Source organism: Cydia fagiglandana, chromosome 2, assembly GCF_963556715.1.
Source record: "Cydia fagiglandana chromosome 2, ilCydFagi1.1, whole genome shotgun sequence".
Lineage (NCBI taxonomy): Eukaryota > Metazoa > Arthropoda > Insecta > Lepidoptera > Tortricidae > Cydia > Cydia fagiglandana.
In genome coordinates, this window is record NC_085933.1 from 215217 (window position 1) to 287305 (window position 72089).

Here is a 72089-nt window from a genome sequence, read left to right on the forward strand (position 1 = left end):
AAAGGGGCGTTCCTTTATGCAATCAATGCATTTTTGCGTGCAATAATAGTAGGTACATAGTGCAACGTGGGGGGTATAAATTCTCTAGGAGTTCTAGTTTTTTTTTTTCAAAATCCTTAAGTCCCGCGGGAACAATATAGGCCTTTGTCTTTTAGTATACCTGCATGAAATAAGGTATTTTTCGAGCAAGTGCAGTAATGAAAAATGCATTTGCGATATGAGTAACGTAATAGTCAGCTAAGCAACAATGTAGTTGAAATAAAAGTCTCATATAAGTCCTTACGATAATTTATTGCAGACACAAACCTTTCAGTCCAGTGAGCCCGCCCCGCCCCGCCGAACCGAGTTTTGGTGTACGACCCACGTTACAAAATACACTAAGTATATTATTTACAACAATTAAACTATAATTACCATTAACTTACATAAAATAAATAACCAATTTCTCTAAGAACCGAGTACAGAGCGAGTTACAACTAAATGCTTAATTCAAATTAGAATAATAAAAAAAACATTAACGTTTTATGTAGTTTAAAAAAATACGAGATCATTGTTTTACATGAAATGAAAGAATATGGTGGTGTTTTGACTGAACACAGCTGGCGTGGTGCGCGGCGGGGCCTCGACGTGTCAGCGGCGGCCCCGCCCGTGCCCGGGTACTGGCTACGCGGTTGGCAAACAATTGTATTGAGGTAAGCGAAATTTCTAAATTATTAAATGAATAATGGACATAACATAATTCACCATGAAAATCGGTATCAAAGCAAATTAAATATTTTATACAGTACAGAATTTATGGTCCTATACTTTCCGTATGAATGTTAAAAGTTTAAAGGGCCGTATGTACCTCCTATAAAACGTACGATACACGTGTTATATGACAATTAGGTTGATACCGATATTGGGCGTATTTTCTTTAAATTGTGTAAAACTTTTTAACATCTTATGTAACCCGTCTCTGGCAAAATATTCTACGGTTAAATTAAAAATGCAGTGTTCGCTAAACGCAATATAACTGCCTGCTGCCTGCCTCCACCAGTTCAATTTAGCAGGGAAATGTTTAACACGTACACAAACCGTCAATCGCTTGTGATGTTATTGAACTAAAAAATATAAGATATCTACTTTAACGCTCGCTAGGATTCCTCTACCCCTCCCTTCAATTATAACCCATCTTTATGTTCGAAACTACACGAAACCATTTGTTACTTTTAACTTTTGAAGGGCTGTGTATACCGGATGCGTGCAGATGCGAATTGTATTATACAGAGTTACGAGAGACGGCACATCACTTGCGAGACGTGTGCGTGCGCGCGCACGGCTCCGGCAGGAGGTATAGCGCAGGCGCACGTCTGCGCACACGCAGCCGGTGTGCCGTGCCTTTATAGGTGAAAATTACGTATGTTATATTGATAGTAAGTTTTCAATGTAGTTTTAGACTGTGTAATTTAAAATTTTATACATTATCACATTTTGTAATGTGAAATTTATATCAAATTAAAGTGAAAAACAACAATAATATCAACAATCATTGCACTTGGCTCCTGTCGGCTGCGGACGCGGTGCTCTCGCTCGCACTTGCCAACTATCCCGATACCTGTCCCTGTCCCACGTTACATTCATGGGACAAGGAACTATACCTAATACAGTATAAGTAGGTACTCTGTATATGTTATCTAAAGGCTTGCTTCACACGTAGTTGTATTTATCACACTTGTCTTTAATCTCGGGGGATAACCATGTCATGCATGACACCGCCGCGCGGGTCTATTCGAACCTCCCTCGGACTATTTGGAACTATATGAATCATCATGGGAGTTTCAAATAACCCCTCGCGACGCTCTCATGTCATGTATGTTTTCACACAACAAAGACACGCTATTTAACACCTGTTTTTTTGCCACCTTTCAAAGAGTATTTTCTCATTATTGTGGCGAGTGCACGAGATGTGACACATTTATAACCGACTTACAGTGAAAACGAACGTGTAAATCTAGATCAATCAACTTTTGTCAGCTTCCTTAGAGGATTAAAATAAATTTTAAGAAAAAAGAAGATATACTTAAAAAGTTCATAATTAACTGATTTATGATTGGTATAATTACAAGTTATCTGATGAGTTCATACTTTATTATATTTTTTACGGTAGCGCAAGAAATATAGGCATGCCGACTTGTTTTTGAAGCCCACCAACATATCAGTTGTAATGTGCGCCCACGCCCCACCACTAGTCGGTTTGCATCCGCGCCGCGGCTTCAATCATACGTACAATACCTACTCGAACATGTGTAACTCTTTCAAAATATCATTATTGAACTAAACAATAATTAAATTAAAATATAACAAAATTAGATAGTATGTATGTACAGTAAATAAAGGTTTGTGCTCCGGCCGGAGAGCCTAGTCTACTTTCTGTGAACAGTTTGGGAGGGTCATGTACAAAATGAAGCTTCATAATCGAAAACTTGTCATTCTATGGAACTTGCTATAACCAGGCGTGTCTCACTCCGCGATTTCGTCGCTTTGCTACAGGTAGCTAAAAGTACATCCGTTCGGCCCCAATTTCGGGGTTTGCCATAAGCCGCGCGTGGCGCTGTCGCCACCTGGCGGCCATATTTGTGCTGATCGTAGCAGACGCGTTTTGTTAGAGAGTGAGTCTTCTGTACTTAGTACTATTATTTATTCTGTGCTATGACGCCTATAGCTATGTAAACAAAAGTCACTAGTAAATTCATCATTCTTTGACAATTTAAATATAGCGGTTTGTTAACATAGTTAGCAAGTTCCATAGAATAGTTACCACTTTACTTATTTACAATTTGTCAGAGCTAAGTATGCTAGATACAGGCAGGAGCGACACAAGTCTTGTTTGACATGCGTTTCATTGCTACGGTAACATTTGCAATATGTACCAGACTTGTATCATATCCTCCCACGTTATAATATTGACTGATATTTTTGGCAAGTATTATATTCGTTTCGATATTTCTGCAATGTCATAACTTGAGGTAAATGAACTTCATTTGTGTAAAGTAATTGCTAAAGTCATCATCAGCAATGACTTGATCCTTAAATAAATAACGTTAGTACGAGCGGGGTACCTCACCGAAATGCCCTGATCGGACTAAACATACCCTACACACGGTCGTCGCACGAGACCGCGGCCGCGCGACACGGCACGACGCGACACGACGCGACGCGACACACCACATACGACATGACACTCGCGACACACGTAAACCTTGATATGATATAACTGACAACATGTCAGTCGTATCAACTGCATCAATCAACATTCTCCACATTGTTAGTCGTCGACCAAGGCTGTTTCTAATTGCACCTTTATTGCAGCGCCACCTTGTTCACAACCGACAATGTGCAGAAAACCTCACAATATTATAAGAACTAAGATCATTCAACAATAGTGTAGGATATACCAGTAATAAACACAGATGTAACACACGATAGCCTCCTTTGGAAAAGAATCATATCATGAAACATGATTTTTTTCCATGATATTTTGATTCTACTTTTTCATAGCTTATTTACTTGGTATGAACATAGTACACTCCGATATGTGTCGCGTGACATGTCGCGCGGCCGCCGCGGTGGACTGCACCTACGTAAGTAACATGCTCCGCCCATGTACACTTGGTCCTGTATTTACAGTTTACAATTCAAATTCAATTTTAACTAGATATTTACAAGTGGCCGGACGTCGGCCGGAGAGGGGCGGTGCTTCAGCGGAGGAACGATGACGAACAGAATCGTTACGTCGTCGGAGCTAAACTCAAACTATTATAATGGTTTACTGTAAGAAAATAGGCAAGAAATGCATACTTTGAGGTAAATCACACCTTAAAAGAATCTGAAAGTCTAATCAACTAAAATAAGGCCACTCTGGTTTGGTGGATACTGAGCAAAACATTTTTTTCTGCTCATTCTGTTTTAGAGATAGCAGCTAAACAACCAACTGGTAGGTTTTATAAGAATTAGGCCCACTTGCACCATTTCACTAACCCGGGGTTAACCGGTTAAACTTGGAGTTGCCATGGTTACCCATACAATTTGACACTAGGTTAACGGTTTAACCGCTTGGTGGGATGGTGCAAGTGGGCCTTATTGTATTTATTATATCGAGTCAATATCTAGCTACAGACAGATGAGGCTAACCATTTCAAGTGTCTCAAGTACAGGTTATGAATGCGTATTTGAAAATATTTTTTTATCTGCGCAGGAAGTTATTTCGACTACAGCATGAACTAACCGATTACTATTTTACTGATTTTGCAACGGAAAAGTTTGAGTAATTACTCGTAATATGATTTATTCCAAAATGAAGGCTGAAATCGACTCCTTCTGAGACAGAACATGGGTTTAAAACAGTACAAATTAATCCGCGATTTGCGACCGCATAGCAACGAACCCTGCACTGAAGCAGGTCCCCGTTCCGTGCCGGCCCCTCGGCCCCGGCGCTCGCTCGGCCCCTAGGCCTCGCTGGCGACGGGCTCGCGCGCGTGGTGTATGCGCACGTGCTTGTTGTGGTTGGACTTGTTGCCGGAGAGCTTGCCGCAGACGCCGCACGCGAAGGGGCGCGCGCCGCTGTGCACCTTCATGTGCTCGGCGAGGTAGTAGGAGCGGTGGAAGGACTTGCCGCACTCGGCCACCTTGCACACGTACCGCTTGGCGGTCTCGTGCTCGCGCACGTGCCGCTGGCAGTTGTACTTGCGGATGAACTGGCAGCCGCAGTAGTTGCAGGTGTAGGGGCGCACGGCCTTGTGCGCGTTCATGTGCGACACGTACTCCGAGTGCCGGATGAAGGCGCCCTTGCAGAGCGTGCACTTGTACGGCTTGGCGGAGCGCGACGCGTGCGTCCAGCGGTGCAGCTTCAGGTTCCACTTGGTGGTGAACGCCTTCGAGCACACCACGCACACGTACGGCCGCTTGCCCGAGTGCGTCAGCAGGTGCGCGCGCAGGTTCGACCGCAGGTACACCTGCACACACACACACACATACACACCACTCAACTTTCATACACATCTATTTATTATGTACTTATGGGGATTTCAGATTCGGTAATTAAAGCAAAATTATTAATTGTCTTTGTAATGATTTTTTGTTGAATTTACGCTGTCGTGTCATGTTAACTAAATTATAAGTTAATTTTACGGTTTCCTAGATATGGAAAGACAGACAAATAATAGTAAATATTCTTTAAAAATAGGTTGACGACGCCTGACCCGTTACTCCCGCTAGCACTATACATCAGTCAAATCTTACAATAAAAAAACATTGCGTGATGTAGTTCTGTATTTTTTGTATATTGTTTATAGCCCTTGGAGGACTGTGAGACTATGTTTTGCAAGCAAAAAAAAGTTGTGCTCTCTGCGTAATTTGCGAAAAACTGCAAAAATTTCGGACCTTTTTCAGATTTTACAGTTTCATCATAAAACTATGGGTTTTTGGTCGTAACTTGCTATGTAATGTTGAAAGAATATTAAATTCGGAACAATTTAAGCTCATAAACAGCGCCATATGTCAAATAGTTCTTGAGATATGGGGCTTTAAAAAAAGGGTATTTTTTTACTTGGAATGAAATTTCAAGGTTTCCCTATATATTAAGACAAATATCAGCACAACCGCTCATACTATGATATATATTGCAATGAATAAAGTTGTAGCAAATTTAATTACCTTTCATTTAAGTGCTAGAAAAAGTCAGTAAGTCTTACAGTTCTCTAGTTATCGTAAAAAAATGAAATTGCTATAATGGGGAAGGCAACTAATGTATTATTTAAGGCATTGTCAAAATCCCTTCAAAAGGGCAGTACCATCATCGAGAATGCAATCTACGATTATTTTTTACCGGTTTTCCCCGATGGCAGTAGAGCGACGTCGGAGATCAACCATTTTTAAAATGCACCTTCTCTTCAGCACTTCATTCATTCAGTAATGAAATCAAGACACAATCTGTAGTTTGGCTCGTTTCTCGGCTCCACTTTTTAGTTGTAGCCATAGATCCCACGATGCCCGATTCCGATTTAACAATTTGTTATGATTTTGAACTTGTTTTGATACGACCAACCTTGACAATAGTTCACGGTAATTGGCGTGGTGTTGGTGAAACACACTGAAATTACTGGAAGTCATGTCATTAGTATCTAGCTCGCGCTCGCTTATTGGTGCTCTTGAGTGAACTCTGAGTCGTGGTAATACAAGATCACGATAATATCCTAATCGTAACATAATGATTCATCAGAATCAGCTAGGATTACCCACTCTAGGTAAACGTTTAGTTATAGGGCATTTATGTGACTCAGTCTTGTCATATAACCAGTATATTAAAACTTCTTCAATGGTTTACCGAATTTACACAATAAATTACAAATTCATTTCCAATGGTTGTTAAGGTTAAATGAATGTGGAGCTACTGCTCAGAGAGTTGTCAATCCACGGGTAGTAACTAGCAATACCTCTTTCACTAGTAATATTTACTGTATAAATGTATTTATAGTATAAAAATAAAAATAATTGGAAAGTAAATGTGTCAATTTATCAATAGAAAAAAAGTAATTGTGTGGTTTTATTAAACCACGATACAAGTGAAACTTTTTCGGATTGTAGATATAGGCATTTAACTAAAAATATTTGGAAATTTATTCGATTTAGGGTGTTAAAAACCGGTTTTTTAATCTTAACTTAATTAATATTCTCTTTAATTATCTTATAAAAGCTCGCCCAAAGCCAACACGCCAATGTAATTCACGCCAGTTACTAAACATGATGCTGTAGTTCATTATTAATATCGCTTATACGCGTGTCAAGGGCTAGAGACACCGGTGTGTAAGTTTACCGATGTGAAACAAATGTATGCAATCCGTTACTTACCTACGTGTTTCGTTCAGTTCTTTTTCTATTAATGATTTGGCTTGTCAGTTTATACACCTATCTACTAAAGACTAGTTAAGTAGTAATAGGATATTGCTAGTTAAAACCCGTGGATTATAACACAAACGTATACCTAGAGTGGGTAATGGTAGCTGATTCTGATGAATCATTACGTTACGATTAGGATATTATCGTGATCTTGTATTACCACGACTCAAAGTTCACTCAAGAGCACCAATAAGCGAGCGCGAGCTAGATACTAATGACATAACTTCCAGTAATTTCAGTGTGTTTCACCAACACGACGCCAATTACCGTGAACTATTGTCAAGGTTGGTCGTATCAAAACAAGTTCAAATCATATAAAATTGTTAAATCGGAATCGGCATCGTGGGATCTATGGCTACAACCAAAAAGTGGAGCCGAGAAACAAGCCAAACTACAGATTGTGTCTTGATTTCATTATTGAATGAATGAAGTGCTGAAGAGGGGGGTGCATTTTAAAAATGGTTGATCTCCGACGTCGCTCTACTGCCATCGGGGAAACCGGTAAAAGATAATCGTAGATTGCATTCTCGACGATGGTACTGCCTTTTTGAAGGGATTTTGACAATGCCTTAAACAATACATTCGTTGCCTTCCCCATTATAGCAATTTCATTTTTTTTACGATAACTAGAGAACTGTAAGACTTACTGACTTTTTCTAGCACTTAAATGAAAGGTAATTAAATTTGCTACAACTTTATTTATTGCAATATATATCATGTATGAGCGGTTGTGCCGATATTTGTCTTAAAATATAAGAAAACCTTGAAATTTCATTCCAAGTAAAAAAATACCCTTTTTTTAAAGCCCCATATCTCAAGAACTATTTGACATACGGCGCTGTTTATGGGCTTAAATTGTTCCGAATTTAATATTCTTTCAACATTACATAGCAAGTTACGACCAAAAACCCATAGTTTTATGATGAAACTGTAAAATCTGAAAAAGGTCCGAAATTTTTGCAGTTTTTCGCAAATTACGCAGAGAGCACAACTTTTTTTTGCTTGCAAAACATAGTCTCACATTCCTCCAAGGACTCCAAACAATATACAAAAAATACAGAACTACATCACGCATTGTTTTTTTAGGACATTTTTTTGTAAGATTTGACTGGCCTAAGCGCTCGAGTCCACACGCGCCAGCCGGTCCGGTGCAGGTGGTGTAGGGTGGGTTACCTGCTTGCAGACGGGGCAGGGCACGTTCCGCTGGGCGGGGCGGCGCGCGTCGGTGTAGGCGGGGTCGTGCGCGCGGCGCACGTGGCGCGTGAGGCTGGCGCGGTGCAGGAACTTGTCGCCGCACGCGGGGCACGAGTGCGGCCGCGCGGCGTGCGTCTCCGCGTGCCAGCGCAGCTTGGCGCGCGAGTGGAACACCGCGCCGCACGCGCACACGAAGTCGCGCACCAGCCGCTTCTTGTGCAGGTGGTGCCGGTCTCTGCGGGGGAGGGGCGAGGGGGGGGGGGGGGGTCAGTCTGCTGCCCGATAATACGACCAAAGACTCATTATAACATAGAGAGCGAACGCGACTGCTACGAAATTAGTGCATTTAAAACGATACATTTAAAGGTGGCGGCTATAATTTATTAAAGCTAATCGTAATGTTAGTGATAGTATTCATTTTCTCATTTTTAGAGATGCAGATTATATATTAAAAACATTACAGTCGTGCCCTTCTCATAATAAAAATGTTCGAGGTCGATTTCGAGGTTTTCAATGGTGCAAATGTCGAAAATATGTCAAATTAATTCCAAAATGGCGATCCTGGATTTTTTTTAAATAAAAGTCGTCACAGTTGTTGAGACTCGAGACGTTATACTGACGGCGGACACAGTAGGATCGGCATGTACAATCACGTTCCGTGATTGTTGAGCCATATTGGGTCCTATCCTAGCTAAATTGGTTGTTGTTATACTTACGCTATGAAATGTCCAATTTAGCCAGAACCCTAAGGGCTGCTTTTAGATACATTGCGGACTGTTGCTTACGTCCACTTCAACCGACCGAGCCGCTAAATCGCATCGTCTAAATCGGGCTTAAATAGCTCAACAATCACGGAGCGTGACTGCAATAACACCACAGCACCATGATGTTGTGGTATCCTTGCAGTTTGAGGTATGTGTGTGTGCGTGTGTGTGTGAGAGTGTGTGTGTACAATTACCTGTGCTGCACCATGTTGGAGTAGCGGCGGAAGGTCTCGTCGCAGACAGTGCACTTGTAGGGCGCGCGGCCCGTGTGGGTGTTGTGGTGTTCTTGCAGTTTCTGGCGCGTCAGGAAACGCTTCTCGCACACCTCGCATCTGCACAATGTCGGAGAATTACTACACATAATGATCATTAACATATTCAGTACCCGCGCGAGCTACGCGCTACGAGCGTAACGCAACCGATAAACTGTATGTAGCGAAAAGCGCCTATGAACAGAGAACTCGCATAGAGGGTCGCTGGCAGTGAATGTGTTACTGACAAATTTGTTAAGTTTGTAATGACACTCCCACACTTTGTTCTGTCCAAGTCGGTGCAAAGTTAACTTAGGCCTTAGACGGACTCTACACGATACTTTTTTTATTAAACAGTAATAAAAATCATTTTAAATAAAATAAATAGATATGTATTGGACATTCTTACACAAATTGACTAATCCCCATCACAGTAGACTCAAGAAGGCTTGCGTTGTGGGTACTCACTACTCAGTAAGACAACAATATAAATAATATAATATAAATGCTTAAATACACAAACACCCCATGACTATGGAACAAATATCTGTGTTCATCACACAAAAATGCTCTTACCGGAAACTGCACCCAGGACCATCAGCTTCATAGGCAGGTCACTACCTACTCGGCCAGACCCAACGGGATTGTATTGGGTAAAAACTGAATTTGTAACACCGGTAATCTATGACATTGACAACTACTCAGTTTGCCCAATCCAAATACCTTTTAATTCATAATCAGTGAGATCGGAGCGGGGACTCACTTGAAGTTCTTGATGCCCTGGTGCGTCTTGAGATGCAGAGCGAGGTTGGCGCGCCGGAAGAAGCACTTGCCGCACTGCAGGCACTCCAGCGGGTGCTGCTTCAGGTGCGCCGTGAACGCCGCCTCCGACCCCTGGTCCACCTGTGTACCAACACAACTAACAAATTAGTGTCATTCTTACAGACACGTGCCGCTCACCTCAGCTCGTCTCACCCGAGGTGTCGTTGTGCAGCGCTCATTCGGACACAAACCGCGCTCGCGGCAACAGTGTCAACACTTTCAATCTAAATTTAAAACTTCAAGCCCGTTCATATTGTCTTTGTTCATCGCTATAGTTAATTTTGGTTTGAAAAAACACTATTTAAACGGATTAGGTATAAAGCGTACAGTGAATTGATAATACATCCCAACGTTTCGAACCCTTTACAGCGTCCGTCCGTAGTCAACGGGTGACCCATTTCAAGCCCGTCTTTGCCTGACAAATTAGATCCCTGAGAGCTGAGAAGTTACTTACTATTTATTATTCGATATTTCTTTGCCGATAAAGAGAGCCAGATTAAGCTAGTTACTTTTACAAACTTATGATCGATGAGATTGTCTGCAACTGTGTGGCGCCTTACGGCAACAATACCTTGCAGGTGGGGCAGGTGTGGTCCCTCCGGCGCCGCCGCGGCTCCTGCTTGATGATGACGGGCTTGGTCTCCAGCCCGCCCGGGTACAAGATGCTCGATGTTAGGGCTTCCTTAGAGTCCGGTAGCAAAAGCGTGTCCGTTTCTGAAAATATTCATATTTGTTCGGCTACTAAATACTGATAAAATGTCAGAGAAGGTTCCTCAAGCGTCACGCGCTCCGATGGAAAGCCAAAAAAATGTAAGCACACTATGGGGTCATCCATTATTTACATCACACAAAATTTCTATTTCGTAGATCCCCCTTCCTCCTCGTCACATTATTTCGCATAGGTAGGCGGTATTAGGCGGTACATCACACGACCCCGCCCGGGTGGGTACCTACCCGTGGGCGGCGCGACCGCCGGCTTGTCCTCCTGCTTGATGGCGGGCGCGCGGCGGTAGGTGGCGCTGCGCGAGCCGCCCGGCGCGCTCGCGGCGGCGGCGTGCGCGTGCGCATGCGCGTGCAGCAGCGCCCGGTGCGCGCGCAGCTCGGCGCGCGACGCGAACGCCGCGCGGCACAGCGCGCACGTCACCGCCCGCGCCGCACTCCGACCCGGCTCCCTGTCGTAACAAACTAATGTTAAAGCCACGCCCGACAAACTCCTTCCAGAGGTCCGTCCGGCGGTCCCGTGCCGATTCACATACTTGCATTTTTAAGCAGAAGTGTCTGTAATTAAAGGAATTGTAAAAAAGCGTCCGTTTGTAATATCGATGGTTACAAATTTATGTACCTAGCTTAGTTTCTTCCCGGTTCCGATCGTGTTTCCTCCTTGAGACAGAACCCTTGTCCGGTAGCGAACTATTACAAATATTTAATGTAAATTACAGAATACAGAATAAGTAGGTACTGACAAACAATCCGTCTTCTCTGCAGACTGTGTATCCTCGGCGTCGGACAGCCAGCTCTCTCGGGCCAGCAGGTCGTAGCCCTCGGCCGCCACCTCGCGGTACATCTGCAATACGACCACTATGCTGTTACTACTCCGACGCTTGGATCACCCTGATCGAGGCACCCTGTCTAGTAAAACTCAGGTATCTCAGTCTTGTTATAATTATTCATATCATTCCAGTCCAAAAGGAGCCGATCTTATATAAAACCTCGTACTGTCACCATAATGTAATGGTACGGAAGGTACGGAACCCTTCGTGCGCGAGTCCGACTCGCACTTGGCCTGTTTTAAACTAAGTCCCGTGAAATTGAGACAAAAGATCGGGTGCACCCCTAATACGTACGTTTGACGCACCGTTTAGGCATTCAAAGGTAAAACGCAACGCATAAGACGTATAATTTTTTGATAAGGCGGATATTTTCGGAAATAAGCGCTCGGAAAGAAAAATAAGTTTCTTAAATTTGAGGTAGTATCTTGGATCGATTGTATTTAAAGTAAAGTAGGACAGAATTAATTACAAATAGGGTAGATATGAACGCTGTTTTTTATTTTTTTAGGCTTTGGCTATTTAAAATGGAGCATTGACTTAATAAAGAAGATCCTCTAGCAACGGCCCTGTCGGAGTTCAGGGGCAAATGATACTAAATATGTAAACTCGATACAGTCGTATCGTATAGGAAGACGGTGAATTGCCATAATAAGGAAATCTGAGAACTGAGAGTGCGTCAGTAACCGCTGACTAATTTTATTCGGTGCGGTTGTCCTCGTCCACATTTCGCAGCACGGCAGAAGTACATACAGCCATAGTCTAAATCTCTAAATAACTACCAAAAAATAAGTTTAACTTTTATAACTAGACCAAAGTTGGTAAACTTGGCCAACTTGGGACAAATAAATATCCATATACTTAACAGTTTTTTGTAGGTATAGTAAAAGTCTAAATAAATTAAGTTAATAAAGGTACAGTTAGCCATTTAAAATAATTCGATACACGAGCAGTTTACGTAACTACGAGTTCATTATTATTCAATGCTTTCTCTCGGCCATTGTGGCAGACCCAAAACTTAATGACTGTCTGAGACCTCGACCCACTTTAGATTCGACTGACTTGAGACCTAAGGAGAATTCAACGTGAGAGGCTAGTACATTTACGTACATTTTCAAGTAAGAAACATATTTACGGCGAACGCATCTAAACTGATTTCAGATATGATGTCCTCACAACAACAGCCTCTATACATGGCGATATGTTCAGAAGGAACAATGGATTCTGGATCCACTTATCACATGTGTTTAATAGCAAACTGGGGTCCTGCATTTCAAGAGAAGCTCAAATTGTATAAAAATGAAGAATGAATGTGTCGTTACCCCAGTCCAGGGCGACTCCATGTCGGGGTTGTCGTGCGCGGCGCGGCGCTCGTCGCCGACGGCGGCCGGCTTGGCGTCGCGCTCGCGCAGCTCCGCGTAGTCGGCGCCGCTGTCCGCGATCTTGTAGCTCTCGTGGATGAAGGTGGGCAGCACGAACTCGCCGTCCCGCTGCCCGGAGCCCCACAGGTACGCGTCCTTCTCGCGCGCCTCGAACGCCTCCCGCTCGGGCGTGAAGTAGTCCGCGTAGATGTTGTCCCCGAAGTAGTTGTCGTTCATCATGCTCACGAACTGCTTGTTCTTGGAGGAGGCCTCGAGCTCCAGCAACTCCTTGTGATTGGACTCGTCGTCGAACTCGGCCATGGCGCCGTACGCGATCACGTTGATGGGGCGCATGGCTTCGAGCGGCGCGAGCCCGCGGTCGTTGCTGAAGCCGCCCTCGTTGCTGGAGTTGATCTCCTCCTTCACCTGCACGGACGAGTGCTGGCTCGAGTCGCGGATGCTGGAACACGCCACGGGCTCCAGGTCCATCGACTGCTCCTCCGTGTCCGCGTCGAACTCGTGCTGGCTGTCGTTGTCGTTGCATACTTCCACAGTGATGGTCTGCAAGGTCTCGCCTCTTTCTTTTTCGCTCATGTCGATGCTGTGAATTTTATTCATGGTGAAGTTCTCGGGCGGGCGCGCCGGCGACGACGGCCCCACTTGCAGGTCTTTACTGCTGCACGGCGTCACGGTAAAACTCTTGGAATTCTTAATTTCTAAAATCTTTTTATGCTTCTTCACAAAGATATTGTTCAGTCTTAGAGGTGTGTGCCTGAAGGAAGGCTTCAGAGGTGGTTTAGTGGTCTCTATGGGCGGTTCTACGGGAGCTGGCGGCGTTTCAGGCTTCGGCGATATAGAAATTCTGTCGGTGGAGTTATCCCCGCTCTCTGAGAGCTCGCTGCACGGCGATATCGACGGCTTTTCGTTGCAAATGAGATCGGGCATGGGGCAGCTATCAGAAAATTCGTTATCAATTTTATTATCTACAACAGAAGACTTGGAAACTGAGTCTTTGTACGAGGGAGGATTCCCGACGTTTTTTATCACAGAGAATGTATTTGAAACTATGCTATCATTACTAGTGGTGGGCTGCAGACAGTCCCCGGACAGGCTGTGATGGTTGTCCTCAAAGTCAGGCAGGATCCGCTCTGGAGAGGCGGCTCGCTCAGAGTATTCAGGCTCCTGGGTTCCTGTGAGGTCTACAATGGTATTGAGCAAATTTTTGTGATGCTGTACTGGTACTTCCACCTTAATATTGCTAAGAATTTTTAGTCCCTTAGTAGATCCAGGTGTGTCATTCCTTTCTACTTGTTTCTCTAGGCCCGGTGTGGTGGCAATGTCTGAAACCGTCTGAGAAGCTTGCGAGGTGCTTGTGTTAGTGCTGGTGGTGCACACTTCTACCGGCGGCCCCACTATGGGGCCCACTTCAATTATCAATGTTTTATTGGATTCATTACTAATATTGCTAGGATTGGACAGTGATTTCTCTAGGTTACTCATGGACACTTCGCTATACACTGGTGGATTGCATTGCTTGGACAGAATCTGCTGAGGAGTGGTGTACATACAAGATGTGTTGCCAAACTGATCTACAACCATGACATTCTGGTACACAGAGCTAGTGGCTGCTACATTAGTCACATTGTCATGGCCACTGAGCACTGCGGGCATGCTAGAAATGAAAGGTTTCCCATCTATATTGTGTACCATTTCCCTGTAGATAATCTGTGAGTTCTGGGTGACCACTGTAGTGCCTGGAGTAAAAGTGCCCGTTGACAAATGGTTGAATGTACTAGTGCTGCTGGCTAGTGGTGGCGCTACAGACTTGGGCTCCATGATCTGGCTGGTGGGTATACTCCCTGACACAATCATATTGTTTTGAACACTCTTCTGTACAAATGTAGGTGCAGTGGGCACTACCAGGTGCATGGGCTTCACTCCAGGTGTAATATATTGCACTCCTCCCACATTGGCCTTAACAAGTATATTATTAGGTTTAGGAAGTAACTTTACAAGGTCATTATTTCTGCGGGAGCCTGAGCCAGCAGACATCAGGGCCGTCTGTAGCTTAGGCGCCGGGGCCACGGATGGCATGTTATATGTAAACACATTGCTAGTGTTGTCTATGGCACTGTACTCAGCACTGCGTGAATACTTGATCTCCTTGTCCTCCTGCTGGTCCGGGTAGTACACATATTGTGGATCAAACTCTGGCCCGGGAACATTCTGCAAGAAGGGCTGACTAGACTTGTCAGGCTTCATAAATGACATAGCTGGGTAAGGGCTAGATGTTGCATTATTGGAATTATTTTCAAAGTTGATGTCGCCCATTTGCATATCTGATGGTGTTGCATTTCTAGCAATACTGGATACAGGGGTCTTGGAACTCCTGCTGGGGGTCCGTCGCCAGTATCTCTCATTGTCGATGCTGCGGCCACTCCACCGAGGGCTGTCCTCCGCGGGAGTCCTTGACCTGCTCCTGTAGGAGCGCTCCGAGTGAGCGGGTGTGGAAGTCCGGCTTCCAAAACCGACATTGTTAGCAGATAGGTTGCACAGGGCTTTGATAACTTGGTCTTTAGGGTGGGTGTCGAGGTGAGACTCCAGGGACATGCCATTGTGGAGAAAGAGGGTGCACACGGGGCACTGCACGAGTTGCTCCATGTTGTCAGTCGCGCGCTCGCGGCGGAGGCTCGCGCGCTGTCAGACCGTCGCGGCGGCCTTCACGCGCATCGCCTACTACACGCGAGCCGAGCATACGGCCGAGACCTTCTCCAATCTCGCACAGCTCTTCTTCTTATCGATCTGTCACAAAATAACTTTATATAAATATCACGATCGCGATCACCGATTTCGGGTTACACAAACTCGTTTAAAGTGCAAACAGAGGACAAAAGAAAACAAAACCCCGAGATAAAGGCCACTGAGACATAAAAAGTCGAGCATTATGAACGAGGAAGAAAGAAATGAATACATTGTATTGTTAACGCGCAGTAACGGGACTTACCTCGGATTATTGATTGTCAAATATCTTGCATACTGTCGATTATACTAAAATAAACCTTTGAATTAGTTATATACACGAGTACTAAGCTAAGCTTAATCTAAAAATATTTCCAAATAGTCCGACATATTGCAGACGTCTCGTTCTATTGCTTGCAGTCACAAAACTTTTGTATTCCGATGTACGTATTCAAACGTCGATAACACGCTTCGTGGCATAGTCCTATAATCGGATTTCTATACATTCTCGACGGATAAAAAAAACTGTATTGAACGCAATATGCGTTGAATGAATTTATTTTCTATCATAGACAAGAAAATATTTGCTTGTGTTACCATACCACTCAGCAATGCAATGGCAATATCACAACATAAAGTAGTCATATTAAAATAATTTTATTGAGCAGCGTTATGATTATTTTTAATTTCAATGAATGTATGGTTTTCTTATGTATATCTTCTTCAATTCAATGAAACTCTTGACCTATTTTCAACTATTGCCTTTGACAAACAATCATCAATCATCGAATTTTTTGACAATGACAATTGAATGGACATATCGAGAATGACAACTGTCAACTGTCTGACGTGACGTGACTAGGAAGGAAATGACTGCATGAGTATTGCATGAGTTTTCAGACCGACAACATTACTGAAATTCTATTACATTTGGTTAATATAAGATTGTTTATTGCTTTAGTAAATTGAACAAGATAAGAATGTCTTACAATTACGAAGATCTCAGCATTGGAGGTTTGTATACATACATCAAAATTATTTTCATTTAAATTACCATGAAAAAAGTTTCTCTTGTAGTTAACTGAATAAAGAAATACTTATCTATGTTAATGTAATTCTACATATTTAGGATTAAATAAAAATATCTTGCCTTGAATATATTTCACACCAAATATAATTATAGCTTATGTTCGTTTACAATGTTTAAAATCCTTTTATTTTCAATGATAACTTCATACGTTAGAAGCAAGCAACGAAAGAACAGTTGGTAATAAATACTACCTTTAGCAAATGTTCACTAAAACTTGTTTGGATTTACATGATTTAGTATGTGTGTAGTGTGGTTGTGTGTGTAGTGTGGTTTTTAGTATTATATATATTATGTATTAGGGTAAGTATATTCCACCTATCCAATTCTTTGTCCAATGTGTATTGCGTGTGACATTTTTGTTTAATGAAAGAGTGAGATACACTGACATTGGACAGGTGGAATACAACCCTTATCTATCCATTAGTATATTATTAGCTCAATCTTTCTTCAGAAATAAAAGAGTTGCTGCGGCAATGGCGGGAGAACAACGAGCGGCGCAGCGAGGACGTGATGGAGTTCTGGGTCGCCATCATGGACGACATCAACAAGCTCGGCAATGAGAGTGAGCACTCAACTCAACTCAATAACATTAATTGTTTACTGTGTGAGATAAAGAGAAGTTAGTAATATCTGGGAGACGGAGCTTTACTCTGAAAACATATAAAAATTCAAAAATGCGTGTTTTCCCAGATAAGACCTAACTAGATCAATATTTCACCCCCGAAAATTAACCCCTAAATAGTAAATTTCGTCTAAATCGTTATAGCCGTTTCCGAGCTCGCCGAAATGTATACATTATAAATATGCAAGAATTGCTTGTTTAAAGGTATAAGATTAATAGGGGATAGATAGATGCCTCTCAATCACTCTCGCATATTCAAGTGATTGTTGTGGTAGGCCCCTGTAAACAAACTGCCTTGATGCATCTGTGTCATAGGAGTCAATGCGCCAGTTTAGTTTTGCACTAGTTTCCATCCACTTGATGGAATTGCAAATAATATTTTTAATTTGCTACTATATACTATATTAAATACTATTTGAAAAATAAATTATATGTAAATAAATAGATATTTTATTATGTTTACTAAATATTACCCAAATAGATGCCCATTTTCATGGTTGGCTTTGCACAAGTTACACAGCATGTTTGTTGTACAGAGTACGTGATCCTGGAGCAGGTGCTGTACGCGGCGCTGGATACCCACACGTACAGCGTGTCCCGGCAGTGCATCTCCCTGCTGAAGCAGGAGTTCCCGGGCAGCATGCGGGTGCTGCGCTACAAGGCGGCGCAGCTCGAGGCCGAGGAGAGGTCACTCCTGCATTGTCTCACTTCACTGTCCCTTATGCCATCTCTCTTTGCCTTGTAATGGGTGGTTATTCAGTTAGGTTATCCTCTTATGGAATGGGACTGCATATAACAAAGTTTAAAGAAGAAGCCAAGCAACAATATATTCTTTACTGTCTATTTGTGCAACAGTGGGCCCCTTGCAACTATGCTGGGTGAACAAAATACAATTGGTTACATCAGAATGAAATTCAAATTTCCATGCCTGCTTAACTAAAGATTGTGAACTAAAGTAATGCTCGACGTGTGGCGGGTAGGTATCCAACTACCCAGTGATTTGCAGTTTGCAGTCAACAAAAAAAAACATAAATTTAAGTAGATTATAAGAAAAGACATTAATGCCACCTGCATCATTACCAGAGCTCGGATAGGGTGAGCTATTTGCCTTATAATTTGACATGTCTTATGTCATATATAAGGCAAATAGCTCACCCTATCCGAGCTCTGATCATTACTGCCTTCAATGTTTGGGATTTATTTGGATGCTGCAGGTATGAAGAGGCCTTGGAGCTGCTGGACGTGATCATCAAGGCGGACGAGACGAACGCGGCCGCGCGCAAGCGCAGGGTCGCCATCCTCAAGGCGCAGGGACTTATCGTCGAGGCCATCAAGGAGCTGGTCGACTACCTGAAGAAGTAAGTCCTTGTTCCACTACTGCTGGATGCTAACTGCTGGACGGTCAGTGAGGAGTCGCCATCCTCAAGGCGCAGGGACTTATCGTCGAGGCCATCAAGGAGCTGGTCGACTACCTGAAGAAGTAAGTCCTTGTTCCACTACTGCTGGATGCTAACTGCTGGACGGTCAGTGAGGAGTCGCCATCCTCAAGGCGCAGGGACTTATCGTCGAGGCCATCAAGGAGCTCGTCGACTACCTGAAGAAGTAAGTCCTTGTTCCACTACTGCTGGATGCTAACTGCTGGACGGTCAGTGAGGAGTCGCCATCCTCAAGGCGCAGGGACTTATCGTCGAGGCCATCAAGGAGCTCGTCGACTACCTGAAGTAAGTCCTTGTTCCACTACTGCTAGATGCTAACTGCTGGACGGTCAGTGAGGAGTCGCCATCAAGGAGCTGGTCAGCGACTACCTGAGGAAATAAGTAGCTTTGTAATATATATATTTAAAAAAAATTACTTAGTGCAACTATAGTGAGTGAAGCTAATAATAATAACTTTTGTGAATGTCCTTCCAGGTTCATGTCAGATGTGGAGGCGTGGCAGGAGCTGTGCGAGCTGTACCTGCAGAGCGGCGAGTACGCGCGCGCGGCCTTCTGCGCGGAGGAGCTGCTGCTGCACCAGCCGCACAGCCACCTGCACCTGCAGCGGCTGGCCGACATCCGGTACACCATGGTGGGCTGTTTGTTCAAGGTTTACTGAATTGGTGGTATGTTGCCATCTGTCTCGAGTCGGGGATAGATAGAGTCAGACCAAGCTAAGTTGGCAGCGAGTTTGATAGCACACGCTGTGCAAGTGTAGATACTAGATTGACAGAATACTTTTTATTGCACACCTCAGTAGTCTCAGTAAAAGATACAGCTTCAGGAAATAGGTACAATTCACAAAAGATAGGAATATTTTCTTTTATATCTTTTTTTCATTAGCTCATTGGGCTCACAGTATGAGCTAATGACCAATATACTTAAAATTATCAAACTGCACAACGGGACTTAATCGCGTATTTAAGTTTTAAGATTTACCTCCGACGTTTCGAGGACGGCGTTGTCCCCGTGGTCTCGGAGAAGACTGGCTCAAGTTGACATCAACATCTTCTAGCCGCGCGAGTTTTTCGAACTACCCGCGCGGCTTGAAGATGTTGATGTCAACTTGAGCCAGTCTTCTCCGAGACCACGGGGACAACGCCGTCCTCGAAACGTCGGAGGTAAATCTTAAAACTTAAATACGCGATTAAGTCCCGTTGTGCAGTTTGATAATGTTTAATAATCGTGAAAGTTTAAATCAATACTTAAAATTGTTGCTACAAAACCAAATACTTTTTTTAGCAAACATAGAATGTTTCTTCGTGTCTTCATTGACTGTTTGTTACTATTAATTTCAATGACAAAAACTTACATTTGACTAACATAGTTTACACAGTAGGTACCTATGTTGTTTGTATATCGTGGTGTGTACGTATAAGATGTATGTTCCAGGGCGGCATGGAGAACATGGAGCTGGCCAAGACGTACTACTGCCAGGCCGTGAAGCTCAACCCGGACAACATGCGCGCGCTGCTCGGGCTGTTTCTGGTATATATGCCATCAAATACATTTACCTATAGCGGGTGACTAAAATACAATTTTTATCGAGGGCATACAATCATATAATTAAGGGTGCTACAAAAGACACAAAGAACATTTTTCAATAGGGAATATTAGGCAAAGTAGGTGGTACCTTTGTGGCACATACAGTAAACAAACCACATTGACACATCACACGTCACGTCAATCACATGGCCTACCGCGAAACAAGAAAATCGAAATTTCGTTATCTAATCTCTCTATCACTCTTGCGTATTTGAGCGATAAAGAGGCAGATAACTAAATTTCCATTTTCGCGTTTACCGGTAGGCCCTTGTCAACAAACCGCCTTGATGCATCAATGTCATATTTTATTGTCTGTGAAAATTTGACAAAAAACCGTTTAAGGCACAGTATATATCAGTCTGGCGAGCGCAACGATTACGTTAGGACGCGTTCCTTTGTTTATCTTATTGTAATACCGATTTTTTGTGTTTTGCTTAGAGCACAGTGAACGCATATATTTAGTATGGAAACCGCCTTTAGGAACATTACCGTTCAAATTCTCGGGCCAAATTAGCACACATACAAAATTACGCCTACATTTAAATAAGACGACGCGTTTACAGAGCCTGTAATCAAAGCTGGTAAACAAAATAATAGTCATCTTTATTACACTAATGGTACATAGCTAAGTGTAGATGAAATGCATATAATGTCAATAACTACCAATCAGCGACATTAATCCGCTAATAACCTTCTTGCTGTACGTACTGGCCGCTGAAAGTTTGCGGTTCATATTTGATTAGAATATGACTTGGACAGGGATAGGTTTATGCCATACATTGAAGAACCAGTCAAATAATTCACGTGTAATAATTTAATGCAGATTAAAAGATAACTAGTTAAAATGTTGTTATGAAATGACAGACTAACTCAACATAAGTAAATATCATTGTTGTATAAATGTATTCCGCTACAATAAGTATTTTATACAAATTTTATTATCAATTTGTATGGCAGTGCGAAGTCACGTTCAGGTCTTAGAATTCGGACTGGCTATACAGCCTGCAAAATTTACATGGGTACACGAATCGGGTCAAAAATATTTGAATAGGCGGGGTCACAATAAATCCCCACTTTCAGTTCCAATGGAAATATTTTATATGTTTATAGCCGGTCAAGCAAGTTTGTCACTAGAAAAAGGTGCAAAATTAAAATTTTGTATGGGACCACACCCGTTCGCGCGCTTACATTTTCTAAATTTGCCGCTCTTTTCTACTGACGGAAATGGCTTGAGAGAGAACCTACATATATGTGACGGTAGAGGGTGGATTCGAATGATCAACATTTTCAGATAATGTGTGTATTTGTTAAATTAATTCAGTGCAAGTGTATCTACATATAGGAGACCGGGTATGATTATCTCACGAGTTATATCTCATGAATAGAAGATATTCTAGATATCTTTCCAGGCATCCACTTAATTTCATGTCTCTCTAATTGGACAGCTTTTTTCCATAGTTCTCTGCGAATAGCATCTTGTGGGAATCTGCATGGGAAATAATGTAAAATGATAATATCAAATTTGATTATTAATTTGAAATAATTAGGTAGTTTTTTTACACCTCCATCTCATGAAATAAAAAAGGAAAATACAAATCTGTAAGAAAGAATTCATTACTACATTTATAATTATAGACGGTCATGCAAATCTTGTCAGTAGAAAAAGGCGCGAAATTCAAATTTTCTATGAGATGATATCCCTTCGCGCCTACATTTTTCAAATTTGCCGCCTTTTTCTACTGACAAGATCTGCTTGACCAAGTTTATATAAAAATACCTAAACCAAGCACAAGTTAATAAAATAGTCTACTTCATTTGGCATAATACCATCCCTATTATCCTCGTAATTTAAAAAGTCGTATGTTGTTATGAAAGTCGTATGCAGTTGTTACGTTTTAGCTTAGCACGGTAGTATTGAAAACAAATCGTCATGTTTATTCCAAATTTTACTGAAGTTATCTGTTTACTACAAGTGAAAAGTGATTCCACTATCCTTGGTATGAACTAAAATAACTTCTGCACCACTTCACGACACATGAAGACATTTTTAATTACAAAAAAACGTTGTTTTTATAAATCAATTTAGCCATCCGTCACTGACTGTCATCTCGGACGAACTGAAGTTGCGAATCGAATAGTTTGTAAGCACCGCCTACAATCGAATAGTTTACGTTGGGTCATAACTGAGCGGACAGAATACTTCCATGTATATCAGTTCGCTGTTAGAGCATTATAATTCCGAGTGTGTAAAAAGTGATTATAATGACTATAGTATTGATAATAAGTGAAAAACTAAGTTAATTAGTCGTTTATTTTCGTGTAAACACAATTTTAGTGGTTTTATCGAACTACCCTCAATTTGTGATTATGAGTGAATCGGGCGAGGAACCGGCCCCGCAGCCGGCCTCGAGTGCCGAGATGACCCCAGAATCAATCAGGAAGGTTATCATGGGCTCCGAGGGGTCCTTTTCTCAAGGAGATGGCGAGATGGACTTGCAATGGGATGAAGGAGATTTGAATGTCGGTAACCAAAGCGGTGTGGTGCCCGAGCTGAACTCTGCGGACCAGCGACGCGATAAGCGACGGTTAGAGGCGGAGGAAGGTGGTGATGATGATGGGTTTACGGTCGTATCTAGGAATAAACGTAGAGATGTTCGTCGCTCTCCCCCGTCGATTAGTCCTCTACCGAAGTCTGATGATATTGTCTATGAGGTTTCAGTTAGCTCCAAGAACGTTCTCCCGAAACAATTGGGATTTGCAAAGATATTGTTGAGTCATAATGTGCAGGGCGTCTTAAGAGTAAAATATAAGAGTCCTTACAAATTACTGATCAGATTTAATACCAATTCTAACGCAAACAGTTTCTTGGAGAGTGAAGTTGCGAAGAAATATGAGTGGATTTGTAGAAATACTAATGAGTTGCCATTCTGCTACGGGGTAGTAAGGGATATAGATTTTGAGGTTGAGGAAAAGGATCTAAAAGATATTTTTGTGTGCGATTCGGATACAGAGATTCTAGCCGTCAAACGATTAAACAAAAGAGATGAGCAGGGCAAGTGGGTAAAGTGTGAAACTGTACGTATTTGTTTTCGAGGGTCAATCCTGCCCCCTTACGTTAAGGCGTATGGATGTCGTATGGCGGTAGATTCGTATAAGTATCCAGTCACGCAATGTTCGAAATGCTGGCGATTTGGCCATGTCAGTAATTTTTGTCCATCCAAGGTACAAATCTGTCCTAAATGCGGAGAAAAGCATGAAAATTGTGAAACAAAGAAGTTCCAATGCGTGAACTGCAAAGGAAACCATTTATCTTTGATGAAAAGCTTATGTCCCGCATTTTTAAAAGAGAGATCCATTCGCATATTTATGGGGCAAAACAATTGCGCATATAAAGTAGCCTTAAAGAAAATCAACGAAGAAAAAAAACAGAATACTGATGTAAGCAGTGGCTTCCAGGCGAGAGAAACACTTCTAATGAATCCTAATCCCCCAGTATTTTCAACTGGTGAATCCTCGAAGCCTTCTTATAGAGATATATGTGCTGGGGCTTCGGTTAGTAATTATAATTTTGAAGAAGAGCACACTGAAAGCGAATTAGAAGAACCCCAAAATAAGAATATTGGAAGCAAACCCAAAAAACAAAGTGACAAAAAAAGCCGCAAATCGAGGAGAAGAGAGAAACTTAATATGAGTGTTGATGAATCATCCGAAACAGAAAGTACCCGACCTCCAATTGATGTAGTCCCCGTTCAGCAACCTCGAAGAACTCGCAAAGAACGAAAGTCCTTAATAGATAGGTTTTTAGACAAGGTAAAGGAAGTAATGTCAACCGAGGGAGATCTTGAAAATAAAATTAAGGTATTTATGGAATTTATCTGGAGCGAGGTTAAGAATTTTGTTCAGAAGTATTTCACTATAGAGATGTTGTTAAAGCTATACGAAAATCTCAATAATGGCCAGTAACACAATAAAAAAGGATTTGATAAGCATCTACCAATGGAATGCTAACAGTTTAAAACCTAAAGCTCGAAACTTTGAACTATTATTACTACAAGATAAAATTCATATGGCATTTTGACAGAGACTGGTGGGAGACTTCTGAGGATAGGGATACGTGGAAGAATAAGAGGGAGGCCTTTGCCCAACAGTGGGACAATATAGGCTAATAATAAAAATAATAAAATAAAATTTGTGAGTGAGACTTGGCTTTCTACTGAAACTACTCTCAAGTTTAATGGATATAACGTAGTTAGAGCAGACAGGTCCGATTCTTATGGTGGCCTGTGCGCCATCATACACAGATCAATAAAATTTTCACATAGACCTTATAATGTAACGAATCCTCAAATGCAAGTTATGATTATTGAAATATTTAATATCCCTGGCCTTAAACATATTATATCGATATACTGCCCTCTCTCCGTAACCACTAATCAGCATGATTGGGACTCAATCTTCAGTTTTGTTAAATCAGAATGTCTCATATTTGGTGATATGAATGCTCATCACGCCCTGTGGTCATGTAAATCCGATCGGAGAGGAGAGGCTGTGTACAAAGCTATGTTTGATAATGATTTCGTGTGTCTAAATGATGGGTCACACACTCGCATAAAATGGGTTAATGGCAGCCTGCAGACATCTTCACCTGACATCTCATTCGCTTCAACGGATATTGCTACTAATGTTAGCTGGCAGACTTGTAATGAAAACTTAGGTAGTGATCATGTGATATTAAAGATGAACTGTGGTTATATCCGATCTAAAATGTTTACCAAGAAGAGGAATTATAAAGAGGCTAACTGGGTGGAGTACAATAAAGAAGCAGAAACAGTGTTTGATGTTTTAGTGAGTGATGACGTTCAAACTAGTTATGATATATTTTTGAAAAACATCCAATCATTAGCTGATAAACATATACCTTGGATCAAAACAAGTGAAGACCCTTCATCAAAATTTCGACCTAAACATTATTGGAATTCAGAAATATCCAAAGCTGTAGCAGAGAGACGTCTAGCCCTGGCAAAGGTGCGACGTAATCCTACTCCATCAAATCTTTCTTGCTGGCAAAACAAGGTGTCAAAAGCCAATGAACTAATAAAAAGGGCTAGCTCGAAAGCGTGGAAAGATTTCTGTACGAGCATCGACCATGAATCATCACCTACTACCATGTGGAGGAAAATGAGATGGATGAAAGGAAACTCTGGAGGCCGGGCTGGAGTTGATCCCGATAACGCCAGGAATCTGCTACATTCGTTGACCCCGGATAGTGTTGCTGAACCGGACCCGTTCTTTTCTAGTGTACAATCTTCTGTGTTAGAAATCCCGATTACTCTCCCTGAATTACTAAATTGTTTAAAAAAGAAGGATACTTCTCCAGGAGTTGATAACATATCTTATTCTATGATTTTTAATCTTTCAAACAATGGTAAATTAATGTTGCTCAAAATATTTAATCTCATAATTCAGACTGGGGTTGTACCGGATCAGTGGAGAGATGTCCAAATAGTCCCTATACTTAAGCCGGGGAGGGACCCCGGCTTACCATCTTCTTTACGTCCGATTTCTTTAATGTCTTGTCCATGTAAAATTCTACACTTGATTCTTATGAAGAGAATTGAATGGTTTGTGGAGAGTCGGGGTCTACTTCCCAGCTCATCGACTGGTTTCAGACGGTCACAGTCTTGTTTGGATAATTTAGCTTTACTTACATCTGATATTCAACAAGGATTTGGTAATAAACAACCTACTGTGGCTTGTTTTCTCGACATCGATAATGCATATAATAACATAAATATAAGTTCATTAATTAAGATTTTACAAAGCATAAGCGTAGGTAGTAAGATATGTAAATATCTATGGAATTTCCTGTCTGATAGGCGCTTTAGAATCATTCTGAATTGTGGAGGTAACCCTTTAATTAGACATACTCACCAAGGATTAGCCCAAGGAGATCCCATCTCTCCTCTTTTATTTAATATCGCAACCATGGAAATAGGTAATATTATTAATAATGTTTGTATTTCACAATACGCTGATGATTTCGTGTTGTATAAAACAGTGGAAAGAGGGCGCGTACTTCAGATACAGTAAGTGTTCTTCAACTTTCTATTGATTGTTTGAATTGGATGTCTAGAAAAAGTTGGCTTGTATCTATCTGAGAATAAATCAAAAGTATGTGTTTTTAAAAGATCACGAAAAGCTGTGAATGTTAACATAGTTGTTAATGGCAAATCTCTCGAGGTGGTTGGTAAAGCTAAGTATTTAGGATTATGGTTGGACTCAACCTTGAGATGGGGGCTCCATATAAAAGAGCTGTGTGAAAGAAATTACAAACATATTAATATTTTAAAGGTTCTAGCGGGTAGGTCTTGGGGAGTTCACCCTAAACATCTCAGGCGCCTCTATATATCTCTCATAAGAAGTCGCCTGGACTATGGTAGTTTTATTTATGGAAGTTGTGCTGTTTGTCATTTACGGAAATTAGATAGTTTACAAAATAGAGCTTTGCGTGTGTGCGGAGGCTTCATTCGCAGTACTCCTGTTATAGCTATGGAAAGTGAACTGTGAGTCCATTCCTCCTCTGGTTGTGCGACGTTATTGGCTGGGTTGTAGATTTTTGCTAAGAATAAGATCAAGATCAAACAGCCCCATTATTTCCGCGTTACAGAGCATTTTGGTTAAACGTAATCTATTTTCTGATAAAAATTTTCCTTTGTTAGCAAACATCTATGATGAGTGGAAAGATTTACCTGTGCATCACTGTGACAAATTGGATATGTACTCTTTGAACACGTGGGTGTCCTCGGTCAACACCAGGTCATGTATAAAGGATAGCATTGCTTATATTGATGTTCCTAAACGGCATCAACAGAATGAGGCTTTAAGAAATTCTACATTGAGGGTGCTCACTGAGCAGTATATCCAATTTTATAAAATATACACTGATGGTTCGAAATGTGTACAAGGTGTTGGAGCAGCTCTGTTTGATCCTCAGTGCAATGTTTCACTCATGTGGAAGCTTCATGATGACGCGTGCGTTATGCGAGCTGAACTTGTAGCTATTAAAGAAGCTCTATGTTATGCAAAGAATCTAGATAATAGTGCTCCAGTTGTAATACTGTCTGACTCAAAGAGTGCACTTCAACACCTTAATCGTTGTGTTTATGGACAAAGAGGCATGCCTATTGCGTATAAAGCTCTCCAGTTAATTCATGAGTTTATTTGTAATGATAAGGTTGTTAAATTACAGTGGATTCCTTCCCACGTAGGGTTAGCAGGAAACGAGGCAGTAGATCAGCTTGCTAAAACCGCTGTAATGGATGGCTCTGTACTAGATTCTATACCATATCCAAGTGAAATAATTCCCAGAATTAAAAAAAGATGTTTACAGAAATGGGAATACCATTTTGGTGAACAAGCTTTATCAAGGGATGTAGGAATCTGGTACAGAACAATCCAAGCTAGACCCTTGTGGATACCCTGGTTTGATTCTGCCAACCTCGCTAGAAAAGTGTTAGTCTCAGCATTCCGAGTCCGGTCCGGACACATCCCTACAAATAAGTTTCTGTGTATGATGGGTGTTAAACCGTCACCTCTGTGTCTAGTCTGTCAGAGGACTGATGACTTGTCTCACGTGTTGTTGGACTGCGTCCGGAATTCGGATTTGAGAAAAAGAATTTTTGGTAGTTTGGGTTCCATGCACAATGGACAGATCAATTGTTGGTTGGCAGAACCTTTGTCTGATAATGCAATCAGTGTATACCACTTTATTGATCTCTCCCTTGAGTAGGCAATTGTGAAAGCACCCATGAGGCTGACATGTTCACCCAGAGTGTCCAAAGCCTCTATAAAAATTAGATTTAAAAAAAAAAAAAAAAAAAGGCACAGTATACATGTATAAGTTAGTCTATGAATTTACTGAGTCGGTAGTGCTGCACTCTGGCGGCAAAACATTGCAGTAATATTTCCTATTGTCATGTCTTACTTGGGTACAGTCAGCAGCAGAAGTTGCTAAGCGGGCGAGGTGTTCAAAATTATCTTGACTTGCTCTTATTATAACAGTGCCGTAAGAATAACAAGTGTATTGTTGACAGGCGACCAACAACTTACTGAACTACTACAAGTCCTCCGGCAACAGCAGCAAGCGGCAGGAGGTGCTCAAACTGTGCCAGTGGTCGCAGGTACTCATGTTGTAACTTTGATTATTAATGGCTGCGTGGATTTATTAGTTCTTGTCGTTATTCTGGCCCGTTAGGTTGGGGGGGAATATAGTTGCATATGCATAGTTTGTTAGATGTTATAATACCAAGCTCTATTAAGATGGTTAGTCGATTTCCCATTATGGAAAGGGCTCTTAATCATGACAAAAATGCATGTTTCGTTAATTCATTTACTTTAAAACCAGGTTTCTAAGAGTGACCCGAGAAAACATAACCAAGGCAACGAGTCACAAGAGAGAGTCCTATTTACCATAAAATAGTCGGAACGTTAAAAGATGAATGAAACGGATAAAAAGCATTTTTTTTGTCACCACGGGAAAGGTTTGGGAAGTGGTGTACGCGGGAGGTACGGTCGCTCGTCAAGGAATGTCATGAGGCATTGTTCAGAAGCCGTGATGTGTCGGTTGCAGAGTGAGGCGGCGCGGAGGCAGAAGGAGGCCCTCGGCGCCGCGCCCGCGCCCGCGCCGCTCGCGCGCTTGCTCGCCGCGCTCGCCATCGCCGACTAGCTCACGGGGACACACACAAACACACACACACACACACACACACACGCACACGCACACGCGTGCGACTGCACACTCTACTCGATCAAACTGCCATTTTACTATGTGCAATATACCAGTTTATGAACTAACACATACTACTCGGGCTCATCTTTGTACATACAGTCGATGTTTAATTATATACCTTTTCTCCAATATTTATGCTCGGAAATTTTCACCTAATTGTAGCAAAAATAGTACGGGAAGTTCTTTGTTAATGTCAAACTCTAATTTAAAAAAATCAAACTATAGCTGTCCTATTCTAGCGAACGGGAAGTAAAAAAACACTACAGTAATAACTTATTACTGTAGTGTTTTTTACTTTTTTAATATAAAAAACTCATACAGCCAATTATTATTGCCGCGAGCCGCGTCTACACGACCCGATCAGCTATCATTTCAAGCTATATAGGATAGAGTGAGATAGTAAGATAAACGACCTTACGTGACTCGTTCTTACAAGACCGATGTGCACGTGTATGATCGTGCGAATACTGCTTAATAAAATCAAAGATTATTTTTATATTTTTTTAAGGATCTTATCCGTGTTCATAAAGCTTATATAGTTTGTCAAAGGACTTTCTCATTTCAAACATAGATAAAGAGAATCATACTATCTTTGTCTTACACTAGTACTAGCACCCAAAAGAAAAGGATGGGTATAGTTTTCCTGGTTTGACCAACTATATTGCACAATTATATTGAATGAACGAATATTGAATGGTACTGAATGGCAGAATAAGTTTGTGCCTTTAACTTTTTAAAAAGAGGGAAATTGTTTTTGACATTTTGGATGCGTAGGTTCGATTTGAATGATGCTTGATGCTTGAATAATTATTATTTTACCTAATTTCCTCGCATGTTTGGAGAAAAGGACTATATATGCCTCGGCAGGAATAGCAATTCGTGGATTCGTCTTCTTTGTCTCGGCTCTGCAATAATTTACCATTGTATTGTCCCCACTCCGCGTACCCGAGGGGGAACAGGCAGGAATAAATCCCTTTCCATCTTTCCCCGGGGACATATAAATGTAACAGTTTGACTCCACCACGGAATCGAGACGGGGACAGATGTGATGAGAACACATCGTATCTCAAAAAAACTTATTGAAACTAATTGTAATCATCGACTGTATAAAATCTGGACATATGCTATGCTACAAAGAATCCCGATATTAAGTATACATAGTATACATTAATTGAATGTCGCATTTTGTATGCGAATTCGGATATATAGGAAATATTTAAAAAAAAACAAATCGATGGACTCGCATCACTACTGCCAGAATCCAGTCAAGGAGTCGACACTTTTTTTTAATAAGTCACTAAAACTTGTGGATTCCATCGATTTCCTGGACTGTCGGTAGAAAATAAGTTGCAACATAAATATATGTAACAGTATATTAAATAATAAAGTTGTTAAGTGACATGTACATTTTGATTTGCCCTCTGCCTCAAGTAGGCGGCTAGCTCCTCCGCTCGGCGCTCCTTCCTGGCGCGACGCGTTTCTTCGCCAGAGTTGAAGTACTTTTCCCTGATGAAAATATGAGATTGGTGTTAAACAATACCTTCAAAAATGTATGATTATTACAGACAGCTGAACTGATAGACAACTAATCAAAAACACCAAGTTTTATCAGACTAACTATTTGTACTTAAATTTTTATAAATACCTTAATTTTCACTGTCCGCCCATATAACCATTCCAGTCGCAGAATCATCAAAGTGGTAACTAAATGTCAGATGTGTCGTAAGTGTCGTAACAGAGTCCACACAATGTGTCTAGAATTGTTTCGAAACAAAGTGTCGTCGCCGTGTGTTCACTTTTCCGTAACATAGTGTGTAGGAATTTTAAACAAAAGTCCTCTCCTTCACGATTTTCGGCGACATCTCTTCTAAATACCTAAAACTGGTATGGATGTGTTCCTCGTGGTCTCTAGAATACGAATTGACCGGTTTTAGTTTATGGAGGGGGGGACGTGTCGAAAAAAAGAGGGGGAAGGGGGCGGCCGACCAGCATTGATATTTGTTCACATCTTGAGTCCTATGGGACCGATCGGTTCATGTGAGGTGTCGTTTGAAAGAGTATTAAACGTGCTATTATTGGTTCATAATAACTATAGTCTTAACTGTAGTCGTTTACAAAATATTTTAAAATATTTGATTTTTTACCGTGCATGAATGGCATAAGTACTGACAAAACATGCGTCTAACTCAATATATTATAACTTTACCGCAATTAATGTTATTACAAAATATACGAGAAATTTCATTAGCTTTCCAAAAACATAAGTTTTATTGCTATAAGATATTATATAACCAAATAATAATGAATTTTGTTCAGCATGGGTCACGCACCATCACGTAAATGGCGGGCGACCGACCTCAACTGTTCATTATTTCTCGGGTTCTATTTTACTGATCAATTGGTGATGGATACTATTAGAAAGAATATTAAACGTACTATAAATGGTTTCTAATAATCGTAGTCATAACTGTAGTCGTTTACAAAATAATTGAAAATATATGATTTTAACCGTGCATGGACATAAGTACTGGTAAAACATGCTTCTAACTCAATAGATTATAACATTGCCGCAATAAATGTTTTCGAAATATACGGGAAATTTTATGAGCTATCCAAAAATATAAGTTTTATTGCTGTATAATGTTGCATAACTAAGATAAGTGTAATTGTAATTGTTAAGCCTAGCAAAGCACGGTAATTTTGTTAAACTGCGACCGACCGATCTCAAGGGTCCAGTCTGAAAACCAGCGCTAGGCCCTCTGCTTGGAGTGCTTGGCATATGCTGAGATTGGAGCCCATTGCCCAATCATTCGTATATTATTATAATTACCTATCTTTCTAATTAATTTGTACCTATTTTAGTATTTAAGTTTTATATATTGTACTTAGTTGATAAGGTATTTTTTGTGGCAATAAATATTTTTCTGATTCTGATTCTGATTCTAATCATGAATTTTGTTCAGCATGGGTACTGTGCACCATCACGTAAATGGAGCCCGGCCATCGTTGAGTTTTCATTATTTTTCCGGTTCTATTTTTCGGATACTTGGTGGATACCATTTGAAACCATATTAAATTTTCTGTGAATACTCGATTGTTTGAAGTCTGAGGCCCAAATTGAACCATTTTAATAATATTAAAAAAAATGTTTAATTTTTACCTAGAGCGCCTGGTAGACCAGCAGCATTCTATTATTGTTTGACAGTACATTTTATAATCTAAGTTTCCGAAACGTGAGGTTCTGTTATAAAATATCGATATAAATGATGGTTTGTTTGTTTTGTCTTTTATCACAGGAAACTTAAGTATGTTTTGTCAAAAGCCCAGTTCTAGGTTCATAACATCGTTCAGTTCGTAGCTTTCATGATTGCAAGATCAGTGCATATAAAGTACTTAATATCTGTGTTGTTATTTGACTCACGTCTACACGTTTCTTTCGACCGCTGATATTGGTTCAACCCCACTCCGTAATTAATAATTTAAAATCACCTTGACATCTAAGGCTTGCTTGTAGCGCTTTAAAGGGATATTTGTCGCCGCACGCTCGGATGCAAAATAAGTGACTACCTACTATTTGAGTAGCAGCGTAGGTCCACATAGGTGATAGTTTCAGCTTTAGATGGTAATTAGCATTTATGGTCAACATTTGTAATAGGTACTCAAGAAGGTAATTGCACATTATTTTTCTTTGCCACTATCTACTTTCGTTGCATTTTTGTAAGCTTACAATCTGATAACTTGAAGTAAAATCTAATGGCTAGTAAATAAAAACAAGTACATAATTATTTTAGTGCACTGATGCCGCCGTTATCTACGGATTTATTTTGGCGAAATAAATTATACTGTCAATAACTAGGTATAACATATATGTATTATTAATACAAAATTTTAAAGGGCCTCTGATTCTTTGCAAATTCATTTCAATGCAATATATTTTTATTTATGGTCTACCACAATTAATTTTGGAAACAGTGAACAATAAGTATCCGTGAATTCCGGTTTTAAGTATAGTAATAGTAACATTAGGTTAATATTGAGTAAAATATCTATATTTATTTACTATTTTATTTTGCGGTCTAATTTATAGTTTTTGCTTACCTACTTATTGATTCATTAGCGTTTGGCATTGTAGTTTTAGCTTATAAGTATGACTCTATTGACAGTTATGAGATTAGAGAGTACTACGGTTTTTAAATAACGCTCGTCTGTAACTAGGTACATGATCTTAGATCTATAATAGCGACTCATAACTTCTCTGTTCGACTGTAAGTCATACAAGAGAGTTAAGTAGCGATTTCGATATAAAAAGCTATAAGTAGACGACTTTATTACACGTTTAGAACCTTAAGTGCAAATTGCAGATTATTACTCATATAGATGTTAAGGTTGTTCAATTCACTTTGAGCTATAAGCTATAACACTAGCAGCTTAACATACATTATAGCGCCCAAAACAGCTACTGTAGATCTTAAATCTTTAGATGAACCTTTTAAAAACTTTTATGTCACCAGAGCCTGTAAACTGTAAACTAAGACTAAATATGTGGCTATTCTAGAGCCAGGCTAGAATGTCTTTAGGTAATAAAATAGGTGCTTAGTGTCGCCTAATTGTTTGTTGGGATATATATGACAGTGCGCAGTGACCCATGCTGAACAAAATTCATTATTACTTGATTATATAATATCATACACCAATAAAACTTATGGTCCTGGGAAGCTTATGAAATGTCTCGTATATTTTGTAGTACATTAATAGCGGTAAAGTTATAATTGATTGAGTTAGCATATTTTAGCAATACTCATGTGCATGCACGGTAAAAAATCATATGTTTTCAATTATTTTGAAAATGACTAAAGTTATGACTACAGTTATTGAAACTAATTATAGTACGTTTAATATTCTTTCAAATGGTATCTATCACCAACTGATCAATAAAATAGAACCCGAGAAATAACAAAAAGTTGACGCCGGTCACCCGCCGTTTACGTGACAGCGCTTAGTGACCCATGCTGGACAAAATTCGTAATTACTTGGTAATGTAATATCATATACCGATAAAACTTATATTTTTGGAAAGCTAATAAAATTTTACGTCATTTTGTATGAATATTATTGGAGTAAAGATATAATGTATTGAGTTAGACGCATATTTTATCAGTACTTATGACATCCATGCACGGTAAAAAAACCATATACAGGGTGGAAAGGCACGACGATCCTTTCCGCAAAAGGCGGATTGTTTAGCCTAAGCTCTACATTTTCTCCATAGAAACTATGTTAATATGGGCAACCGTTTCTAAATTATGGCCTTTTAAACATCCATGCAAAAAACTACTTTGTTCTAACCCTAACAGGTGACAAGGTCAATGAACTTACTAGTAAACAATCTGTATACGACAGGAAATTGTACTAATTTGTTGCCATCCAACTATTCTTAGGTCTGCTTACAACACGGTAAGAATCGTTGCAGGATTTTCGCTTTCTTAGTGGTTCCACTTGTTCAATACTTGAATGAAGTAGTTATGTTATTCCTTAATATTAATAATACTAACCACAACACTGTTTACAACGACAGTTTAAATTGTGACATTGACAACCACTCAAAAGTACGCAATGGTCTTATAAATATCTCTGGTTTCCTTGACTGATAAAAAGGTTTTAGTTTCTTAACACGTTTCACAAAATAATTTTCGAATAATTGGAAACTATCTAAAATAATAAAAAAATACAAGTAGGTTGTGTATGATAGACCAAATGAATTTGCAAAAATGAAATATCTACTAAGAATACATCAAGAATAAATAGGTACTTCTTAAATACCAACCTAAGTAACAAACCTTCTTGCGTGGTAGGAAATACACAAGACGTCTGATGTTTGAAATTAAATTGTCATTGAACTTTACTTATCTAATGTCATATTCTTCAAATAAAAATACCGTTGTTAGATGCTCGTGGTTATTTAAATTTGTGGGACTGTGTAAAAGATATGGTGTACCAAACGGAATGTGAAACTGCGGACGAAATGAGACATTAAAGGCTAATTGCTGCTTTTGACAATCTGCGGAGGAAAAATGAAGAACATTATCAAATATCTACTACAAAACTCTTCTCTTTCTTCTTCAATGAAATGACATGTGGGCAATGTGCGCGGGCTCGGGTGCGGGCTGCGGCGTACATTATAAGACACGGAGGTACATTTGAAAACCGTATGTGAAGAGAAGATAGTGTTAAATATTGGCAAAAAGTAATTATCTAAGGAAGTAATAAAATTGTTTGTAATATTTTTGCATTCATTTGATTTATTTGTCATATATGCGTCATTCATACATCATTGCGATTCTGTCAACGATCGGAAAAAAACGTAAAGTCCCGAGCTTTCCCGACGGAGATCTTTAACCTAGCCGTCATGTGCACATGCTATAGGGTTATCACCACAGTTAAAAAGTAGAAAATTTGGTATTTTTATTTTTTACTCAATTAACGATTCTTACCATTACCAATCTGCTCTGTATCACTTAAACGACCTAATACTTCCGGGAAGGATCGTCGTGCCTTTCCACCCTGTATTTTAAAATATTTTGTAAATTACTAAAGTAATGACTACAGTTAATAAAAACCAATTATAGTACGTTTAATAACCTTTCAAATGGTGCCTATCACCAATTGATCAATAAATTAGAACCCGAGAAATAATGAAAAGTTGACGTCGGTCGCCCGCCATTTACGTGACTGTGCGTAGTGACCCATGCTGAACAAAATTCGTTGTTACTTGGTTATATAATATCATACACCAATAAAACTTATGTTTTTGGTAAGCTAATGAAATGTCTCGTATATTTTGCAATAAAAAAAATGCGGTATAGTTATAATTTATTAAGTTCGACGAATATTTAATCAGTACTTATGCCATCCATGCACGGTAAAAAATCAAGTATTTTAAAATATTTTGTAAACGACTACAGTTATGACTACGGTTATTATGAAGCAATAATAGCACGTTTAATACTCTTTCAAACAGCACCTCACACGAACCGATCGGTCCCATAGGACTCAAGATGTGAACAAATATCAATGATGGTCGGCCGCGATCTTTGCCCCCCTTTTTTTCGACCCGTCCCCCCCTCCATAAACTAAAACCGGTCAATTCGTATTCTAGAGATCACGAGGAACACATTCATACCAGTTTTAGGTATTTAGAAGAGATGTCGACGACTTTTTTCAATACAGGCCGGTTTCCACCTATCTAACAAGGTGTCGACACATTTGTGTGCACTTTGCGTGCGGTTTGCGACTAAATCTGACAGAAAATTTGTGACAGCAAATGTCAATATAAAATACCTCTTGAAAACCAAGGTTTGTCAAACTACTATTAGTGTCTCGTGTGTAGACATGTGTAAGTAATGCTCGTAATATCACAAATGAGATATCTATCGAACACGTAATATGGCATTACGTATCTCTCCGCGAAATCAACCAGTACTTCAAACATCACGCATCACGCGAGCCGCACCGAGCGCGCGAGCGCCAACGACCGGCCGAAGCGCGCGAAATGGATTCAATTCCAAATACATTGACTCGCCGATATGAACGGTCAGTTCAAGTCTACGCACGGAGCGCGTAATGTGTAATGTCACTTGTGATAGTGTCATGTTTGTTCGCCATGCCATGCCATCATTGCTTTGTTATCTCGCTCGCACTCGCACTCAGTGCTCGCTCGCTCTCGCTCTGCGATGCTTTCGGCTATCTTCGGAACCATTCGGATAGGTCCGCTCGGCCGATCGCCGCGGTTTAAGTTGTCACTCACAAATATTTTTACGAATATGATTTTCTGCAATAGATTTAAAACTCTAATGCGTCCGCGTAGAGCTTAAAATGTTTTCTTATAATACAAGAAGGACGCGGTCAAATGGAGTAATTTATTTGCGATTTTGAATTTGACGAAAAGAAAACCGTTTATTATTATTGTTGTGAAATGTTTGATAGTTTGCTTGACTTTTCGCGGTTCGCGGCAAACTTAGTACGAGTTAATACTTGTTTATCCTTTAATTTAATTGTGAATTAGTGCATATCGAGACTGACTGTAGAAATTCGAGTTGTTTATAAAGACTGAGTGAACTAAATTGCAAATATATTTAAATTAAATTGTGAAAGGTGTAAATAATAGTTTCGTTATGGCAATATTCTGATAATGTATTAGTGCTGGTGGTGAGTAATAGCTTTTTTACGGACTATTGGTGACTTTCACTTGATTGACCTATTAAAAAAAAGGCTATAAACGAACCACTTTACGGAGACAGAACCAAAGCGAGCAAAATGTACGCATTGTTATAGAAAATAGGTACTCGCCATATCGGGAAGCTCCATAGGCAATTATCTACCTCCGAAACTTACATACATATTACATAATTACATTATTTTATAATTTATAAGAACTAACAAAAAATCTTTCACATAAAGGTGACAAAACGCATCGCGTAATAAATAGATCGATCGCCGATACGGATCCAAGACGCCTAGAATCACTAGAGTGCTGTAGATGCGCTGTGTAATGTAAGAGATAGCTGTAATGTGGCCGTCTCGCGCGCGCCCGAGCGCTGTTTCACGTTCGGGTCATGTTTCGAGTGATGAGTGATGTGATATCTCAGTGTACCATTACGTGTTCCGAAAAGTGATGTGATATAGCATCACTTTTCGAAGCACTGTTTCGCGCATGTCTACTCGTGTGCTCGTAAGTAATTCTAGTAAGTCATCATGGGCGATGCAAATGAAAACCATATAAACACCTAACACCCGTCAACCTTTTAAGGAAAAGTTTTTAAAGAAATGCAATAAGCTACTTAGGTCAGCCAACGAATGCTCCAAAACGTTGTAGAGGGAAATGCTCGGAACACAATTTTTGACTCTGTAACTTGGTTTGGACAAGTTAGGAGGTGAACATATCAAAAGTCCCCGGCCGTAGCCCTTGAGCGGGGGGAAGAGAGGGGGCTTTGAAGGTCCCATTTTCCGGTTTTTCGATTATATCTCGGAAACTATGTATCTTAGCGACATGGCCACTTATACAAAATGAAAGTTAATTTAATTTGTTACAAGTTTATTCAGTCAATTTTTTCGATATGTTGAATAGTTTTTGAGATATCCGCTCTTGAAAGTTTATTTAGGGCTCTCAATGTTATCTTGATATATCTACATCAGTGAAGGTGCTAGGCCGTTAATGGTATCGTTTTCGTATAAATCTGGGTTGTTGAATCCATTTAAGGTATAACATTGACACCATTCCACAAAATTAAAAAAAATCTTTTTAGGGTTCCGTACCTCAAAAGCAAAATACGGAATCCTTATAGGATCACTCGTGCGTCTGTATGTCTGTCCGTCTGAATACACAAAATAGTTCTTTACCTATAGATGACAGGAAAACCTATTAGAAATGTGCAGTCAAGCGCGAGTCGGACTTAATGTACGGAACCCTTAATATGCGAGTCCGACTCGCACTTGGCCGTTTTTTTTTAAACTCCTCTTGACGCTTAACCGCTGAACCGATTTCGTTGAAATTTTCTATAGAAATAGTTTGCGTCCCGGAACAGGACATAGGATAGATCTTATAACCAAAATCATCTTTTGAAGGTGTGAAAAGTGGCGTGGTAATTTGTACGGGAAATCAATAACCGCTGAACGGATTTATATTAAATTTGGGATGGTCTACATCTTTGATTTAGTTAAAAATGATAAAAAAAACATGACTTCAAACCTAAACTTAAACAGTATTAACTTCAAGAAGTCAATTCTGAATTCCCTACACCTCATTTCACACCTTTAAAGGATGATTTTTGAGATAACTTATTATGTCCTGTCGGGACTCAAAATATATGTGTACTAAATTTAAATTAAAACTGTTCAGCAGTTTAAGCGTGAAGAGGAGTTTAAAAGAAAGTAAGTTTATATGTTTTTACTTTGGAATGGTGTCAATGTGATACCATAACTAAATTTGGTACTGCACATTTATACGAAAACGATACCAAACATGGCCTCGTAGCTTTACTGTTGTAGAAGTCAAAATAAAATTGAGAGCCCTAAATTCTTATTACTTGACCAAACTTGTGTAGAAGGAAAAGGAAAAATAAAAGTCTTCGGCAGGAATATAAGACACAAATATAATTTATTTTTTTGCGTTACTATTTCAATCATCAAATATAAACATACCTTGATTATATTATTCTAGTGAGATCCTCATAGATAAACAAAAACATTTACTTAAAAAATTACAAGGTCGAAATGTCACGGAGCTTGTGAGAGTAATATGTGAAAAATAAAAACTTTTATGACAAAAAAATCTGGACACAATTTAAGAAGCATCCAATTGCGTCGAGGAATCATCTGTATTTTTGCTTGTTTCATTACCTCCTCGCTTCTTTTTTTGTCCTTTGTATTCTGTAGCAATTTGTTAGATCTGAAAACAAAGATAACTTGCGTCGTCACGGATGTCGATTTATAGGTTTTAGGGAGTGCAGAATTTGAAAACTATGATCATTTTATATTCCAAGATGGCGGCTACGTATTTTGTCATAAAAGTCGTCATGGATATCGTTTTATAGGTTTTAGGGAGTGCAGAAATCGAAAATGATGACCATTTTGGATTCCAAGATGTCTGCCGTGCACTTTGTCATATAAGCCGTCATAGATGTTGATTTATAGGTGTTAGGAAGAGCAGATTTCGAAAATGATGACCATGACCAACAAAACGACATCCATGTCGACTTTTAACATAGTGCATGGCCGCCATCTTAGATTCCAAAATAGTTATTATTTTCGAAATCTGCGCTCCCTAAAACCTATAAAACGACAGCCATGACGACTTTTATGACATACTGCATGGCCGCCATTTTGGATTCCAAAATGGTCATCATTTTCGAAATCTGCGCCCCCCAAAACCTATAAAACGACACCCATGACGACTTTTATGACATAGTGCATGGCCACCATTCTGGATTACAAAATGGTCATCATTTTCTAAATCGGGGCCCCCTAAAACCCATAAAACGACATCCATGACGACTTTTATGACATAGTGCATGGCCGCCATTTTGGAATCGAAAATGGTTATCATTTTCGAAATCTGCGCCCCCCAAAACCTATAAAACGACACCCATGGCGACTTTTATGACATAGTGCATGGCCGCCATCTTGGAATCCAAAATGGTCATCATATTTGAAATCTGCGCCTCCTAAAACCTATAAAACGACACCCATGACGACTTTTATGGCATAGTGCATGGCCGCCATTTTGGATTCCAAAATGGTCATCATTTTCAAAATTGGGGCCCCCTAAAACGTATAAAACGACACCCATGACGACTTTTATGACATAGTGCATGGCCACCATTTCGGAATCCAAAATGGTCATCATTTTCTAAATCTGCGCCCCCCAAAACCTATAAAACGACACCCATGACGACTTTTATGACATAGTGCATGGCCGCCATTTTGGATTTCAAAATGGTCATCATTTTCTAAATCGGGGCCCCCTAAAACCTATAAAACGACATCCATGATGACTTTTATGACATAGTGCATGGCCGCCATCTTGGAATCCAAAATGGTCATCATTTTTGAAATCTGCGCCTCCTAAAACCTATAAAACGACACCCATGACGGCTTTTATGGCATAGTGCATGGCCGCCATTTTGGATTCCAAAATGGTCATCATTTTCAAAATTGGGGCCCCCTAAAACGTATAAAACGACATCCATGACGACTTTTATGACACAGTGCATGGCCGCCGTTTTGGATTCCAAAATGGTCATCATTTTCGAAATCGGCACTCCCTAAAACCTATAAATCGACACCCATCTCGACTTTTATGACAAAGTGTTTGGCTACCATCTGCATGCAAGACATTTCTATTATTTTTACGTACAAAAATGGCCCCCTGTCAACTTCCAACCGAGATTTAATCGATAATTTATTCGATTAATGTTCAGATTAATTCAATTTCAATCTTATGTTAGGTCGACTAAACTAATCGTGATTAAAATTTGAGGATTAACTTTTTTTATTCCATTAATTAGTCGAATAACAGTTAATCTATTAAGTCACATCTCTGACCACGGCATTTTTACACTTTGAGAATATCTGAAAACAAATGAACACAAGGAGCCATTTTGCAAATCCAGTAACTTTGTTATTACTTTTGACAGCGCGTGTCATGTGTCTACACAGAGTCGACACAAAGTCGAAACATTTGCGACTACTTTGTGACTGCAATATTTCTCAGCCTTAAACCATATTTATACATCATAATTAACAAGTTTCGTAGTATGTAAAGCGTTATTTCTGTTATTTAAGTATAGTATACGCATCGAAGTACTAAAAATGCATCAAATAATATATTTATGAACACAGGCACTGAGAAGTAAACAATTTCATTTCCGGCTAAACTAAAACAATTTGGTGGCGCGTTGATTATATTACACTTAGTTTATCAAATCACTCGAGCAGTTTAATTCCCCATAATAATTTAAGTCCTATTGTAATATAAATGCAAACAATATATAATTACGTCTTGTAATCCGTTTTAGAGATTGCGTATTAATGTCACTTATTTTTATTTAACTATTTTTCCATCTGACAGTTTCCATTTGACAGGAACAAAATGAACGAATGAACGAATGATTTTGGCATAAAGTAGTCGCAAACTAGTAACAATGTGTGCACACGGCGACCACACTTTATGTCACTTTGTGTCATGTGTCGACCCTTCCCCATTTCTGGTAACTGTGTCGACACGGCGACGACTCTGCGACTGGAATTGTGACCGAAACAGACGGTGTCGACACAAGATGTGTCTACACCGCGTCGTAACGGCGACTGGAAATGGTTGTATGGGCGAACCATATGAAATGAAATGACACGATCATTTGGTGTCATAGAAACTACGTACTACTTCCGGAAGTCTTAGAAGGCTGAAATTTGGCATGAGAGGTGGGTATGTATGCAAACACATCTGGTGACCAGAAATCTAACTTTCGCCGTTTTTGGTGGGATTTTTCTAGTTGTTTTTGGGTGGGAAAATGAATGAAATCCCACCAAAAACAAAGACTCAAGGCCGTTTTGATGCAGTCACATAAACCCTCCCTCGGTGGACTTGTTGTAGGTACAAAGTAGTAACACAGGTCTATCATGTTCTGAAATTTCGAATGAGTGTCATTGGGGTATTGTCCATAAATATGACAACAACAGTCGGTCTCTCGTATCTTCTCATAAATGCGAAGCCTTCGACAGTATAGTTGTAGACCTGTTAGCACGGTAATACCGACCTTACGCCCCCCGCACACGGCTCACCTGAAGTTGTGGACGCCGCCGTCGGCCGCCACGTCCCCGGCGGGCTCGCGCACCTTCTCGTAGGTGAGCAGCCTCCGCGCGGTGAGCCGCGACAGCACCTGCTCGGAGTTGGCCACCAGCTCGAGGCACGGGTGGGACGGCAGCTGCTCGGGGCTGTATTCCGCTCTGAAATTGCAAAGCAACCATCAAAAACATTGGCTTTGTTCGAAGTAGGTATATATGTACTAGCGGGCGCCAGCAGCCGCGCGGCCGAGCCCAGCAGGTCGCGGTACAGCTGTGTGAGCGCGTACTCTACTTCAACATTACCTGAGCAGCGGGTACCAGGTGACGAGGCGGCGGGCGGGCGCCAGCAGCCGCGCGGCCGAGCCCAGCAGGTCGCGGTACAGCTGTGTGAGCGCGTACTCTACTTCAACATTACCTGAGCAGCGGGTACCAGGTGACGAGGCGGCGGGCGGGCGCCAGCAGCCGCGCGGCCGAGCCCAGCAGGTCGCGGTACAGCTGTGTGAGCGTGTACTCTACTTCAACATTACCTGAGCAGCGGGTACCAGGTGACGAGGCGGCGGGCGGGCGCCAGCAGCCGCGCGGCCGAGCCCAGCAGGTCGCGGTACAGCTGTGTGAGCACGTACTCTACTTCAACATTACCTGAGCAGCGGGTACCAGGTGACGAGGCGGCGGGCGGGCGCCAGCAGCCGCGCGGCCGAGCCCAGCAGGTCGCGGTACAGCTGTGTGAGCGCGTACTCTACTTCAACATTACCTGAGCAGCGGGTACCAGGTGACGAGGCGGCGGGCGGGCGCCAGCAGCCGCGCGGCCGAGCCCAGCAGGTCGCGGTACAGCTGTGTGAGCGCGTACTCTACTTCAACATTACCTGAGTAGCGGGTACCAGGTGACGAGGCGGCGGGCGGGCGCCAGCAGCCGCGCGGCCGAGCCCAGCAGGTCGCGGTACAGCTGTGTGAGCGCGTACTCTACTTCAACATTACCTGAGCAGCGGGTACCAGGTGACGAGGCGGCGGGCGGGCGCCAGCAGCCGCGCGGCCGAGCCCAGCAGGTCGCGGTACAGCTGTGTGAGCGCGTACTCTACTTCAACATTACCTGAGCAGCGGGTACCAGGTGACGAGGCGGCGGGCGGGCGCCAGCAGCCGCGCGGCCGAGCCCAGCAGGTCGCGGTACAGCTGTGTGAGCGCGTACTCTACTTCAACATTACCTGAGCAGCGGGTACCAGGTGACGAGGCGGCGGGCGGGCGCCAGCAGCCGCGCGGCCGAGCCCAGCAGGTCGCGGTACAGCTGTGTGAGCGCGTACTCTACTTCAACATTACCTGAGCAGCGGGTACCAGGTGACGAGGCGGCGGGCGGGCGCCAGCAGCCGCGCGGCCGAGCCCAGCAGGTCGCGGTACAGCTGTGTGAGCGCGTACTCTACTTCAACATTACCTGAGCAGCGGGTACCAGGTGACGAGGCGGCGGGCGGGCGCCAGCAGCCGCGCGGCCGAGCCCAGCAGGTCGCGGTACAGCTGTGTGAGCGCGTACTCTACTTTAGCGGGCACGTGCTGGGCTAAATGCTCCTCGGATAGAGTGTAGTTATCCTTCTCTATGCCCACGCGTTCGGTTGGCTCGCGGATTCCGTATGGGGCTGAAAAAAAGGAAATGTATAATGGGTAACATGAAACATATTCGTCGGGCGACTCGGAGCCAAGTATAACTAGTTTCTATCCGGTCCGCGGTTTCTTCACCATGTTTTCCTGACTGATGCTGAGTTAGGAAGTGTTGAAGTACTTACGGTCGGTAACGACAGCGTCCACGTTCCACCCGGGCCGCCACAGCGGCCGCGAGGAGTCGCTCACCACCACGTCCAGGAACCGCGCGCCGATGCCGTACTGCTGCATATTCGCGCGGATGCTCTCCTCTTTCTTGCGGACCTGGTGGTCATATCATTGATTGATTTATATGATTTCCAGCCCTCATCCACTTTAGAGGATAGCTATACATATAAATCGGCAGTGACGCAAAATACATGCATCCTACTTAAGGTATTCCTACTGCTTGCTTTTATTATAACTTTTCACCAAACCCCAGACTATAAGGCCGTATTACGAAATCGTTTTCTGCTGAACATAGTAGCTATAAAAATATTATAGGCAGGCAGTAAAAAATGTTTGATTCTAACATCCCTGCCATCAAGACCTATTTGGTAAGTAGTAAAATTCACTACCTACTTGACACTTATACATTGAAAATACATATTACACAGGTAAGGTGGTTGCCATATACATATACCTTTTGTCCGACGCGCGTGGGCCTCGTCCGCGCGTGCAGCATGAGGTAGTCGATGTCTGTTCCGCACACATACGCTGCAACATATTGCTAATGAGCTATGTATAAACAATGGTTTAGTAATACACTAACTAAAGTGACACTGCATGGACCAATGGGATGGGAGAACAAGGCATATACATAGATCCCAATCCAGGTACAAATTCCGTCAAGCAACTTGAAGTGATTAAGAAGGATGCATCATAAAGCCTCAATTGCCGATGCTTTGATGCTTTGAGAAGTTTTACCCAATACACTTCCTGGCAGGAACTTTGTTCTTATATAATTTTAGGCAAGCAGCTACTTAGATGATGAGCCTATAGCACAGTGTCCAGTAATAATTAGTTCAACGTTTGTAAAGTCATATCACATCACTAGTAACATCAGTCTAACTTATTGTTAAGCCCTTTGTCCGATCTGTTTTTAAACACATGGACCTATAGTTCGTTTTTTTTAGCATTAGAAAGAACTTGCAAGAAGGTAAGCGATCTTGACATGTCTTTTAATTGAAAAACGCTTTTTAAAAATCAAAAACTATTACTAATGAAAGCAAAAGAATATAAATGATCGTATTAGATTCATAATTGTTACATATTTGCCGTAATTTATTTTTAAAATGTGTTTTTCAATTAAAAGACACATCAAGATTGTTTACCTTATTTCTAATGCTAAAAAAAACGAACTATAAGGAGCAGTCACAACACTATCCGGTAAATGGTTCCAAGCCGCCATGACGACGATGATAATGACGATAATGAAGCGAGTATTTTTACAGTAAGTATATTAGACTATGTGTGCATATGTATAGTACCTCCAAAATGAGCTGCAGCAACCAGCAGAGAGCCAGAACCGACAAACGGGTCGAGCACTATATCTCCATCTCGCACTTGTGCTTGGTTGGCGGCGAGCAATGCCAGCGCGGGATCCATGCTGGTGTTGCCGATGAATGTGCGCTTCTTCAGGGAGTGCTGCTGGATCAGGTCACGCTGCCCATCTGCTACCTTGATAAAAGTGTAGTACAGTCAATACTTATAATTATAATCAAATTAAATTTGTTCTTAACACATGCCACCTAGCCAAACAAGACGTCCGCGCCAGGCCACAGCAATTTCGTCATATAAAGCAGTAGTACTATGATCCCGACTATTGGGTTGTGGGTTGTTAGGCCTGGGAACAAAATCATAAATAAAATACCCGAAGGTCGGGTTTTCGGCACTGAATGTGTTTTATTTTTAAAAACGGCCAGGTGCATATAGAACTAAGATTTAGAAATTATTTCTGTTGCCTTTTAGTTGTGTTTATCGTGATTATTAGGGCTTGCAATATCGGACGGTTTCCAATTCCGGAACTGATTTTCGATATTGGTTCCCAATTCCGGAATTAGGGTTAATCATATTTGTATCCGATTTATTAGTAAAAAATATCAAAAAATATGAAATTCTGATACTTTACGTTTATTAAAGATAGTATTGTTTTAGTGAATTTTAATTTGCAGCATTATTAATCGAAAAAATGTTACTAAATTGAGTAGTGCCGTCTTTGCACTTCTTATTTTAGCACCGTATTACTATGGTCACTTTTATTCACTCCAATGATACAGCGTATTTGGAGAAACTACGAAAGCTGGCAAACCATTTGATGCCTAATTTTATATAATGTCTACATATAACGGCTTCGCAGACACTACCTAGTGGCTCTGTTTACGAAGATGAAGGTCCTGATGGGGTTCCGATCTCGGTAAGGGCATTTATTGTGTTAAGGTATAACGATTATTTGTTCCTGGATTAAGGTTGTTTTTTATGTACATATTAAAGTACCTATTCGGCTAATAGGTATCTATTACCTTTATACATTGCCGACTAGTGTCCAAAACGCAAGCCTTATTGAGATTAAACCAAATGGGCTAAATGATTTCATTAGCGCTGCATTACAGCCTGGTGAGAAAACAAGTAAATTTCCTGGTTGCGTTTTCTTATTAAGTGTAAAATAATAAAACCCGAAATCTGTCATTGAGGAAATTTATTTCTGAACTGAGAAATAAATATCCAAATATTTATAAATTTTTATTCAAAGGTTTCGCGTAGGTAGGATTCTGTGCAAATAAATGTATGGCTTTGCTTTAGCAAATATCAAAAGTAAAAAATTCAATGATTAATTTAATGAGGCATGCTGCTAGACATCAGACTTTTGTCAGCCACGACTAATACCACCAGCATAGTGTAGTTTCTTGGCAATTTTCAATAGTAAACATACTAAAATCTAATAAAAGTACTTAAATCCAATTCCGGAATTTTCGATATTCAGTGGTCTCAATTCCGGAATTGTAATATCGGAAAATCTGTCCGAGATTCCGGAATTTCGAAATTCCGGAATTCTGGAATGCAAGCCCTAGTGATTATCACATGTTATGGATGCTTTAAACAAATGAATTTAAGTATTGCATGACAATTTAAGCCTTATTGAGCCCATACCTCAATCTATTTGTTTAATATTGTCCCCTAATTATAATGAATTATCAAGTGTTTGGTTTTTGTAGTAGTTAAGTGCATTGTGAGTACGGAAGAAACTCACCCATCTCCCAAAGAACAAGTCTTCTGGCTCCTCGGGCACATTGTTGGGGTCCAGTCCGTAGAACTCTATGTAGCTCAGCACTGTGTCTGGCTTCTTCAGCTTCACTGGGCCATCAAATGCAAGGTAATCAAATTTCTGAAATAGTCTCATTCAATTTTAGTAAAATATAGTTTGGTTTAAACCAATAGTGGTTTGTCTGTAGATTATATTTGAAATTTTATTAAATGAAGTTTTAATCATTTCAATATGTTAGACTTGATAAAAACCACTATTGGTTTAAACCAATAGTGGTTTGTCTGCAGATTATATTTGAAATTTTATTAAATGAAGTTTTAATCATTTCAATATGTTAGACTTGATAAAAACACTATGTTTTAAGCGAACTGACTATTTATTTACACATCATTAGGGGATGTGTATTTATTTATAAATATGTATCTGGGAGACCGAGCTTTACTTGGAAAACATTTAAATACTCAAAAATGCACATTTCCCAGAGATAAGACTTAGCTAGATCAATTTATCGCCCCCAAAAACCCCCATATATAGCAAATTTCATCGAAATCGTTAGGGCCGTTTTCGCGATCCCTGAAATATATTTATAAACAAATAAACAAGAATTGCTTGTTTAAAGGTATTAGATTATAAAGGTAGTTTTGTACAAACCTCAATTTTCTCAACTTTCTCCTTCATACTAAAATGCTTGCAGAAGGTCTCAACTTCCACTTTGAAAGACTTGTCCACCGGCCGACACGCGTCTATCAAGCCACTGGGGCAAATATCTTGATCACTGACTCCATCCTCGGAACCCTCTGAAGTAATCCACTGGTCTGTGCTGTTCTGCATGGCTCGCTTCAAGTTTTGATGCAGCTGCGCCTCGGTTTTGGCCCTCGCCCATAATTCTATACAGTTTTTAAGAAGCACAGAGCGCGACGCAAGTTTTCTGACGCACTCTTCCGAGGGCACTTCGACTACCCAGTAAGGTTCTATTTCACTTGGTTTTTCAACGTATCTGATCGGAATATTGAACATGGACAGCAAACTTTGCATTTCCTGTAATATATTGCAAAGGTATTAACTGAGATTGGCAAAAAAATAAAAGGTTTTTAAACAAAGGTACAATAACTTACAGCATGCCGAAAATCGACGTGTTCCTGAGCGAACCATAACAAATACCGCGGCCACATTTTTCTTAAATGCATTTGTAACTTCTCTTTACCATAAAACACTCCTTCAGCTACATTCTATGCACGTAAATAATTATTTTTTATTAATAAAAGTAAGTTTACCGAACACGACTCACGAATCAAAACATAACCTACAAAACTTTGACATTGACGTTTCAGAAGCATGTTTTAGGGGAAGGGGAACGTTTTTTTCGGCTAAAAAGTTTACACTCGGAGCATGTATTTTGCGCAAAGCATTTAAAAATTCACGCAAGAACCAGGAAAACTATACTCATCCTTTTCTTTTGGGTGCTAGTACTAGTGTAAGACAAAGATAGTACGATTATCTCTGTCTATGTTTGAAATGAAACAGTCCTTTGACAAACTATATATTGCCCATAGACTTATAATATATAAAGACGGTGTCTCAGCGAGCTATCACTGTTGCCACTTTTGTTTAGTGTACGATTAACAATGAGGCCCACGTTGCTGTAGCCATGTCGATAAAGTCATATCGATAAACTATCGACATTTCTTGCAATTTTAATTTTGCTTCAAAGGCTTAACGATACCTAAAATGACCAAAAACGCTTTTATTCTTTATTGTGGTTATCAGATCACAATTTTATAGTCACGCCCCAGCAGGGAACCAAGGGAAAGTTCAGATATTTAATTAAAATACATAAATACCTCCTAAAATAGGTGTTCCGCAATAATTGAATTATATTATAATATATTCATTATCCATTAGCATTTCAATTATGTTTATGTTTAACGAAGATAATTGAAGCTTCAATTAATCGCTATAGTGCGTCAAGCAAATCTTGTCAGTAGCAATGTAAAGCAAACTAAAGTAGGGCAACACTCAAAGAGTAGTATTGCGCTAAGAAAAGCAGCAATGTACAATGTACATCGAACCAAAACTTTTTTTTCCGCTGAGCGCGCCCTGTTACGTACGTCAATTCAAATTGTCACTCGTGGATTCTCTATTGAAAATGTTTGAAATTGTTATTAAATGGCATTTAAATGGTATGGACGGACAATTTAAAAGCGGTGTGTGGTGAATTTGAAGATCTCAAAATAAAATTAGAAGTGGAATATGCCGTTAAACAAGAATGTAATGAATAAAATCATTGCTTCAGCAGGTAGATGTCCTATTGGATTTTAATATTTTATTAGGTTTATATCTTGGAACTGTAAGCATTGTAGGCACCTTATCTTTGATTAAGCACAATTTTATTTAATATATTGGTATTTAATGGCGACACAGCAGAAATATCTCTGGAAATAGAATCGATTCAGATTGTAAACAAAGATGATGGCTGTCATTCGCCATCCACATTCCACAGATAAAACAAAGATGACACGCGATTTTCGAATTATTCGAACACAGTGTTGCTAACCCGCGATTTTTCAAATTTGCCGCCGTTTGCTACTGACAAGATTTGCTTGACGCAGTATATTTCGTTCCGCTGTGTAGCGTTTATCGATATATAACATGATTAAAATCGACTTTTCACATCCCTAAAAGAGCACACATATACGCTTTTATGCACACATACACAGCCTGGGCGCATCAAGAAAGGCAACACTTGATTTGAAGTCCACCTTGTCAACAGTATGGTTGTCCTTTTTTGACAAACGGCATTTTAAAAGAGCGAGGAGAGAGAAATGATACTAGTTGATGCGCCGTGAAAGAGAACAGAAAACGTTGGGCCCTTGATATTGCCTCTCCCCTGCCTCGCACGAGTTAACTAAATTAAATTATACACCTAAACCTTCCTCAAGAATCACTTTGATATAGTTGTTTATCAGTTTCATTTCAAACATAGACAGAGAGAATCATACTATCTCTGTCTTTCGGTTTATAGAAACTTTATTTGTCTAAGAAATTACAGGAATTTCACTTATAAGACTACATAAAAATAGTTAACTTAAAAATTATAAGTTACGCAATAAGCAAGCACTTATGACAATGTTCAATAATAAGTAAGTAAGTAAATATTCTTAAATACACAGTTGCATTTGGATTTAAAGTATTTAAACTAATGATTCAAACACACAGAATAAAATTAAGATTGGACCCTAATGGTCTTAACATAAGGTTTAGATTTAATTGGTTAGTAATAGGTACATGCGAGGGTATCTTTTTTAAGCTTAGAATAAATTTAAAAGTGGAAAAATTACTGTCTTGGGTGAGACTTGAACTCACGGCCTCTGGATCGATACTCCAGCGCTCTGCCATCTGAGCCACCAACCTTTGCTGCTTTGAGCCTTTGCTGGCTAGGGATGAGGTCTTGGTGGCTCAGATGGCAGAGCGCTGGAGTATCGATCCAGAGGCCGTGAGTTCAAGTCTCACCCAAGACAGTAATTTTTCCACTTTTAAATTTATTCTAAGCTTAATAGCATCGTTCGCAGACGTTTCTGCTTGTTAAAAATTAAAATTAGTATGGGTAGCACATCGTAACTGGTGAATTTCCAATATGACTTGGAACTCCGGTAGCCGTTTAAGAAGTATAACACTCTTACGGTAGATGTCGCTAAGGGTCCCCTTGACCTATAATATGGTGGAAAGATTTGCTGGCTAGGGATGAGGTCTTGGTGGCTCAGATGGCAGAGCGCTGGAGTATCGATCCAGAGGCCGTGAGTTCAAGTCTCACCCAAGACAGTAATTTTTCCACTTTTAAATTTATTCTAAGCTTAATAGCATCGTTCGCAGACGTTTCTGCTTGTTAAAAATTAAAATTGGTATCTTTTTTGTTCGACTCATGGCTGCCAGCCTTGTTTACGGGGCCAGTTAAACCCGACCTTTAAGCAGTAGTTAATTATCGGTTGTCGTAATGACATTATTTTAATAAATTAATTGATATTTATATTTTAAATATATGTTTGTATGTAAGTTAATAGAGTAATTTTATCCTATATATATATTTTATCTTTTCCATTTTTTTTTATTATTTAAAGAACATTTGTTTATTTTACGCTTTTTTATTAAAACCAGTGTATATGTATATTTTAATTGAGATGAAAATAGGAGTGTTAAGCCTGTTTTTTATGCATATACAGTGGAACCTGGATAATTGCAATCTCAAGGGACCGGCCATTTTTTGTCAATTAACCAGGTTTTTCATTTAAGCAGGTCGTGTCAATTAACGAGGTTCAAAAAATCGTTGTGTCAATTATAGAGGTTTTCATTAATAGAGGTTGCGTTCTGACAAAATTTTTTTATAGAGGTGCAAATAACCATTGAAAGTAGATTTACACGCTTACGTTCTGGGTTTCTATTAGTCTATAAAAAAGCTATATACCTATATGTATATAGCTTCTGTCAATACTTGCACTTTTACACTACATTAATTACTACTTTATTTTTAATCATTTGGCTTTAAAAAATTCCATTGAATTGTAGAAGAAAGTTTTATTAGAATGTAATAAGCATACTTTATTTTTGTTTTTAACAAAACTATTTCACCTACTACAGGCTGTGATAGATACCGAATAAATAAATTGAATTTTGGATGAAGATATAAATAAAATGATCATTGCTATTAAAATATTGTTTCTGCTGTCTACAACTACATTATTTCAATTACAGAGGTAATAAGTAAGACTCGTTTCAATAATAGAGCTAAAAAAAAGAGCAAAAATAACGGATTTTTTTAACACAGGGTCAATTATAGAGGTCTTAGTTGCGATGTGGTCAATTACAGAGGCAAAATTACGAAAACCACTAAAATCTAAATTGCAATTATAGAGGTTCCAAAATTTCAATTATAGAGGCCTTTTGGTCTCAAGGGACCGGGACCGGACTTTTAGTTGCATATATTGAGGTTTTCCATTTATCCAGGTGCCAATTAACCAGGTTTCACTGTATGTATTAATTTTATACTACGTACTATGTAGGTATATATATATATATATATTTTTTATTATTTCCATTATAGTAATTACTAATTAGTTTAGCTTTTTAGATCTACAGTTTTTTTTTAATCTGTTTAAATTAAATATATACAATGGCAGAAGCAGGTAAATAACTTTTATTATTTAATTTTTTTAATTTTGACAGGTGTTATTAAATTAAATTATTTTTTTTAAGTTTTTTTTTTTACTGATGATAAGTTTAGATTAGATGATATTTTTAGTGTTAACTGTTATGTGATATTGTTTGTAACATGTAATTTTAATTTGCTTTTGAAAGTATTAAATGGTCTTTCACTAGTACTAGCACCCAAAAGAAAAGGATGAGTAAAGTTGTTTTGCTCTTATACTTACTGACAAACTTTGTTTAATAACGTGTAGTGATATTGATATCTGTTTTCTTTTTATGAGGTCTAGTCCAATGTCAATTTCTGTATTGGTCTAGTAGCTCAATAGTGGGACCGGATTTTTGCACTAAAAGTTTTGATAATTCTAAAGTTGAAAAAGTGATACTTATCTGATATAGGACATATTTTTAAGCATATATGCTATATATGATGAAAAGTTAGAACGAGCGTTAGATATAAATTAGGTATTTATATATTTTTAGTAATGATTTTTTAATATTGAATTAAAGTGCAATGTTTAAGTTCCATTGTTTATAATATGTATGACGCTTTATAATGTAAAATTATTAGAAATTTTTTTAACGTGCTTCTTTGTCAAACTACAATTAGCTTATTATTTTGTCGATATTGAATTAAAGTTTAATAAATCCACAACAACATATCTAAATTTATAAGTTAATAGGCAAGCTAAAAAGCTAGAAGCATAAGATATATGCTTTAGAATTAATATACGTTTTTTGTCCTATAAGATCTAATATTGAATTAGAGTCTGTAAAAATAAGTCTATTACTATAAAATAATATACGCAGCCATATTATGGAAAGTAAGAAATTTCTGTGTGTAGCTTGCATTGTAATAGTAAAATCTAGTTAAAAAGGCGCGAAATTCATACATACGCCGCGCTGGTCCGTCAGTCGCCGGCGCGGCGCTCGAGAGCCTATCATAGCCTACCTATACCTCGCCCCTCGCCCCACCTCCCGCTCAGTAACACTGTCTGTCTTTTCTTATCATTCATTTGTTTGTTTACCGTGCACATATATAAATTAGATGCGGACATTACGTGAAATTAAAATATCTTATTAAGTAAAAATACCTACAGCTGGTCAATCAGATCTTGTCAGTAGAAAGAGGCGGCAAATTTGAAAAATGTAGGTGCGAAGGGATATCGTTCCATAGAAAATTTGAATTTCGCGCCTTTTTTTAGTGACAAGATTTGCTTGACCAGCTATATTTCATTATCTTGACTAATATTGTAATAAAAATGTACAAGATATTCACAACTATTTTTTACTATACATAGTTTGTCAAAGGACTGTCTCATTTCAAACATAGACAGGGAGAATCATCATACTATCTTTGACTTACACTAGTACTAGCACCCAAAAGAAAAGGATGAATATAGTTTTTTGTTTTTATTTACTGACAAATTGGTTTGACCAACTATACCTATTTCTGGTTCCTATTGTCATGTCCTGTCCTATTCAACGTCAATATCATAATATGTATATTATAAACCAACTGATCAATATTACACGGTATACATCCTGAATATACAATAAGGTAAGTGGCCTCACTTACCTTATTGTATATTCCGTGTGGGCCGTATATGCCTATATACAGCCCACCTTAAATTAAAATGGTTTTTTTTAATAAACAGGATATGAAGTATGAAAAACTCACTCAAATAGGTTTCTCATTTATTTAAGTTTCTTCATTATACCAAAATAGTTATAAAAATATTAGTAGTAGTAGTAGTAGTAAACACTTTATTGCACAAAACAAGTACATAACACAGAGAGAATACAATAAATGTGTACAAAGGCGAACTTATCCCGTTAAGGGATCTCTTCCAGCTAACCTTTAAGTAACTGAGAGATACATATGAAATGGTAGTCAAACTAAGATAAAATGTACATGACGGCGAGACTTAAAAGAAGTAGCTAACCCTAGGAACATAACTTAATACAATGTGATGCATTAGGTGCAAAGGCATATACATATATAGATATACGAAACAATTACATGTCCATAACAATATTACTAATTACTTCTAAATAAATAAATATATACATACATATATATAAATACATACAAATATATAAATATATATAACCGCACAATCCTACCTACGTGTCCTTCAGTTGACATTTTGTGTTATTGCCATAACCTCATTAATTTTGCCTTCAGCGACGCTACAGACTGACACTGCCTTAACGGGGATGGCAACGCGTTCCATAGCTTCACAGAGTGTATCGTGAATGACTTATTGTAAGACCGGTGTTTGTGGGGAGGAATGGCGAGCGATAGATCCGCACTAGATCGCAGCCGGTGGTCACTACCATCCGCCAAAAACCTAAACCGTTCTGCAAGGTAAGTTGGAGAAGAGGGGCAGAACAGCACCTTATAAAGTAGAGATAAGATGTGCAAGTCTCTACGGCGGCGGATAGGTAACCACTCAAGCTGAGAACGGAACGATGAAACATGGTCAAATTTTCGCAGGCCAAATATAAATCTTATGCAGACGTTCTGCAGGCGCTCCATCTTATTAAGGAGTTCCTCATTAAGGTCCAGGGCCAATATTACGATACTCTTGGAAAATATACCTTTTATAAAAGTCCTATTATGGGCCTTATTGAACACTACCAGTGCATTACTTAATCCCGCAAAAAATAATCATTTTGACAGTAGGTAATAACAGATTTTATTGTTTTTAACTTAAGACTTATACATATACAAATAACAATATTTGATACTTCATAACAGGAGGATTTATTTATAATAAGTGAAAATAATTATTTTGGGTCTTAATAACTAAAGATATAAAAATTGTCTATTTTACGCGAAAATAGTAGGTAACTAAACATAAATCTTTATTAGTTACAGTAGTCTCATCTTTTAACATCTGGGGGCACGGCAGTGCCCCCGCCAAGACGAGAAAAGCGCAAGGGCACTATCTACCTTTTCTCGAAGCGCTTTGTCGTTTTTTGGAACCCTCATAACTTGGGGTTGGATTATACCATTTATACCAGATAAACAAAGTTCTCGGACTTATTAAGCATATCAATTGCATAGCTCTTATACTTTAGATTTTATTCATATCTAAAAACTTCGATTTCGTCACTGACTCACTCACTTGATGATCATCAATACCGGGTACTTCCTGAAGTCCTCTAAGAAGCTGAAATTTGGTATGTAAGATAGTTTTAGTACACAAACAACAAATAAATTCAAAAAAATTTTATCCCTAAGGGGATGAAGATGGGGTTTAATTTTGTATGGGAAATCAATAATCACTGAACCGATTTAGTTGAAATTTGGTATGTAGATAGGTATTGTTATGGGGAAGGATATAGAATAGATTTCAACCTCAAAGTTTACCCTTACGGGGTGAAGGCAGATTTCAACCCCAAAGTTTACCCTTACGGGGTGAAGGGTTTATATGGGGAATCAGTAAGAAGTACATTGTGTAACAGATGCCCCCAGATACTTATTTCAGGATTTTTAATATTAAATCACCCCCAACCCTTTAAATTAGGGGATGGAAGATTGTCATAAACAACTTACAAAAAGAAGTGAAATCCCATCAAAAACATTTTGATGTAAAATGTTGCCCAAACGAAACCATAAGGCTCGCACTGTCAAAAAGTTATCAGATCTCTTGCTAAGCTTCTAACTCTACAAGCCCTCTAACTTTATTAGCTCTACACCAAAAGTGAGTGGCTTGGCCGTTTCGTTTCTACAAGAACTATTGTATGTAAGTATAATACAAAAACCGCCCAAATGCGAGTCGCACTCGCGTTCCAAGGGTTCTGTACATTACACAATTTTTAACAATATATTTTTTTAAGAGAAAAGTGAGTAGTCTTTAAAAATCCCGTAGGTATCGGAAAACTAGGTACTTAAGTCCGACTCACGCTTGACTGCACATTTCTAATAGGTTTTCCTGTCATCTATAGGAAGAGAGCTAATATGTGTATTTTTTTCATAATTTTAGACCCAGTAGTTTCGGAGATAAGGGGGGAGGGGGGAATGGTCATTTTTTGCGTATTTTCTTAAATAACTTCTAAACTATTTATTTTAAAATTATGAAAAAATATATCTGAGATTCTTACAATGAGCCCCTTCGTTTGATATATATATATATATATATATATATATATATATATATATATATATATATATATATATATATATATATTTTTTTAATTTATTGAACAATAAGCTAAATAAAGTACATTATTATTACAAGACCCATCGTGGGCAAAACCTTGAGGAGGTTTGTATGCCGATGGGGAGTTCGAGAAAATAACATGACAATATACATATCTATCTTATACTAATTAAAATTCTAACAAAATTCTCTTATATTAATTCATATTCTAATTCTCTTATATTAATTATAACAAGATATAGTTTTTTTTTCTTCTATTTATCATTCATCTCAAAAGTGACCCCTTTATTTGAATTTCTATTATTTACTTTACGTGTATGTCCTTGGGCTAGAGACTTACATGTGTATACCAAATTTCAACTTATTGGTGCAGTAGTTGCGGAGCAAATAGGCTGTGACAGACGGACAGCCAGACACACGAGTGATCCTATAAGGGTTCAGTATTTTTCCTTTTGAGGTACGGAACCCTAAAAATAATGAATTTAATAAATTTTTCACCTTATGCCCATGTGGCGGTAGCGAAACAGCCAAGCAGTAGCGTGCCTAGGGTTTTGGAGTAGGGCAAGCCGAAAGATATGTTTTCGTAATAACTGTCCAATCTTCACTCTTCGGGGTCAAATGCATCTGCTAGCGTGACGAGGCGAGCTAATCATAGCGCACGTCTGCTACGGAATGAATAATGTCATTTTGTATTTTGTTAGACAAATAGCTCGAGCTTGGTTTGTCGCTTTGAACATGTTTTTCTAGAACGCCGTCATATTTTGATAGCAACGATACAAGTTCCAAAAAATTGCCCCTATTTAATGAAGTGTTTGACTCATCGTGTCCTCTAAAAGGAAGTTCTTGCTGTGCTAAATGGCACACAATATCGACTAACCTCTGAAAAACACTACGATTGTTGTCAACACGCATGTTATGTTTTGATATTTCTTCTGATAATTGTCGCGACAAAGAGGCCTCGATCCTTTGTTTCCCAAAATTGCTAAAAGAAATCACTGCACACATATGTTTACCGGAATTCATGTGCCTCTTTATTGCTCCAGATAAATTATTTAAATCGTTATAGCCAGAAGTATTCCAAACGTTAATATCGTTCGAAAAAAATATGCAACACCAGCAATACATCTTATTTGTATGGGAACAACCAACAATCCAATGAGTTTTGTAGACGGCCCTACAGAAATTTCTCTTACGCGACTGACTTGACTGAGAAATACACAAGTCGGGTGTTGGTTTTGCCGCGGAAATTAGGTCCCGTTTTTCGACAAAGGTCAAAGACTTTACCTTGTTTTGGTTGACTAAAACGTGGACGCATTTCAAACCGTCACAAGGAACCACTTCTTGATCCATTGTTAACACTTATTAAACTAAGCGCCACAACGATGAACAAATTCACATTCACTATTTAATCAAATTCACTTAAACAAACTTTCGTTACTTTCGACTCGACCACTGACTCGGCTCAACTAAATAATAATACACTTGAAGTAAACGCGAACGCGCGCTGTGCGAACTTATGCAGCTAACTTCACACAAAATCCAAGCATAAATCGTCTTATAAAATTGCTATACATACCAACAAATAGTTACATCGTTCTTTGACGGTTTGTAGGCTGATAGTGCCCAGAGCGGGACGAAAAAGCAAGCACGGTTGCAAGCCAACGAGTGCGAGTTCGAGCAGGATAGCTAGAACATCCTCCGCCTGATTTAGTTCGCGCGGACGAGGCGCCACGCCGCGGCATAATTTTGCAACACGCTCGTGCCGCGGTTCGAGGCCGCTGTGGCTTGAATTTAATAATACGGGTTCGTTTGGCGCGCGATTTTCAAAATAATCTTTATTGATCTTATCACTACGTAATTTCGGTAAGGCAATTAGTTGCCTTAGGGCAAGCCCGGCTTTTGGGCTTGTATGGAAGTCCCGCCACTGCAGCCAAGCCACATATTTTGACTAAGGTGTAGAGTTAGTGAAGTTAGGGCTTGTAGAGTTTGAAGCTTGGCTCGACAAGAGATCTGACAACTTTTTGACAGTGCGAGTCTTATGGTTTCGTCTTAGCAACAAAATTTACATGAAAATGTGTTTGGTGGGATATTTTTTTACAGTAAAAATATTTATTCGTAACAGTAAGTATTATCTTTTAACATAATTTTTACAGTACATCTGGTGCTACATTACGACCGGTGCTATAATAAGCACGTTAAAACACTCCCTTTGACCGTGTTTTAAAATTCGTCACTCGTTGCAAAATATCTATTTTTCGCAATTCTATCGTAAAAGAAAAGAAAACTAACGCAGAGGTTTTACGCATACGAGGGCCGCACTGAAAGTTTTGCGTAACTTTTGAATAAAATCATTTATAACCATAATAATACATTTATTGCTTCTCAAAATGTTTCCCTTTACATTCTATGCACATATTCTCTCGCTCAGACCATTTTTGGAAGCATGAGGCCCAATCACTTGACTGCATGTTTTCGACGTGGTGATGAAACGTAGTAACTGCCTTATCCGGGGTCTTAAATGTCAAACCCCAAATTAAATCCTTAATTTTGGGAAATAGATAGAAGTCACAGGGTGCAATGTCTGGATTATAATCCGTATAAGAGACATTTTCCACGTTTTCGTAATTAAAAAATGTTTTTGCCTTTATTGCGGTATCGGTGGACGCATTATTATGACGCAGGAGGATGCGGCTTCTCGGTCGTCTCTCGCGGTCTTTTTCAATGACTGCGGGCACACAAATGGTAGTGTACTACTCAGTATTTAACGTTCTTTTATTATTTAAAAGTACGGTACAAAGAAGTCGCGTTTAAAAAAAACAGACGATCAAAATGTTTGGCAACGCTTTTGGCTTGTTGAACTTCTATGGGCCTCCTGTCACCTTCGAAAGACCCATTGACTGGACTAATGCCTTTTTTCCGGATCGTAGCAGTAAATCCAGATTTCATCTCCTCTAACGATGTTATATACAGCATTTGAACTTTCTTGCTTGTACTTACGCAGCATTTCTCGGCACCAGTCAAAAAGTACCTGTTTTTGGACTGAAGTTAATTCGTGAGGAATCCAAAGACAACAAGGCTTCCCGACTTTTAAATATTCTTGTAAAATCTTTTGTATTTGTCTCATACCTATCCCTAATTGTCCTCAAATTTCGTCATAGGTGATTCGTGGGTTTTCTTCAATGAGTCGTCTCACAGTAGCCACGTTTCCTTGAATGATCGCCGTGGACGGTCGACCTTCACGAAAATCATTATCTAGAATAATACTGTCTCTACTAAATTCACCATACCAACGCCTCACGATGCTCAGATGTGGTGCTTCAATCCCAAAAGCATTTTGAAGGCAAGCACTACACTCTTGCGGAGTAAGCGAACTTTTAAAATCATAACAAAATCATAGCTCTAAAAATATTTTCGCGTTAAAGCCACGTTCAACGCACTGACTTACTTTGACAAGCCATTAAAAACAAAAGACGATAGATTTGTCGCCAACATTTGTCACATTCCATAATCAAAAGCCTGTATTTTTTTAAAATATACAATTCATAATTTAAATGTTTACCAGTGGCCAGTAGTGCAAAACATTCAGTGTGGCCTATGTAGTAGGAGAGAGGAGGAGTTTGTTAAGAACTATAGACAATAGAAGAGGAAGGATGCTTGGGCACCTGATACGACACGACGAATTTATCAAAAATATCATAGAAGGGAAAGTTGAAGCAAACAGGAAGAGGGGAAGACCAAGGAGAGCGTACATGGATCAAATAAAGGAAAAGATCAAAGTCGTGTCGTATCGGGCTGTCAAAGAGAAGGCGGAGGACCGCCAAACATGGAATTTGCTCCACCGACAAGAGTCATACTCTTAAATATATGATGATGATCGTAAATACCTACCTATGTATTAACAAAAAAAAGTCACTTGTAATTAGTTACTGCCTTTAAAAAGTATAAGTGCCTCAATGTTATTAGACTTTTTGATTCTTTAAAACGTCTTTAGGTCAATAAAGCAAGTGAAAAATTATTAGAGTTAGACCAAGAAAAGTCTGCAGCAATTTTGACAGCCCACGCAGTGCAAGTGTTATTTATAAGTCATAATTTCATAGAAGTTTCTTCAAATCGACCTTATTAATAAGAGACAGGGCTGCCAGATCGTATAATAGGCTACGAAATTCGTATAATGAAATTATTTTCGTATACATGTCGTATAGTTGGTCAATCGGTATAATTGGATACGAAAAAAAACACCGATGTTAAACTACTGTCAATGCTTCAAAAAACCGGGCAAGTGCGAGTCGGACTCGCGCACGAAGGGTTCCGTACCATAATGCAAAAAAAGAAACAAAAAAAAGCAAAAAAAAAAACTACTGTTACACGATTACTGTTACTGTTATACGATTTAATGGAACGGCAACTACTTAAATACACGTCAACGCGGGCTGTAACCGCGAAAAACCAAGTGCGCAAATTGCGGGCATCTTTCTCTGTCACTATTATTACGCTGTCATTGGAGTAAAAGAGAAATATCCCCGCAATTTGGGGGCTTACCGCAAAAACCGAAATTCACCAGTTATTAAAAAATCGATTTAAAATTATTGTTTTGTTTTGTACTCGTATAATGCCATCGAATTTCGTATAATTGCGGCCACAGGATCGCATAATCAAGATTTATGTACTGGCAGCCCTGATAAGAGATTAAAAATATTGAAAATTATCTTAAAATATTTTAATCTAATATTTCATCTCATACGTTCAATAAGGCCCGGGACTAGACCTTTTTACCTGCACTGACAGTGGGCCTTCTTAGCAACAAGTACAAATTCAGAATAATTGGGAATAATAGGGAGCAACTGCTATTTTTGAATGCTGGGCCTTGTTACCCGCCGGGCCTCATATGCCTGCACCTCGTCTACCTTATTTATTTGTTTTACAAGGGGAAAAGTTGTTGATTAACCGCTCGTGCTAATATTGATACCCAAACAAGCGAAACATTTTTTTTTATTAAATAGGAGGCAAACGAGCAGACGGATCATCTGGTGGTTAGCGATTACCGCCGCCCATGGACACCCGCAACACCAGAAGGGTTGCAAGCGCGTTGCCGACCTTTAAGATGGGGGTCTTTGAAGGTTTGAAGGTCGTATCGGACAGTTCATTCCACAGTTTGGCTGTTCGAGGCATTCACAAATTCAAACATTCTAAAATTGAACCACGAGCGTAGTTAGTGGTTCGTAAAGTTGAACCTTGAGCGTAGTGAAGGTTTCAAGGGACGAAGGTTAAATAAAATTTTCACCACATCAGCTCGTAAAGGCCCTCTTGATTGTTCGTAACGGATAAGAAAAGTGGCATTTAATTGGATGCAAATTTTGAGTTGTTACCGTAGGTAAATTGGATCAGTTGGTTGGTAATATTGACTTTAAAATGATAAATATTGAATAACGTCAGTTTGAAATTGATTTTATGATAAAGTAAATATTATCGGAGATGATCGCTCTTAAAAAATATATGTCGCTAGTCATTTATAACCTAAAAGCGCCAAATTACGCAAAATTATATTGAAATGACACCTGTGTATTGAATTTGAAGAATACTTTAACAAGGGTAGTTATCTGTATGACAATGCACCTAAAATAATTTTCATATGTATCTATTATTTCTGTACTTAACACGATAACGAATTCTACGTAAACGAAACCGCGGGCAATCCCTAGTACATATAGAAATAAATAAGGGAAGGTAAGTTTCCATTAGTGTACTGTGTAAAATAACTATTTACCATTGATAATAATTTTATAAACGCTTTGCGTATTTTTAAGGGCACCGCGCTAACCGCTAGCCCGCGACCGTCGATCGCTGCCTCCTGCCACGGCGCACAGCGCGGCGCGCGCAAACGCCGCGCGTTTGAAATGTAACTTAATATAAGCTCGGAATGCATACTTACGTATCAGTATTTAGTGTCGCCGTGATTTTATATTTCTAATCTTTTGTGTGAGAAGTAAGATCTTTATTATGACCGTGTAATATTAACTCTACAAACTTTAATTCAATATTGGCTATACTGCTTAACGAGAAATCAATATCTAGACAAGCACATTGTCTACATTTCTAACTTTTTACATGTATACTAAGTTGATAGATAATATCGTAATTTTGCAATATCAGCTACTCTAATTCTGTATTTTCATAATAATTCCTGTTTTTACGTTCACCAGAAAGCAGCTGTTCCAGATTTCTAAAAACCGAATAGTGTGAATAAATTAAAGTGTTATTGAATATGTTAAAGTTTTTTGTAACTTTAATTTTATATTTACATAGTTATTTAGCAAAAATTAAAAATTTAAATATGGCCGAACGCTCCACCTAAAATTTTCTAACTTTTTACATGAATGTTATTTAACATGCTTACAATAACATATCAAAAAAGAAAAAACTTTAATGTTATCAAAACCCATTTTTGTTCCACCGCTGGTCTATAGAGCTAGACTTCCAGATTGGCCATACAAATTACAATCAATAAAGACAGCTGGAACTCTAACGCATTAAATCAAATACAAACATCGCTCCACACATTTATTAAAAATAAACTATAACTATTTAAGAATAGGTCCTATCGCGTATCTTCCTCCTCCTTGGGTAGTATATTGGCGGGTTCCTCCTCCAGCAGGTCCTGGCAGCGGTCGTGCAGGAAGTCCTGGTAGGCGTCCTTGATGGAGCCCGAGCACGCCACGTAGTGCCCGCCCGAGTGCTCCGCCACCACCGGCTTCGTGAACAGGCTTATTAGGGACTCGCTCATTTCTGAAACATGTTCCATCAAAATGAGAGGTGGTTGTCAAGTTTAAATGGAATGAAGCAAAGGGTTCGAACTTTGGAATACTGTAAATCCGGCTGCGAAATTGGATAGTCACATTGTGAATTCATTCATTCATAATTTACGTGATAATAATAAAGTACCTAATGCACACATAACACAACACGCCCCTACTTGTCAGCTTATGATAAATAATAAGTTACCCTTTGGAATGATGGAGTCTCCCTCGCCGTACACATGTAACGAGGGGAGGTTGATCTCCTCGTCATAGAAGCCCTTATGCACCATGCTGCCGGAACGGAAGCCGGATGCGAAGATCGCGAAGTTGAATGTGTATGGTAAATCTGAAAACATTACAAAATCATGCATGAAATATCTCCCTAATGACCCTAACAATAAAATACGAAAAAATTACGGGCCAACATATCGCACTGGCGTCCCAACATTATCCTCGCCCTGCGAGAAGCCCATGAACCCTTGGCCTTGGCTTGAAGGGCCTCCAAGCCCAGAGCCGGCCCGCCCAGGCCCTTGCTACTATGTTCTGTGTATAGAAGCGTCCTTACATCCCTTCTGCTGCATGGCGGCCAGCAGCCCCACGAGGCAGGCGCCCTGCGAGAAGCCCATGAACCCGTGGAAGGGGCCGTGCTCGGCCACGGCGCGCTCCACCACCCGCAGGGTAGTCTCGAAGCCCAGCGCCGGCCCGCCCAGACACTTGCCGCTGAATGTGTTGTCTTCTGCGTTGAACCACCATGACCGCGAGTCTGCGCATAGGGATGACACATGATGAATTTTATAAAATAATCTAGTTGTGGGTAGAAATTGGCAACATTATAAATATTATAAAAACATAGAAAAAATATATATGTCGCAGTCGGATCGTATAATCCGCCGTATTACATTACGGCTAGCCGTTTTCAAAAACAGGGGTGTTTTGAAATGCGGCGGTTTAACGATTAGCCGTATTGAATGCGGCTGAATGAGAATCCGCCGGAATGTATTCGGCGCCATACGTTCTTCAACACGGCTAGCCGTAATGTAATACAGCGAGTCATTAGCCGCCGCTTTGACAGTTTTTAGTTCCCATTTTTAACAGTCGTGGCGCTGCCTGACAAACGCTGGGGTGTCCATCAAATCTGGAGTTGGTCGGACTGTTTCTTTTCAAAAAACATTTCCTTCGCAACTTAACTAGACGGAGCCCCGCGAACGGGGCTCCTATTTCTGAGCGCTTTGCCCTTCGGGCATCTGAAGCTACCTAACGAACCTAACCTACCTACCTATTGATTAGGTGAGACGTCCGTGAAAACATTACACTTCAGGGAAAAAAGCGTAGGTACAGGAACCTACTTACCTACCTACTAGGTAGATAAGTAGGTTCCTGTAATTGGCTCTATATATCTATTTAAGATTCCATTGTCATTTAGTTAGCTGTTGGATCTCCTTATGTAAATAAATAAATAAAAGAAACACATGTAGTGCGGTGGGACCATGGTAAAAATAAATTAAATTGCAAACATTGTCAAACTCCGGTTACGTAGGCGACCGAAAGAACTGATCACTCTACAATCTAAAATAGTGGTACGATGCGGCTAAACGTAGGCCGCCTTATTGAAGAACGTATCGCAACGCAATGACAATCCGGCTAATTTCAAAACGCCCCTGTTTTTGAAAACGGCTAGCCGCAATGTAATACGGCGGATTATACGATCTGACTACGACATATACATATAATAAAAAATCACGAAATAAATGTTTTTTTAATTTAACTTCTGAAATCATAAATGAAATGTATAGAAACGTAAAGACGAGTTGTCACACGGATAAAGGCCTGAGCACATCGGCTGCGTGTGCGTCACGTGCACGTGCGCGTGCGGCGTTGTAGTATACAGATCCTTATGATATGAGAGACGGCACATCGCTTGCGTGACGTGTGTGTGTGCGGCTCTAACATTTTACACGCACTACGCACACGTGCACGTCACGCACACGCAAGCCGGTGTGCACAGGCCTTAATTGGTATAGGGAACGTGCGCGTTGGAGGGTCTGTGGCCTGACTCGGAAACATTTGCCAAAGTGCTACCACCTACAGTGCTCGTTGGTACGTTTCGTATACGTACGTACAATCGAAAGTTTTAATCTATGACCCATTTTGTACCTTGTCACAGTGAAAATAGTATGACGTCTCTAGCGACTTTCATATTGATTATCACTGTGACAAGGTATGAAATGGGTCATAAATTAATACTTTCGACTGTATGTATGTTAGGCCACTTGTTGGTGTCAAATAGAGCTGAAATTGGGTATTCTTAAGAGAAACTGGTGACAATGTAATACAGTCATCGACAAAGAGGAATGCGAAAAGAAATATTTCATTACTAATAAATAGTAAAAATTAAATAATGCCATGTTTAACCATTTTACAAAATGAGACAGTCTTTTGACAAACTATACGTGAGAGTCAGTAATTTCCCTCCCTCCCTCAATAATTTTCTACAAGGACTATACTTTAAGTGCTGTGCTGGAATCCAGTAATTAAACCTTTTTTTTTACAATCCTCTAAATTTGTCCATGAGTGTATTATAATTATGATGGTACCGAGCTGATTCAATAATGGACAATGGAAATAGCCATCAGAAAAGAACTAAACTTTATTGCAAAGATATAGGTAGGGTCCACCAGTCAGCTGGCAGTGTTGTAAACAACTACCTTTTTCTTTCTTTTCCCTAAACAACTTCTTGGCCTTAGCTGCCACTTTCAAATAATCCTCAAAATTTTCTGTAGTCATTTGCGAGCAATAAAGTTTTTCCGCAGCTTTTCTTTCTTTACGCATAGCTTCACATTCAGCATCAAACCAATAGTTTGGTGAGAGTGTGGATAGTTTAATGGGTGCATGGTTTAGTGATCTATCCAGGTATTCCAGATTAGTAGGTGGTAATGAGCATGCTGCAAATGAATGTACATTTCATACAAAGTGACACAATTGGGTGCAGCAATTCAACAAAATACTAATTTGGCGTATGGGAGTATGGACTTGTTACCTTCCTCCCCTGCCCCCTCCTCGTGCAGCACTCGGTGCGGCGCCGACAAGAAGGTGAGTTGCGCGTACTTAGCCACGGCCTTGCGGAACGAGCCGATCTTGGCGCGGAACACGGCGCCGTTCTGCCGGTACCCGTGGAACGCCAGGATCTTCAGCCTCTTCCGCTCTTTCGAGTTCTCTTTAGCCTTCTCTGTTAGCACTTCACTCATGTTGGAATTGGAGTTCTCTTCGGACATTTGCTCTTGAGACATCGTACGTTTTGTGGTTAGAAGCCGCTTAACGTACAGATTATTTCGTTTCAGAAAGAAACTGGTGCCGGTGTTGTAATAAAGTGTTATAATCGCTTAAATTAAGTATTTAATTGAATAAAACCAAATAAGATTAAGCGTAGCCTGAGCAAACCTTGTCACTGTTTTGTAGGAACTGAAATTCCTTTTGCTTCTACAAAATAATCTCTATTCACTTCACATAAGTCTCAAAATGATTTTCCAATACATCAAACAAATCCGCAACCTCCAAAGCACGGCTTGACGTTTATGAATACGTTTAGAAATAAGTAGTATTTATACTAATTAAATTTATTTTAAAATAAGGTTTGAAAATTCTATACTTTTATTAATTTATTTTGAAATCCTCTTTAAGATTTAAAAATTATTTCAATAAGTCAACAATTGATTTATTATACTTAAAATTTTTAAAAATAACTAAACACTTTTTTAGGGTTCCGTACCCAAAGGGTAAAACGGGACCCTATTACTAAGACTTCGCTGTCCGTCCGTCCGTCCGTCCGTCTGTCACCAGGCTGTATCTCAAGCCCCCTCCAGACTATGCGCGTGAATCGCGAGTGTGGAGTCGATTTCGCAGGTCTGCGTTCTGGACTCCACACTCGCGTTCGCGGCTTCGCCCGCGATTCACGCGCATAGTCTGGAGGGGGCTTCACGAACCGTGATAGCTAGACAGGTGAAATTTTCACAGATGATGTATTCCTGTTGCCGCTATAACAACAAATACTAAAGTTGCTAACACACTATCGCACCGCACCAAGGTCATTGTGGGACGCACCCATAAGTAAAAGGGAGAAAGCGATATCTCTTTCTCCCTCTTACTTATGGGTGCGTCCCACAATGACCTTGGTGCGGTGCGATAGTGTGTTAGCAACTTAAAAACAGAATAAAATAAAGATTTAAATGGGGCTCCCATACAACAAACGTGATTTTTGACCAAAGTTAAGCAACGTCGGGAGTGGTCAGTACTTGGATGGGTGACCGTTTTTTTTTGTTGTTTTTTTGCATTATGGTACGGAACCTTTCGTGCGCGAGTCCGACTCGCACTTGCCCGGTTTTTATGAACGCAACTTTAAACTCGCGCAATGTTTTGGCGCCAAATCGCTTCAACTGTCATACTGTGAAACAATCGTTCATAGTTGTTGATCGCGTTTATAAACGCGTTTATTTCGCTGTTATTTCTTTTATTTAACACAAGTTTATTTTATATTCCATAAAAATGGAAGATGGTGAATTTGATCAAAGGTTGCGTGACTTACAAAGAGAGTACCTCGAGTTCTTGGACGATGAAGTGAGTACGATACTAAAGTAACCTCAAATGTATTGTTTAGCATCATTATTCTAAAAAGGTCGTGGTTTTCTTATTTTTTTAGGAAGACCAGGGTATTTACATGGAAAAGGTGAAGCAGATGATAGCGGATAAGTCGAAACGGCTGGTCGTAAACATAAATGACTTGCGGCGCAAGAGCCCGGAGCGCGCGAAGAACTTGTTGGAGAACGCGTTCGAGGAGCAGATCGCGTTCCAGAAGGCGCTGAAGGAATACGTGGGGTCAATGGACCCGACCTACGCCAAGGTGCAGGAGGAGTTCTTCGTGGCCTTCTCGGGCAGCTTCGGCACCAAACATGTCACACCGAGGAGTTTGACTTCCAGGTAGGTACTGATAATTTTTTTAATAGCTTTAATTCTGCAATCGGCTGTTCCAGCCATAAGAAGATGGTTGAATTTAGTTATTGGATTATTAGATTTAAGATTGTATTTTAGGGGTAGGGATATTATTGTCTCTTAATGGATTTAATTGGGTCCAAATTGGAAAAGAATTGCACAAGACTGTGAAAAATGGACATCTTTGGAAGAGGCCTTCACCTAACGGGTTCCTACAAATTAACAAACTTTATGTATCACGAAAGGAAATAAAACGCTTTTTATTTATTTTATTTATTAATGGATTTAATAAGCTGGTGTTTAGAAAGTAGTTGAAATCATGATAACTATTTAAATATCCTATATCAAATTTGACAAAATATTTAGAATTTTTATGATCATGGAATTTAACGATCATGGAATTTAACAGTTGTGCATGTATTGTATTTGGAATAGGAGTCTTGTCTTTTATTTTCTCAGTCTGTATATGAGTGTTGTTCAACCTCTGGGTTGTGATCCCCAAAGGTTGCTACACAATCGATCATTACTTCCAAACCTGGGGGCATCTATCTATCCCCAGCACAAACTACAGCTGCTTGGGGTAACATTAATATGATCGCACAACAAAACTAAACTCCATGCAATTACAGTAAACTGTGTTGATAATATGAGTACAGTCAGCAGCAGAAGTTGCTAAGTGGGCGAGGTGTTCAAAATTACCTCAATACTCTCTTATTCTCTTAACAACAAAGTCGCGTCAAGATCATTTTGAACACCTTGCCCGCTTAGCAACTTCTGCTGCTGACTGTACACGTTTATCTGGTGTCACCAGTGTGCCTACGGCCTACAGGTAACTGTTATTAAGGCTGACTTATTTTGGTTTGTAATTAATCTAATTTAATTTTCATCACACTTGCTCCATAAATACCTTATATCATGCAGGTGTACTGAAGGACAAAGGCCTATATTGTTCCCGCAGGAGTTATGGATTGTGGAAAAAAAAAGCTATAACTCCCTAGGGCTAAGTCCCTAACTTTTTTAATTATGCCACTAATTCATACATTTATTTTTAAAAGTAGTTATTGGTCACACTTAACAATAAGGTTTCAATTGGTTTGTTTCTTTCTGATTTGTTAGGAGTGGCCAATTACTATAGCGTCAGCACTCACCATAGCATTTTTCTAAAAAAATAATTCAAATCTGTTATTTCAGTTAAGCAAATTGAATGTTTCTCAGTAGAGCTTGTTGGTGCAGGTACTTAGGTAACCTGATCTGCGTGGAGGGCATCGTGACGCGCGTGTCGCTGGTGCACCCCAAGGTGGTGCGCAGCGTGCACTACTGCCCCGCCACCAAGAAGGTCATGGAGCGCAAGTACACCGACCTCACGTCCTTCGAGGCTTTCCCCACCACTGCCATATACCCCACCAAGGTACCAGCGCCATGCATTGGCACGACATTTTACTGAGTCGGGATTCAATTATAGCATCCAATGTTTTTTTATGTCTAAATTCTGCGTAATATATCTTCTTTTTCTTTATGTACTATGTTCTAGCTTTAAATAAATGTATTTTATTTATTTGTTTCAAAGTGGTTTCTTTACAAAATTATTAAAACACGGACTTTTTCCAGGATGACGAGGGCAACCCCCTAGAGACGGAGTACGGGCTGTCGCGCTACAAGGACCACCAGACGCTGACGGTGCAGGAGATGCCCGAGCGCGCGCCGGCGGGCCAGCTGCCGCGCGCCGTGGACGTGGTGTGCGACGACGACCTGGTGGACCGCTGCAAGCCTGGCGACCGCGTGCAGGTCGTCGGCAACTACCGCTGCCTGCCCAGCAAGCAGGGCAGCTTCACAGCCGGGACGTTCAGGTCCGTTGGTTCAACTTATGTTGATGTCCTATTTGGGCTTTATTTTATTTATAGAATGGTAGGGCAGCAACTGATGGAAATGGAAATGGTCAGGACATACAATTAGAGGCAAAGAAAAATGGTCGAAAACGATAATGAACTGGTTCACAGGCCATAAGAAAAGGAAAAGAGGTAGACCATTTAGAAGATGGGTGGACGACATCAAAGCCACAGCAGGAACCACATGGACGAGAGTTGCCAAGGATAGAGAGGAATGGAGAAGGTTGGAGGAGGCCTTTTGCCAATAAATGGCACACAGACAGAAAAAAAAACGCAAGAACTGTAGAAAATAATGCAATCTACTGTCTGAAATAAAGGATTGTTACATGTTACAGGGCAGCAACTACACAGCAATGCCCTTATTTTTCTTGGCATATTATATGTCAAGGCACCTCACAGGCAGCTGCATGGATTTCCACGACACCTGACTGATGAACCTGATGTTCGTCTTCACTGGTTTGAATTGCATATTCACACATCATATTCCTTTACAGAACCATCTTAATAGCCAACAATGTGACCCAGATCAACAAGGGCATGGATCTGGCCATCACCCTCGACGACATCAAACTTTGCAAGCGCATGGCCAAGAGGAAGACGGAAGACATGTTCGAACTGCTGGCCAAGTCACTGGCTCCTTCCATCCATGGCCATGAGTACATCAAGAAGGCTATCCTCTGCTTACTGCTCGGTGGCATGGAGAAGGTGCTGGCAAATGGCACCAGGCTACGAGGGTGAGTAGGACAGACTTATTTTAGTTATTCGGCTCCACACAGAAAGAGCCACCTCTCGATTCGTGAAAACCTGAAGATGTGAGTAGGGCATATTCCAATTTTTGCTGCATGAATAGCAGAAAACTTGTCTTGTTTGTATCATGGCTGCATCGTGGATGTCAAGTTACGTCTACACAGACCGAGCAGCTTCGCGCGGCAGTTTCCTCGATATTGTTCGACTGTTCGTTTTTAGTCGATCCGGCTGTTTACCAAAACGCGAGTTATATCAACTAAGAGACATGATCGAGTTTCTAATGAACCCGCAGTGTTGTTCCTTATGCTACGTAATCTGTCTTTAGTAGATGTTTATTATCTGTAACCCGCGTTATTGTTCCAGAGACATCAACATCCTGCTGATCGGCGACCCGTCCGTGGCCAAGTCGCAGTTGCTCCGCTACGTGCTGCTGACGGCGCCGCGGGCGATCACCACCACCGGCCGAGGCTCCTCCGGCGTGGGTCTGACGGCCGCCGTCACCACCGACCCCGACACGGGCGACCGCAGGTATAGGGACTAAATTCTCGTCAACATACCCAGGATTTTTTTTCCTGATTCACAAACAGTTTTGGACAATTTAGACATATGTACTTCGAAAAATATATTTTTCTGGAAGTTAGAGCAAATCTGCATATTATTCATGTATTTTTAGTATGTCGTAGAAATACCTACATTTTACTAAGATACTAAATTCATAAAAAATCTACTCTTATTTGGAACTTCGCCATTTATAAAGAGATTGAAGGATGAAAATGTTAGCGCACATAGTAAATTAGGACATAGAATGATCATTTGTATCCCAATTTTAGTGCCGGAATACTGGGTATCACCATCGAAGTGCCGGATTTTAGAGATTTCACTGTAGATTTGACTGTAGATTTGATGAATTGGAACTACTCATGAAGAGCACACATATATTTTGTCAAGTCA

At 39.9% G+C, this 72089-nt stretch overlaps 5 protein-coding genes and 1 non-coding gene across 6 annotated transcripts in view; 3 read left to right on the top strand and 3 right to left on the bottom strand.

Annotated features, from left to right (window-relative positions):
• Nucleotides 1–4474: 4474 nt before the first annotated feature.
• LOC134673198 (uncharacterized) lies at nt 4475–16204 on the bottom strand. Its single transcript, XM_063531152.1, has 9 exons — nt 15880–16204; nt 12837–15677; nt 11431–11531; nt 10922–11139; nt 10539–10681; nt 9909–10048; nt 9089–9226; nt 8110–8365; nt 4475–4994 (listed from the first exon to the last, which is right to left on the bottom strand). Exons 2-9 carry the CDS (start codon nt 15534–15536, stop codon nt 4488–4490), a joined length of 4203 nt encoding a protein of 1400 aa, XP_063387222.1. The 5' UTR covers nt 15537–15677; nt 15880–16204; the 3' UTR covers nt 4475–4487.
• Nucleotides 16205–16475: 271 nt separating this feature from the next.
• On the top strand, nt 16476–30533 carry LOC134673208 (ER membrane protein complex subunit 2-like). The gene is made up of 8 exons (XM_063531160.1): nt 16476–16628; nt 17156–17266; nt 17863–18013; nt 18541–18684; nt 19237–19393; nt 20194–20289; nt 28440–28526; nt 28976–30533. Exons 1-8 carry the CDS (start codon nt 16595–16597, stop codon nt 29069–29071), a joined length of 876 nt encoding a protein of 291 aa, XP_063387230.1. The 5' UTR covers nt 16476–16594; the 3' UTR covers nt 29072–30533.
• Nucleotides 30510–48659, bottom strand: LOC134673219 (tRNA (guanine(10)-N2)-methyltransferase homolog). Its single transcript, XM_063531171.1, has 9 exons — nt 48476–48659; nt 48012–48398; nt 47346–47480; nt 45586–45775; nt 44739–44812; nt 44242–44380; nt 43896–44094; nt 42470–42634; nt 30510–30640 (listed from the first exon to the last, which is right to left on the bottom strand). The coding sequence occupies exons 1-9, from the start codon at nt 48545–48547 to the stop codon at nt 30526–30528; spliced, it is 1476 nt and encodes a 491-aa protein (XP_063387241.1). The 5' UTR covers nt 48548–48659; the 3' UTR covers nt 30510–30525.
• A 2447-nt stretch (nt 48660–51106) lies between these two features.
• Trnad-auc (transfer RNA aspartic acid (anticodon AUC)) lies at nt 51107–51179 on the top strand. The gene has a single exon. It is a non-coding gene; the product is annotated as a tRNA-Asp (tRNA).
• Nucleotides 51180–63274: 12095 nt separating this feature from the next.
• On the bottom strand, nt 63275–67009 carry LOC134673227 (esterase AGAP003155). Its single transcript, XM_063531180.1, has 4 exons — nt 66560–67009; nt 64088–64285; nt 63728–63868; nt 63275–63511 (listed from the first exon to the last, which is right to left on the bottom strand). Exons 1-4 carry the CDS (start codon nt 66807–66809, stop codon nt 63324–63326), a joined length of 777 nt encoding a protein of 258 aa, XP_063387250.1. The 5' UTR covers nt 66810–67009; the 3' UTR covers nt 63275–63323.
• Nucleotides 67010–67968: 959 nt separating this feature from the next.
• Nucleotides 67969–72089, top strand: part of LOC134673237 (DNA replication licensing factor Mcm3) — an 8665-nt gene continuing 4544 nt past the window's right edge. Inside the window, exons 1-6 of the mRNA XM_063531192.1 lie at nt 67969–68133; nt 68216–68493; nt 69739–69913; nt 70114–70352; nt 70886–71125; nt 71502–71666. Coding sequence (XP_063387262.1) covers nt 68062–68133; nt 68216–68493; nt 69739–69913; nt 70114–70352; nt 70886–71125; nt 71502–71666 — 1169 coding nt within the window. The 5' untranslated portion in view covers nt 67969–68061. The remainder of the gene's footprint in view (nt 68134–68215; nt 68494–69738; nt 69914–70113; nt 70353–70885; nt 71126–71501; nt 71667–72089) is intronic.

Excerpts from the sequence above, each read along its gene's own strand:
- LOC134673198 (XM_063531152.1), bottom strand. The coding sequence starts at position 15,536 with ATGGAGCAACTCGTGCAGTGCCCCGTGTGCACCCTCTTTCTCCACAAT. Across the intron at positions 11,532-12,836 it reads TGGAGTCGCCCTGGACTGGG|ATGTACCGCGAGGTGGCGGC; the intron begins GTAACGACACAT and ends GTCGTATTGCAG. Across the intron at positions 4,995-8,109 it reads CCTGCCCCGTCTGCAAGCAG|GTGTACCTGCGGTCGAACCT; the intron begins GTAACCCACCCT and ends GTGTGTGTGCAG.
- LOC134673208 (XM_063531160.1), top strand. The coding sequence starts at position 16,595 with ATGTCTTACAATTACGAAGATCTCAGCATTGGAG. Across the intron at positions 18,014-18,540 it reads CAGCTCGAGGCCGAGGAGAG|GTATGAAGAGGCCTTGGAGC; the intron begins GTCACTCCTGCA and ends TGGATGCTGCAG. Across the intron at positions 19,394-20,193 it reads CCGACATCCGGTACACCATG|GGCGGCATGGAGAACATGGA; the intron begins GTGGGCTGTTTG and ends TGTATGTTCCAG.
- LOC134673219 (XM_063531171.1), bottom strand. The coding sequence starts at position 48,547 with ATGCATTTAAGAAAAATGTGGCCGCGGTATTTGTTATGGTTCGCTCAG. Across the intron at positions 44,381-44,738 it reads CCACGCGCGTCGGACAAAAG|GTCCGCAAGAAAGAGGAGAG; the intron begins GTATATGTATAT and ends TATGACCACCAG. Across the intron at positions 44,095-44,241 it reads GGACGCTGTCGTTACCGACC|CCCCATACGGAATCCGCGAG; the intron begins GTAAGTACTTCA and ends CCTTTTTTTCAG.
- LOC134673227 (XM_063531180.1), bottom strand. The coding sequence starts at position 66,809 with ATGTCTCAAGAGCAAATGTCCGAAGAGAACTCCAATTCCAACATGAGT. Across the intron at positions 64,286-66,559 it reads GGAGGGGGCAGGGGAGGAAG|ACTCGCGGTCATGGTGGTTC; the intron begins GTAACAAGTCCA and ends CCCTATGCGCAG. Across the intron at positions 63,512-63,727 it reads AGACTCCATCATTCCAAAGG|AAATGAGCGAGTCCCTAATA; the intron begins GTAACTTATTAT and ends AACATGTTTCAG.